We start from the raw sequence: 54,545 nt of genomic DNA on the forward strand, positions 1-54,545 counted from the left end.
GAGAGACAGGGATTAAAAACAAGTATGATTCAATGCAGAGAGGTCTATTAACACATAGTGAGTGAAAAAGGTGACTGAAAAGGACAAACCCAATGCATCATGGTACTCCACCAGCAGCCTATGTCTATTGCAGCATAACTAAGGGAGGATTCAGGGTCACCTGGTCCAGCCCTAACTATATGCTTTAGCAAAAAGGAAAGTTTTAAGCCTAATCTTAAAACTAGAGATAGTGTCTGTCTCCCGAATCCAAACTGGAAGCTGGTTCCACAGAAGAGGGGCCTGAAAACTGAAGGCTCTCCCTCCCATTCTACTTTCAAATACTCTAGGAACAACAAGTAAGCCTGCAGTGTGAGAGCGAAGTGCTCTAATAGGGTGATATGGTACTACAAGGTCATTAAGATAAGATGGGGCCTGATTATTTAAGACCTTGAATGTGAGGAGCAGGATTTTGAATTCAATTCTGGATTTAACAGGAAGCCAATGAAGGGAAGCCAAAACAGGAGAAATATGCTCTCTCTTTCTAGTCCCTGCCAGTACTCGTGCTGCAGCATTTTGGATTAACTGAAGGCTTTTCATGGAGTTTTAGGACTTCCTGATAATAATAAATTAAAGTAGTCCAGCATAGAAGTAATAAATGCATGAACTAGTTTTTCAGCGTCACTCTGAGACAGAATATTTCTAATTTTAGAGATGTTGCGCAAATGGAAGAACGCAGTCTTACATATTTGTTTAATATGTGCACTGAAGGACATGTCCTGGTCAAAAATGACTCCAAGGTTCCTCACAGTGTTACTGGAGGCCAAGGTGATGTCATCCAGAGTCAGAATCTGCTTAGATACCATATTTCTAAGATTTTCAGGGCCGAATACAATAACCTCAGTTTTATCTGAATTAAGAAGCAGAAAGTTAGCGGCCATCCAGGTCTTTATGTCTTTAAGACATTCCTGCAGTTTAACTCATTGGTGTGTGTTATCTGGCTTCATAGATAGATAGAGCTGGGTGTCATCAGCATAGCAGTGAAAATGTACACTATGTCTTCTGATGATACTGCCTAAGGGAAGCATGTATAATGTAAACAGAATTGGTTTATTAATTATTAATTATTATTATTAATCGCTGGAACTCTTCCACAGCATGTCTTTTGTTCTGTCTTCCTCTCCTCACCCCGACCGGTCGCGGTAGACGACTGCCCCTCCCTGAAGGTGGTTCTGCTGGAGTCCTCCTGTTAAAAGGGAGTTTTTCCTTGTCACCAAAGTGCTTGCTCATAGGGGGGTCGTCTGATTGTTGCCATTTTCTCCTGTTGTATTGTTATAGGGTCTACCTTACAATATAAAGGGCCTTGAGTTGTTGTCATTTGGCACTGTATAAATTGAATTGAATTGAATTGAATTGAATTGAATTGAATTGAATTGAATTGAATTGAATTGAATTGAATTGAACTGAATCATGCAAAGCTTTTATAGTGGAGTCCACAGGTCTGAATCCCATTACTAATAAAACAAAGGTAGCTGATGTCCATGCGTAAGATCTATGTTTTTAGCAGCCATCAGAGTTTTATATTAACTGGGACATCATAGACAACTGTACTCTTAATGCTCAAAAAGATACAAATGAACTGGAGAAGCATAAAGAAGTAAAATACAATATCTTTAACTGATCTGCACATTTTGTTTATTTAATTTTAAATGCATTTAAAGTAGAACAACAAACATTTCACCACATAAAAATTTGTTTGTCATTCTTTTCTTTTTTTCTTTGTTGTACTCACCTAAAAGCCATAGTCTGTCTTAAGTTTCAATAGTACAGTATGCGTTTCCCTGAATGTACAGAGTCCACAGATCATGCCCAGTGGCATGCATAGCTGGGCTCTTCCTGTGGAGGACTGGCATTAAAATGCAGACTGCTCCTCATGCTCGTGCCCCCAAGATATCACGCCAATTATTTGTCTCAGCAGGGGCAACCTATTTGCGGAAGATTGTCTTAAAATAAAAGTGGGAAGTCACAGCTGTTCTACATCCTTTCTGTTTCCTGACTGGACAGTTTACATGGTCACATGTCACCTCTTGCTGTGACCCTGCAGGGCCATCTAACTTTGGCTGTGGAAAGGTAGTGACGTTGCAGTCACCATACAAGCTCAGGCTTTTGGATCCGTTCACACCCCTGCAGAGAGAATTCAGCCCCACTGTGCAACCCCGCATCTCCAGTTTAGTGAGTTAACAGATCTGTACAACGCGCCTACGGCTCTGTCAAAAAATGAATGCCTTGATCACACAGTCACACCGTGTGCGTCAGATGTCACAAATCAAAAATGGAAAGACAGGTGTCCTCGCTTTATCAGTTAAATCATGGTATCATATTCAAAAGACGCCAGGTTTGTCTCCGCTGTTTTTGTTTTCCTTCTCTTTTCAAGACCTTTAATTTTTATAACAACAACATTCACTTGCTAATTAGGTGACTAATTGGATACTCGCCTCTCTGGCTTCGAGTGTGTCATCAGGTTTCACACTGTAATCCAGATAATTTGCTTTAATATGTGCAGACAATTTACAGCTGAAGAGAATAAATTGGATTTAGTCTCCCTTTTTATCGCTGTAAACGATCACTTTCCACCGTAAAAGATTGCACTGGCATTCCATATTTGCAGTTGCTAAAAGTCGAAGGCGTACTACTGACATATGCCACACCACTAAAACACACGCCATTTTAAAAAAGATTAATCCAGGTATGAATATCAGAGAAAGGTAATCTAACATTCAGATCATTAAACACAAAGGCAAAGATAGTCTGGATCGCTCGCAGGCAGTGGGATGTCAGGGGCCACTGACGAGAGGATGCCGGGTGGGCGAGTGGCATTTCATCATACAATTCATGTACAATAATCAATGAACACTCACCAGTGGAGGGAAGAGGGACAAGAGAGTGAGAGTGCCAGTGGGCATGTCAGATAAAAGCACTGAAGGAGACACACTGTGTACAATGGGAGGATGCACTGAATTTGATGGGGGTACCACAGAGAAAAGTGAGAGAAGTATAAAAGAGCACAAACTGTGGGAAAGATGCAGAGATTAAAGTAAGCAGATGATTATGTAAGCAATTGTTCGACGGGGGAGACACACATGAAAGGCCAGGGAGACCATGTGCTGATTGGAAAGGCTGAAGAGCTCGCACCTCCTCTCCTCTGTATAATCCGGCTCTCAGTGATTGTGCTTCAGATCAAAGAGACAGGCATTTTTACACTAATTAAACACATTTTTGTCCTCACACAAAAACAGTTGTTTTATGTCTTTCACTTAATGGGTTTTTAAGTTACCCTTTACCTTCCCTTTAGGAAAAGCCAAACAGTGTTAATGTGTTCTGCAGGGGTTATTGCCTACATCAGATGTTTAACTCGCAGCCAGCGTGTCGTAATCTCTGGATAGGAGTAAATCTGGTCAGCCATGGTTCTAATTTAAAAACACCACCAGCCTTGTAAGCCTGCCACCATTCAGACAGCACTACAGATGGCTTCTTAAAGCGAGAGCAAACATCTACTGCCTGGATTCATTTTTGAAATTAAAAAAAAACAGGAAACGTTGAGACAAACTGTTTTTTAGAGTAGCAGAGCTCCACTGCATCGAGCGTGGGGGCAATCTATCGACAGCAGAGCGATTTTGAACCTAATAAACTGAGCCAGACATGATTCATGACTCATGCACGTAAACACAAAGGTGTAAGCCACACTGTGTGGGACATCAGAGAATTGGATTTATTAAAGATTTACAAATGAGGAGAATAGAAAGTTGGTTACAGACAATAGCGAGCTATTCTGTCCATTGACTAATTGTATTGTGGGTGCTCTGATGTGCACCAGATTAATGAACATGTGGTGAGTGAGTTCAGGCAGAATACTCTGTCAACCAGACCATGAACACATGGTTATAGGGTTATACTGTTCCATTGTATCTATCTCTTTTGCTTTCCGGCCATATATAGCACTCTGCTTTAATAAGAATCACAACTGCGAGGATTTAACTGTACAGCAGTGCCTTTGATTGTATTCTTTTTAATTCAAAACAAACACTAGCAGACAATTAAGATGCTTGTTTATCCCATCAATCATCTCAACCAAATAACAGACTTGCAGAAAACAAGGCAATCCATCGTGAAGCAGAAAGTCATCAATCATATTCTGCGTATAGAAAAAAAAATATATGAATGACTGGGGTTCATTATTTTCAGGTCAAGAGGTCAGGCTTTCAAGTCTTCACATTTCATGACGTTTTGGTTTTTATTTGTTCTGCTTATGTATGCATGACAACAGAAAAAGAAAATATGCGGTGTAGCAGCCAAATCCACTGTGACAGGTTTTCAAACATCATCAGAGGTAAAAGGATAGATATGTATAAACACCAGACTGATACGCCGAAGAATACATATATATTCCCAGATTGTTAAAGACACTTAATGATCTGTCACAGCAAATACAAATCACACTATTTATTAGCAGTCTTCTCTTCATAATAAGAAATTTATAGAAATACTGCAGCTGGAGTCAAGTAGTGAGACATTCACTGCAGTAATATAAATTATTAGTTGATATGTTTATAATTCAGCAACTAAAACATGCAGTTTCTAGCTCCTCTTTTAAATTTAGAGTGCTGACTCATTTCGCAAAGGAATTTTGCTCATTTTATATCTCTAACTGGGCAAAATGCCTTTTTCACTTGGCTAATTTTAGTGCTTCTCGTTTTTAGGTGGTACAGTCACGACACCTCGGTCAACTCATCGAGCTATGAATGAGTATTTTTTGAGCAATGGCAGAATGGATGCAGGACTTTGAAGAGAACGGCCACCAGCTACGTTCACAGTGTTATTGTGCCATCTGTTGGATTTACAGACAACTGCGAAGAGTCTTTCAAAACCTCCCGTGGGTCTGTCTCCATAAGTCACTATTTAGAATACACACATTACAGTTAGTTTGCACTGGCCAGGTGTTGACAACATCTGCCTCAACTGAGCCAATAAAGACAAATGAAGGCCAGCAGACACAATACAGAAAATATTTATGTGAATGAGAGGGAGACAGGTGCAGGTTAGATAGTAGGTCGATGAGTTTAAATATCTGGGGTCTTCTGTCCAAAACAATGCACAGTGCACAAGAGAGGTGCAGAAGAGAGCGGGTGGAGCCGGTGAAGACAAGATTCAGGGATGATAGCAGCAAGAGTTTACAGGATGGTACTGTATCGCTGGAAATGGTGGTGCTGACAAAAAGACATTTAAATCAGCTGTGTTGGTTCAAGGACACATCTAAAACCTGCAGGGACACCGGCCCTCGAGGCCTGGAGTTGCCCACCCCTGGGTTAGACATCACCTTTTCCTCTGGTTTGGTTTTTTTTTTTTTTCATCAGATTTGATGAAAATGAGCTGCGATGTAAACATGCCACAGTAACCTCTTCTGTAAAGGAAATATTTGCCATTTATATCACTGCGCAGATCAATAAAGATAAAAAACCATGTAATTATGTGATGTGGCCTTCAAACTCACAATTTCTCAGTCCAGCTGAATCCCTGCTGGAGATTTTGGATCTCCCATAGCTCTCTGCCTTGATCATCAAAATCCCAAACACTAAAATGTTTTGTGGAAGAATGTTGTTCACACCTTCAGAAGAGAGACTTTGAGAACCAGTCCTACAGCATTCTGACGAAGTTTCAACAAGTACAGTAGTGGTCAAATTCCTTACTAAGAATGACAACCAGGGATTGCAAATAAGTATGTGGTTAAATTACCTGGTTAATTTGGTTTCATTTGACAGTTGGTGTGACAGAGGAGGATGTTAGGGATAGGGATAAGGTTGCAGGAGATGATCCACTGTGGCGATCTCACTAAAGGGAGAGACGAAGCAAAGAGGAAGGAGAAAATGAATCCTATATTGTTGTCATTATTACATTTAGTAGGACTAGTAGTATTTCAACCTCTGTGACAAGGGAAATTACCAAATATGGGATAAATAAATTACCAGTAATTACCATATTAGCAAAGATATTACCAGTATATTCTACTACTACAGTTTTTAGTTTTTATTTATGTTTTTTTTTTCAGTATTATTTTTGCTTTTGGTTATTAATTTATAGATATTTTGGCAGAAACAATATGAACTTATTTGTGAATGAGAAATGTACACATTGTGAATGTATACAAATAAATAAATAAATAAATGGTATTTGTTGCGTTTGGGAAAATATGTAGTATAAAAGAATTTTTTGCTTTTTTCGTTTTATTTAGTTATATTTTTGTTTTGTACTGTACGGAGTGAATATCACGTCAATGGGCGGGGCTGACCTAGTTGAGGGGGCGGGGCATTAAAGGGGTCAGAGTTGAACGCGTTTTGTCTTTTGTGCGAAGCAGAGGAGGAGAGTGGAGTCCGATCGAAAAGCGGCGTCGCTTCCCTCTTCCCCAGATCCTTTTAAAACTCCCTCCCGAACCTCTCCCCTTCTACCCTTGCCACCCTACCCACCCCCTGAACACACTTCCAGGGACGGTTCCGGTAAGTCTTCCAGCTTTGTGTATATGTGTGTTTTTCCCCTAGGAGTGAAGGACAGGGATAACTCGGTGCGGTTCGTAGGCCGCGGGATCCGACTAGTTGCTGAATGCTAACGCTAGCGTGCTGGATGGAAAATCACTGATTTGTATTTTTAGCTTGATGGTGGAGCAGGAGTTAGCTTCGAAATGCTATATATTTTTTAAGATAGAATGGTTAAATCTGTTAGCACTCAATCTGTACATGTAGCTAAAAGCGAGTGTTTTGAGTGGAAAAATGTTTTGGTGCAGCTAACTTCCTCTTACCCTCGTTTGCGTGACTAGCTGGGATGCTCATTTCAAACAGGATTTGATGCCATAACGTCACGCTGTTAGCTTTCTCTTGCTAGCTTGGTTGTGAAGTTTATTTAAAGCTACGGTGATTTTTTTAAATGATTGTTTTGAGCAGCTTGTGTTGACTACAAGAGTTAAAGAGATGTCGCCACCGCTGTAGAATGCCAGAAAATAGACACGACCGCCGAGAGACAGTGGGTCATTGTGCACAGTGAATGAGTGGACTCGGGCCAGTCTAATGTCAATTACCGAACTGAAACGTCTTTCTTTCGACGTGGCTGGAAAACGGCGTTAAAGTCTACAAGATGTGCACTGCCCGCATCACTTCACTGATTTGCATTGACAGCAGATGGCCTCACACTTTCCACCAACTACGCTTGTCTCTGACTGTTAATTTTTCCACTCTGTTGCAGACGTTCAGCCAGTGACCAAAGACTCACTTTGTTGGCCAGTGTTGAGAGCGCGTGTGAGTGTGTGTTGGATTCAGCTGCAGCAATGGACTCCAGTTTGGTTGAAGGAGGACTTAATGTCACCTTAACCATCAGGCTTCTCATGCATGGGAAGGTGAGTGTGACTGCATGCAACTATGGATAGACTGAAAAGATATCAAAAGCTGTTATCAAACCCCTTATTGATTGCAGATCAGTTTTTGGTGTGTTGGGTGAAAAAGTAGGTCAGCACAGGTTTTTGGGATTATTGTAACTATTTATATGGCTGTAAAGGCTTGCATGTGATTCAGGTGTGCAAAAACCCCAACATTCCAGCACTGATATAAGGTTTAGATTCTATAAGGATCTTAAAGTCTGCATTTATTCCTTAAAATTAATCTAGCTGTAGTAAAAAAAAGAAAACCGCAAAGTATTGTTTTAACACAAACTTTTGTTGTCATCTTCTGTAGGAGGTTGGAAGCATTATTGGCAAGGTAAGCTGGTTTTACTGCCAGAACGATGCTAACTGTGGCATGTCCCTTGGTGTGTTTTGTAAATATTGTTTTGTATTCTTTATCTACAGAAAGGAGAGTCTGTTAAAAAGATGAGAGAGGAGGTAAGTCTGTCTTTTTCCAACAATCAGGAAAGAACATGTCAACATTTACTGTGACTCATGCATCATATGACAACAAAGGAACTGATTAAATTTTTTTTTTTTTCCCCTGTCTCTTTGCAGAGTGGTGCACGTATCAACATCTCAGAGGGGAACTGCCCAGAGAGGATCATAACTCTCGCGGGACCTACCACCTCTATCTTTAAAGCCTTTTCCATGATCATAGAGAAACTGGAGGAGGTTAGAATTGTTTGTTGTATCTTACGTTAAAGACGTAGCGGCTATACAAGTGCCACTTTCTAAAGCCTCCTGTTGTATCCGCTTCCCCTACAGGACATCAGCACTTCGATGACTAACAGTACAGCCACCAGCAAACCACCAGTCACCATGCGCCTCGTTGTACCCGCCAGCCAGTGCGGCTCACTCATTGGTAAAGGTGGCTGCAAGATCAAAGAAATCAGAGAGGTTTGTCTGCTGTATTTTAGTCTTGTATGAATTTCAGATCCTGTTGTGGGTTTTGTTTGTTGTTGTTGTTGTTTTCCCCTGATCGGTGTTGTAATTCTTGCTGTGACTTTGTAGTCTGCAGGAGCTCAGGTACAAGTAGCAGGGGACATGTTACCCAACTCAACAGAACGTGCCATCACCGTTGCAGGGACTCCACAGTCCATTATTGAGTGTGTCAAGCAGATCTGCATTGTCATGCTTGAGGTACAAACATTGTTTAATGTAATCCTGATTTTTATGATTTTGTAAATGGGCTCTGGACACTGATACTTTACGTAGTTATTGATAGTTAAAGGTGAATATTTCTGTTTTTCTAGTCTCCACCAAAAGGAGTGACCATCCCATACAGACCCAAACCCTCAGGGTCTCCTGTCATCTTTGCAGGTGGTCAGGTAAAGTAATAAAAGTACTTTTTTTTTTTTTTTCTTCTTTTTTTAAACACTTTTATTTTAACAGAGTTTAGTTATGGAAATGCTATTCTAGTAGCATGCCTGGCATTGCTCCTTGTAGCAAGAACAGAGGACTGATGGATATTGGAGTGCACCATGTCACACTGCCACACCCTCCTAAGTGCTATTCTCTCCTTGCAGGCTTACGCTGTCCAAGGGCAGCACGCCATTCCACAGCCTGATGTAAGTGAGGGGCCCTCTGTAAGTGATCCAATATATTTGCAACTTCGGTCCGGGGAAGCCATACCACCTTTTTATTTCATCCCTCTTGACTTTTTTTTTTTTTTTCCCTGCTGCCCTTCCCACAGCCACCACTGCTTGAGATGCACATCCATTTAACAGTTCCAAAGATTATAGATTCAAATCCTAACATAAATATCTTAAAGCAAAATCATTGATCCCATTTTTCATTTCACAATTTCATGATTTCCACTCATTATCACAACCACCACTTACACAAGGGAAAGAACATTTCAGTCTTAAAGTTTATTTTCAGTGTTTCTTAACACATCCTTGTCTGTCTGTGCTCTACGTATCTTTCTTTTTTTGTTTCAACAGCTCACCAAACTTCACCAGCTGGCCATGCAGCAGAGCCCCTTCCCCATTGCACACAGCAACCAGGGCTTCCAGGGTAGGTGTACTTCCTGTGAGGAGGAATTTGATTGCTGTCTGTTTCTGTTAATCCATGCAATCAACTCACTCTTGTGTTCTTTCAGCTGGGATGGATGCCTCTGCACAAACTGGCTCTCATGAGCTGACCATTCCAAACGATGTAAGTCAAAATTAATGTGACTTTAATTTTTTTTTCTTAACAGAGAAACTTGCTGATTTTCTGAGTAGCTCATTTTGTTTGAATTGGCAACCTTTTATTTTTATTTATTTTATTGCAGTGAAAGTATTGACATAGTGTCACGTAATTCTTCTTCCCCAGCTCATTGGCTGTATCATCGGCCGTCAGGGCGCAAAGATCAATGAGATCCGTCAGATGTCAGGGGCTCAGATCAAGATTGCCAACCCTGTGGAGGGCTCAACTGACAGACAGGTCACCATTACTGGCTCCCACGCCAGTATCAGCCTGGCTGAGTACCTGATCAATGCCCGGTAAGAAAATAGCCACAGGCTAGAGCAAAATGGAAAGAAGATGGCGCTCTCTCGCTGTCTGTTTTTAAATTCTGACATTGTGCAGCTGGTCAGTTTTGAAACACATTAATGGAGATTGAGTTTTCCTACCATTTGTCCACTTGACCAACTAGTATCAATCAGAAGCAATGGATTCCTCACATAAGAGGAAAGACGAGGAGTGCTTCTCGTTTAATTAGGTTACCGAAGATTTATTAGAATTGGACTACTGGCAGTTTTAACAGTCACTTCATTACTACAGCTCTCGTAATAATTTCATTACCCCCTCTTCCAGCTGTGACACTGTCCCACTAGAATCTAGGGCTGACAGAACGGGCCAAAAACACAGGATTTTACCATTCGAACAGCTGTTTGTCCATTATGTGCACAAACCCATGAGATATAAGTGTATGTAGTCTAAAATGTACAAACAAACAAAATCTGTAGCAGAGTTGGGTTGATCACTGCCATCACTACCACACAATTATTGATGGATTCGCTTTTGCCTGACCAACATTTTATTTGCAGCCAGTGTGGCTCCTGTTTATTATGTTTTCAAAGAACATAGTAAGAAGTGGGGTCACACAGTTCATTATCAGGACATATAGCACATCAGTTTGCTGGAAGCAGGTGTTGATTTCCTGATAGATGGGCAGTTTGATAATCAAGTGTATTCTGTGGAAAAATCTCATCCTGCTTAACTCAAACTGCCAGTCAAAAGACCTTCTGTAAAACGATAGCAGAAATCGTCCATCTTCACTCACTCAGATTGTCCACAAGTCTGAGACTTTTTTTTAAATTAGTTTTCAGATACAGCAACATGTGTTACTGATAATCTAACTTGTTTGTTTTAAACAGTGTTGGATTTTTCTGTTTTCTGCTCAGGCTGTCATCTGAAGCTACTGGACTCGCAGCCAACTGACATGGAGATCTTCATCAGCACCTAACGTAACCCCTCCCCCTACTTTTTACCAAGAGGTCCCTTATTGAACTTAATGCAAAAACCAAGTACTATAAACTCACTGTTTTCTCCTCTGCTTTGGTTAGACACCTACTCAGTTGTAATTACACCATTATCATGATATTGGTATTTTATTTATTTATTATGTTTTTAAATTCCCTTTGCATATAGTTTTTAAGGACTCCTTCTGTTGTATTTTTCCCTCTTATTTTGCTGTATATCTGTATGATCTTCTTGATATACTGTAGGTAAAATTTTAGAAAAATCTGAAAAGGCATAAATAATGTTTTTCTTATGTCAGATTTTTCTTAGAAAATGTAAAAATGAAGAAAAAAAAACACAATAACATTATAGATGGACTGTTCTTTCCCTTCCTTTTAAATATCTATTTATTTTTATTTAATACACAGCTCCTCGAATGAGTAGAATTTGTTGGTATTTGCCATCTTCTGTTTGAGGCTGTACTTCCTGAATGAGGCATTGTGGGTTTAACGGGTCTCACTGGGTCTAAGTGATCTTCAGCTGAAGGTGTATGCAGGGAAAACCTTTTAGTCCGAAGGTAATTTACCCCTTGTCTAGTGCGGGTTCAGATGAGAATTTTTTTAAGCTACATCATGTCTCACCTCTAATTTGCTGAGTAATTATTTTGTGTCATTCCTGTATTTCCATCCGTTTTATTTCTTGAACCAGAGGCCTGCACTACGAAGCGGGATTTGTGGTTAGCGTCATAACGCCAGGTAATCTTGGGATCTGAAGGTTACACAGTAGTTCAGTTCCTTAATGGGACACATTGCAGTGATAACTTGGACCACACACATGCATGAGGTAACAGATCAGCATATATAAAAGCATCAACTGGTCAATCGGTTTTGAGTAATTAACTGGTTTTAGAAGATACCTTTGGGTAGACTGGATCTTATGAGGTAAGGGGTGTTCTGAGACGGTCTAACCTCAGTAGCGTTTTCTGACGAGTACAGCGCACATACAGGTTTGAATTATGTTTTTCTGTTTGTGCTTTACATGCTTCCAAGGCTTGTTGATGCCACCAGGTTTGCAGCTTGAAACAAAAATGCTAAAATGTCTCATTTGCCATAAGATGACGTCTGAGGAACACATCAGTTTATTGGAATAAACATTTGTAATGATAGATCTACTCGTGCCTTAATGATAGGGCAGTGATATTAATGAGCCTATCTTACTCATTTACACAAAGCTTTTACCGGCTTTGGCTGCAGAAACTCACATATTTGTTTGGGGATTATAGTTAAGAATTTTGTGGCTCATTGCTATATTCAGAAAAAGCTTTGACTTACCACATTGATATCGTGGCATGATGTCTGTTATAGTCGGACAGTAAGAAGGCATCGTAGGTATGCTGAACCTGCTTCGTAGTGCAGACCCTGGGATTTTGAGCATTGTTGTGTATTGGATTCTGATAAGGGTGGGTGGGCTTTGGTTATGAGGAGTGGGCTTAAATAAGAGGAAAATATATTCTTTTCTCTTAAATTACTAAGACCATGGTGGTGATGATAATAACATTGAAATGTTTGTTTTAAATAGAGAAATATTTTTTTTAACTGCAGGGAGGGGGAATGCTGCAAGGGGCAAAACTACAAGACATATTGGTCTTTAAGTATATTATGCTGAGGTATTAAATTATGATTAATTAGAAGGAGAATTATAGAATTAACACTAGTTTCCTGCTATCTTTTTTGCCTGGGTCAGATTTTATTTTTTATTATTCTTTGCAGGATGAAGAAACTCACGTTTTTGTGCACGTTTTCGAAATATTGTAGATCTGGGTGCAATTAAATTGTTGAAGAAATGAAATGCAGAAATAAAAGATGTGAAATGCTTAAACAGTCCTTTTGTTCTTCTTTTTCCTTTTTGGTACCATCTCATGGGGATTGAGACTTTTTTTAAAATACAAGGCAATCAAAGGGAAAAGGGGTGGATCGGGGGGGGGGACTTCTGCCTGAAGTCTAGAACCCATGGGCATTACCAAATAATGTGTCATGCCTTGAGAGGCCTTTATTACAGCCACCTTCAGTTGACCCATGTTTGTGGGTGTTTTTACTTTTGAGTCATTGCACAAAGTATACCGTGCTGTGTTCTGAGCAAAGAGTGGAGCCCTGTATGCTACAGAATTCATCCTGCTACTTCTGTCAGCAGTCACATTATTAATAACCGCTGGTGACCCGGTTCCACTGGGAGCCATTCATGTCATTGCCATAACACTGTCTCCACCTGTTTCTCTTCCCATCATTCTGGTGCAAGTTGGTTTCATTTCAGACTTTTTTGTTTTGGGGTTTTTGTTTTTTTTTTTGTTTTTTTTTTCCCATCCAAAAGTGTTTGCTCTTTTAGAAGTTTTCTGGCTAAATCTAATCTGGCCTTGCTGTTTTTGAGTATAACAAATGCTTTGCACCTTAATGCGATCTCTTGATTTTAGGCCTTAATAAATGCCCAATTTTCTTTCTTTCAAGACAATTTTTTTTTTTTTTTTTTTTTCTTGACCAAATATTTGATTTGATTTGACGACTGCTAAAGTTTGTGCCCATTCTTCTTTTTTTTAGTTTTGTTTTCTTTCAGCCCGTTGATGGTCTTCTTCCCATGCACTGAAATAAAAGACTGCATGAAAATACTGGTCAGTGCTTCCCCTCAGCCTCCCAAGTAGAAGCACCTATGGTATCTGTTTCAAAATGCTAGGTGACATCCTTCTTGAGTTATCACATTTGCAAAATTTCTTCACCTTGATGTTGAGGTCAATACTTTTGTTAAACCCCTCGAGTCTATACTACATTATGATATAAAATGCACTGTGGTGTACAGAGGCGAGCAAGCGAATTTGTCATAAATTAACACGGGCACACTTTGGACATGCTCAAAGAGATTGAAAAGTCATTTATTTCTTGTTGAGCAGTCTTTGATGCAACGACAGCACAAACTGTAGCTATAGCATGACCTGTCTTTTAAAACAAACATCACACCCAGCTTTGTTTTTTGTAACCAATACATTATTTATTGTTGCTCATAATATTTTGCTTTTGATATAATTCCTATGTTACAAGTACAATGTGCAATGCTGTATAAAAACAAAACATTTCTATTCAAACTCCAAAGGATACTTACTGTTCTACTAGTAACCATCACAGAGAAGTGCTCTATTCTTTATCTGGGTACTTCTGCAGTAATCTTAAAGGGTAAAAGGAACAGATGAGGTTTTTATGAAGCCTGCCAACATCCTGAACAACCGGAGGCCTTTTGGTTCATTACTGCATGGTACTCCACCGATTTCACAAATCAGTCTATTTAGGTTTCGTGGATGAGAGCTGCTGCTTTTCGGTTTTCTGCTGCATTTACACATCAAGCAACAAATCAAATTGCTTTCTGTTACAAGTCAAAGATTCACTGGAACCAAATGTCCTGGGTTCGAGTTAGGTGGGGGCTCTCTTTAAAGAGGCAAAAAAAAAAAGTCACATCTGTAAGGGTCACAAATATATTTACCAGTATTTGAAACAATAATATTAAATTTTTGATGTGATAAGTCCTATTTATTTTCCTTTATATCTATGCATAATATAATCTCTTGTGCACTTTGCCACCAAACCTCCATGGGGTATAGTACAGTATTGTGCAAACTATGCCTGATGAAAGAACGCTAAACAAAGATGAACTAGTTTGAAAGAAGCTACCGTGTGTAATGGATGATTTATTTATTTTTAAGTGCACTGCTTTGTGAGCCAGCATGTTGGACCGCCTAATAAATAGTGAGATCTGTCACACAGAACGTGCACACATCGGGCTACTATTTGTAGTTTATTTAGTGATCCAACATTAGCTACTTTAGAAGCACTACAAAGCTGAGATTTTTGCCCGTTTTGAACGCCACAAATATCAGCATTTTTTTTTTAATTACATATGCAGGCGCTGTAACTGGATTTTGCTCAGTCGTTTGACACACTGGAGTCCTTCGTGACTCTTCATGATGCCGCTTATCGAATGAAAAGAAACTTAGGAGAAATAACAGAAGAGGAAAGCAAATCATATAGCTACTCAAATAAACGGACACTTTATTAAAGTAATAAAGCTAATTATTAGAAACTAAAAACAAGTGAATGATTGATATTTTTTAGGGGGTATTTTTTTTCTTTAGTTCTTTCTGATTTACACAGATATGATCCTGTATCATAGATGATTGTCTTGCAACATATTAAGTATTGCAGAATGTTTCACGATACAACTGGTATCATGATTGTATCTTACGGTAATATACTGTGCGATCCCCACCTCTGGTGCTAAACCATGCAGTCACACCAACAGGCTTAAATCAAACTCTTTATGACTCCACATTAGGTCAACCGTCAGGAGTTTTCCATGCATGTCTGCACATATAAGATTTATTCAGTATGACCTGAATGCAGAATCCTGTACTTAAACAAGACACTACCTCAAGGGCGCGCTTTTAGTTAGCATCAAAGAAAACTATCACACGTAGTCATTCTAATTCTGGTTCAGCAAGTCATGTGAACACAGAAGAAGAAATACCTGCAGAAGGCCAGAAAACTCATTTCAAAGGTATCAGCTGCTAACAAGAACACCTAGCTCTCTGGCCAACTGTTATGTTGCCAAAGGTGGAATATAAGCCTTTAACAACTGAGAAGTAGAAATAGAAAATGATTCGTCTGAACTAATTACATTTTAAAACTAGTCCGACTCCATTCATTGCGCTACAGTTTGGTGTTAAAACAGTGGATTTCTTCTGCACTTAACTGCTGAAATGGTTAAAAGCAGACATTGCTAGCACCAGTAATGTCATAAAATGGTATAGCAGTAATATGTTGCCAGTTTATTAAGAACAAATAGCTAAAACAAATGCAGTCTTATGCAACAGTCCTGCAATAAATGCTACCTTACTGGAGGTTAGAATGTTGAGTTTATATTAAAACTGTTTTAGGGAGGGTCTGATTCAACTGGTTGTGTCAGTTTGTGGCGACGGTACCTCCAAAACGCTTCTACATAATTTTATACACCCCGGCTAAATGACAAGCACAACTTTAGTGAAATATAGTTTACCCACACCACAAACAAATTACATTCTCCACAATGATATTCCACTTGAATCCACAGCCTTTGAAAACAGTTTCAACAAAAACCCCATAAAGTGCTGCAAGGAAGTCTTTGCAAGAATTTTAGCTCGATGTACTAAATAAGCTGGTTAACTGAGTATATACAATAGCAGAGGTGCATTTCGAGTGAACCAAAAGACCTCCCACCCCATCAAAAATTTTTAGAAACTCTATAAAAACCTCGAGTGTGTCATATGTGTATTTGAAACTCAGTAGTAGGAGGGTTTAAAAAATAAATAAAATTTTAGCTACTGAGAACCCAAATTATGCATCATGATCGATCAATATGAGTATTTTCATTCCATTTTTGACTCTTTTTTTTTTTTTTTTTTTTAGTGATAACATTTATTAACAAAAGAGAAAAAAACTCAATTAATACTTTCAGGATTAAAAAAGTGTAAACTTTCACAAAATATAAAACGGACACATTCGAACCATAAATTATAAACATGTAGTCATGCATTTTGTTCACAGGGCTGCATACTGTTAAGTCTTACATTTTTATCTTACAAATAAAATAAAGTTAGATATTTCTCATGTGGTATGTCATGGATATTTACATTTATTATTCATTAGTATTTAATGCATTAGTGTGTGGAGTACCATGGAGGATGCTCCCAGAGTGAAGGTTAGAGTGTTTAAAGGACTAAGAGTGTGGTATCTTCTTGTGCGTGCGTGTGCATCTGTGGAAGGGTTTTTGCAAACTGGAACTATCCTGCCTGAAAGAAAAAAAATATCAAACCCTACTGAACCTAAATGATATTTATCTGATGTCACAAGCTGCCAAAATATCTGAAGTCAGGATATGACAAATGTCCTATGTCATCTGGTGCAGGTTTGCCAGCCAACAAACTTATGAGACACCATAAGTCAACTTGTCATAGTCTGAGTGGTGTAGTAGGTGTGATCCCTCATGACAACAGTAATGTACTGCACTGACAGACCGGTGTACGCCTGTGATGGTTGCTCACTGTAGAGTAGCTGGATCTTTCCTAGTGTCCAGTGATCTATGGAGGTCCTGTATGGGGAGCCTGTGGAGACCCCTGATAAGGTTGAGAAGGCGGCGCCCACGCTCCGGCACTGGGAGGACGGCTGAGCTCACCACTACCTGACTGATCCAGCTCAGCACTGTCGCAGTCAGAATCATCGCACAAGGCTCGACTCTAAAAAAAGAGCAGGAAGAGGAAAAAAGTGTGCGATGCATGACCAGCAGCAGACATGAGCATAAACCTAATTTCAGTGTCAACGATCCAAAAATGGAAGCGTGAAATAAAAGACGGGAACCCGGAATTTGGAGTGTAATTTTAGCAGTGGTGGGAGACCCTGTATTTAGACAGTTTCATTTTGTGTGTTTGTTTTATTTAACTAGATCATTATGATGAAAAAGTTGATCGCACATTTAGTGCTAAGTGATGAGACTGGTTGCCTTGCTTTCACTGCCACTGGGTGTGACATTTTTTTTTTGGCAGTCTGTATTGCGCAAAAAGTAAAATATAACCCTGAATTGTATCAGGGTAGTCTAACATGAAATAAAATAAAATGCATATAGTCAAGTACAGGTTTTGAGTCGTACTTTTCACCAGTGGCTACACTCGTCTAAGGAGAAGACCAAAGCTGACACATGCGGTCCTCTGTGCAGCTTCTTTACCTCATTAGGATTCTGCCCGGCATCCAGCTGAGCCTTGGACTGGCCCAGAGCTCCGTCTCTCTCTGACAGGCCATCAGAAGCCTGGGCAGGGTCGGTGTTGTCCACAGGGATTTCCGACCCCTGAGAGAGGAGGTCGTCGCTGCGGTCATCCAACCTGTCGTCGGTGTTAGTGCTGACAACATCGGGAGTACCGCTGTGAGAGTGGTCAGTTGTGTGGCCCTCTTCACCGTCCGATACAGACAGATTTTCTGAACTGAATGTAGACACCGACTGGCACTTGGTAATGCTGGTCGGGCGTCTGGAGCGATTAAGAAGGAACAAAACAAACAAACAAAAAAAGAATCTCTGATTCTGGTAAAGATTGACATAAATTTGCTCTCTGACTAAAACAGCAACTTGTTAAAGAGGGAAGATGGCTGGAGGGAATTTTCAAGTAATGAAGGACAGTTACTCACCGTCTCCGTGGTAACTCAACCTCACTGTCAACTTCACCCTCCTCCTCTTCTGATGACACTCCACGCCTCTGTAGTCAGAAACATGAAAAATGCACAAGTGAAAACGATCACCAAGGGGACAGTGAGGAGTAAGGAGCGGTATCCTGCACCGTACCTGTTTGCGTGTGATAGCTGCCCTGTACAGAATGGCTGAAGGTGTGAGGTGCTGACTCCCGATTCCACCTGATGCTCCCCGGGGCAGCCTCACAACACCTGCTCCCTCCTCTTTATCTTCCCCATCGTGAGGAAGGCGTGGAGATCCCAGAGAGCCCCGTCCTGCTGCCGCCCCCCTCCCACACGGTGAGTCCGGGCTGCTGGAGAACGGGAATGATGCGGCATCCTCGCTGGGAGTGTCACTGCGTGGGGGGGTTTCTGTGAGATCATCCAGACCGGCCGCCCCTCCCTCTGACCCCCCTAAACCTGCAGAGGCACTAAGGCTCCCTCCTCTCTCCAGCCCACCCACAGAGGGCTCCCCTTTTCCTTGGCTGTCTGCCTCTAGCGTGGTGCAGATGAGGTCAGGGCTGGAGGAGGATAGCTGCCTCTGTTGCTGCTCGTGACTGAGGCCCCGCAGGGCTGCGGAAGGCTCCAGGAGCTGCTTCGAGGTGTTAGTGGTAGAACTGTTAACTTGGGCAGTTGTGTCCCGGTTAGGGGAGGATTGATTGGCTTTAAGTCCAGCCAGGTCCCCACTGCTGCCCTTACCGGGCTTACGATGGCGGGTCTTTACCCTCCGAGACCGGCTGGGAGAAGTGGAGCTCCTGTTAGGGCAGGCTGGAATAGTGACTTGCATTACGGAGGAGTCCATTTTGGGAATGATTACCTCAGACTTAAGAATGTCTGGCCTGAAAGAGTGGGAAGGATTAGTCAAAAACTACAATCCACAAGGCTGATGAATATTCACTGATTTATTCCAGTTTCACCCAATAAAATGAAATCTCACACCTCTTTCCCGAGGGAAGTTTTTGTGGGACGTTTCTCTTCTTGATGAGTTTGTCCATGGAATTTGACGAGCTGCTCTGTCTGGAACTATGGTGCTTGAACAATCCCGGATACTTCTTATCCAAAGACTGTTCTCTCCTAGAAAGAAAATGCCACCAAAGTGTAAATGCACTAAGGCTTATTTGCAAATGGTGCTCGCATTTCAAAAACATATACTGTGGTTTCATGAATTTATTTGCACCTCTGCAACTCTTTCTCTTTCAGCTCCAGCTGCAGCATGACAGCACTGAGCTCCATGTAAAGGTTGTTAGCCCTCTCCAGTTTTCTCTCATAATGCTCACGAATATCCAGAGCATGCCTGAGAAGAAAAGAAGCTGCTGATGTCACTGTGCATCCGCATGAGAGAATCTAAAAGCTCTACAATAGATGTGAACGCAAGACACTTATTTCATTCACAGGGGCAGACTAAGGACTGACAGCGAGAAATAGGACAGAGGGGAAGCGGCCTCTTGCATGTCAGCTAACATAGTAAAATATCAGTATCTTTAGCCTGCTAATTGTAAAGCCTTGATTTTGCATGAAACTATTTTAACAGTAAAAAGCAAACCTGAGCTCCTCTCGGCGTCGGTTGATCAGCTCCTCATCGAGTCGGTGGAGACAAGTGCCATCAGATTTAATCTTCTCAAAGTGCTGCTTCACCTCTTCCCTCCATTCAGCCTGATGAGAGTACATTTCTGTTAACCAGCTCTGTCTCCTCAGAGGTGACTTCAAAAATCAGGTCTCTTTTGTACATTTAATGTCTGATTGCTTTGCAAGCACATGTAGTTGTGTCCCTTTGTCTACGTCTATGCAGATGGGCTACAAATTAAAAGAAAAATCCAAACCCTTGATGCCTACAGCAGGGATTTGATGGTTCTGCTATGCTATGCATGGGCATTTTGGTGGCATGGTGAAACATTTATATCGTGACAGACGTGGTCTCTTACAGCATCACAATGAGGGGCTACCAGTGTGGTAGACAAGCCTCTCCAACCACCATCATCAAAACACCGAATGAGAGAATATCTTTGGCAGAATAGTGCTCTATCAGTCTAAAACAGTTCAAGAGACTTGGAGACAGACACTCAGCTTTTAAAGGGATTAAAACTTTCTTTTTTGAAAAAGCTTATAGTTAAGACTTGATTATGTGACCCTGAACAGTTTCTTAGTTAACACCTCTATAGGCTTAAGCTGCTGGGGAACGTCCCATGATCCATTTCTTTTCATTTCACTCTCCTCTTTGCACTCATGATCTCATGCATCTCACCAACCTCAATTATTTCTCTTTTGTACAGTGGCACTATATAAATACAACTGAATTTTATTTAACTGAGAATCAATGTTAAGATGCATTAAAGCAGTTCTGGTGGATTATAATGGCTCACCACCTTACTAAGGCACTTTATATTGGTTTTTCATTTAACTGCTCACACCTCTGTATATATATGTGTATCTTAAAATGTAATTAATTTTTTAAAGTCCTTCCATTCAGCTGAAAATTACCTGAGACTTGAAGTATGTTTCTTGAGGAGTCGACAGTACATCGGCTGACGCTATATCCAGATGAAGAAGGATCTGGCGGAAAGAAGGTCTATTTCTGGGCTTACAGTTCCTGCAAATCCAAGATGGGAAAACACAGCTGTGCACATTTACAATGCACTGTAAAATCAATAAAATCCTTAAACCACAGACTTACAGCTCCCTGTACAACTACTTTCAACCCTCGCCTCTACTATTCTCATCTGTCCTCTCCTCCCTGCTGTGCTCATTTTTTTTTTTCATTCCAACTGCCCATTTCCAGACGCTGCTCACCAGCACTGTCTGAGGAGGATCTTGAAGCCATCTGGACAGCTCTCCGGTATGGGGAGCTGAAGGCTGTTGTTTCCCACACCCCAGATGATTGCAGATGAGTCGACGTCTTTATAAGGAATCTCTCCTGTAAGCATTTCCCAGAGCACCACTCCAAAGGACCTTTAAGAGGAGTTAAGCTTTATTTATTCAAGAAATCTCACTGAGGTCAAAATATCTTAACGAAAAGATAAAATGCATGCATACGAATCACAACAAGGCATTTTAAACAAGCTTCAAACATATCTCAACTATTAATTCACAATACCAACAAGCTATCTGCATATTTTCTTTAGTGTAGTATTTTAAAGATAATTGTTAAATCGATGTAATCGATGAAGAAGCACAACTTTTTCTAGCCTATAGGAAAAAAAGTGTGAATGTTAACCAGACTTACCAGATGTCCACCTTTTCTGAAACCGGCTCATTCCGAATAACTTCAGGAGCCATCCAGGCTACAGTGCCGGCAAACGACATCTTGGTGCTCTTGTCACTGAGCTCCTTTGAAGTCCCGAAGTCAGAGATCTTCACCAGGTCATCATGTGTGATCAGCATGCTGGAAAGGTGAGATTACATAATAAACAATTTAAGCTCTAGTATCAAAGAAACTGTCAGTACACCAGCTGTGCTTCTGAGTCTTACTTGGGGGACTTGAGGTCTCTGTGGATGATTTTGTGGAGGTGTAGGTAGTTCATGCCACCTGCAATGCCCATGGACCAGTCAACCAGGAGGGAAGGTGTGATTTTACGGCCTGCCCTCAGCACCTCATACAGCTGCCCTTGAGCACAATATTCCATCAAGATACAGTAACAGGGAGCCTGGGTGCATACACCCCTGAAAGGGAAGTGCAATCAGAGTTAAATAACTGGGAGATATATATCCTAATATATATAATAAAAAAAAGGATGTAGCTTCCTCACTTGAAAGTAATAATGTTGGGATGCTTGAGTTTGCGGAGATGTTTGATCTCAGTCTCTTTGATGTCCCGCACTTTCTTCACAGCCACCTCTTCTCCGTGGAACTTGCCAAGGAAGACGGCCCCCTGTGCACCGCTGCCCACCCACTGCAGGTCAGAGATTTCCTCAAATGGAACCTCCCAGGACTCTAAACTCAGACCAACAAGTAAACAATGTGAACCTCATCAAGTATGCAACTGCAGAAAAGTTATTCACAATACCAAAGACACTGCAGCAGATGATTTCCACCCATCATAATGGCAAAGCAACCTACTCTCAGCTTGGACAGAGAGATTGTTTTGTTTTGTTTTGTTTTGTTTTGTTTTGTTTTGTTTTGTTTTGTTTTGTTTTGTTTTGTTTTGTTTTGTTTTGGGGGGTGGGGGGGGGGGGTGCATCCATGCTACACATTAGAATAAACTGGCAGGACACAGTTACATCATACAAAGTGCCTGCTATGGTCAAATAAGTGGGATATTGACAACATATCCACTAGGCCATTGCATTTGTATCCAGAGATAAGGAGAAAAATAGGGGGAAAGCACTTGTAGTCTAATCTGCCTGTCATCCGTCACGCTGACTTTACTTAAACGACTGTGAAAGCACGGTCACTAAAGATGGACGAGCTTGACAGAATAAAAGAGACAGCTGGATCAATTCTTCATGAGGTCCACTGAAGTGTTTAGATCTCTTGAGAGCTGCAGCAGCAGCAGTGGAGCCAGATGCACATGATGCTCCCACCTGACCAGCTGTGAGATCTCAGTTTAGCTGATGACTGTGGGTGAGCCTGGCTGACAGACTCGAGCACAGTCGTGCTGCCAGCAGGACAAAGTGGCAGTCAGGGAGCGCAGGAAATAATGGAGTTCTGGGTTTGCAAAATACAAAAGTACATTTATAAGTGCTGTTCTTAAGTACAGTTTGAGGTACTCATGCTTGAGTATTTCTATTTTCTGCCACTTTACCCTTTCGCTCCACTAGATTTCCCGGGCTAAAATATATCTTTTTTTTTTCCTGCACCACATTTAACTAACAACAGCCATAGTTACTGTTAAGGACCTGACACAGAAACTTATGAAAAGGCTATGTAATCCACTGTTTAAGGGTAACACGGCAACTACCAACCTGTTTGTCTCATCATGTTTTATTAAAGCAGATGAGGCCCAGGACAAATTATCCAATGTTTTACAAGAAAACAAAAAGTAAGAAGCAAAATTAATACTAATAACAGCTCTGCTTCTGGTGGTTCATTCCTCCACCACTGTCAAGTTGAGGCTTAAACTATTCATTTTCTGTGGTGAATCGCCATGTTTAACATGCATAGTGGAAGAACAGAGAGCATAGACACAGTGGCGCCTTATCTGCACATACCTTCATGATTATGTTTGTGTTCAGTGGAGTAGGCCTTTCCAATCATGGTCCAGACTGGTTTCAGGCAGCCAAACAGTCCCTCCAAAAAACCTCCACTTCCTGATTGTAGGCGAATGTTCTCCGACTGGCTCCGAACAGCACCAGCCTCCGGACTGTGGCCCGCCTCGGCCCCGCCGCCACACTGGCAGGCCTCATGTTCATTTAGTTTTAGCACGCTGTTGTCAAAGTGGGCTGAGGGTCCATCACTGGGAGTGGGGCTGCTTCCACCGGGCACTCCCTGTCCACCGGTGTCAATGGACAATACGTTACGAAGGACACACTGTGTGGGGGTCAGGTCAGTTTCAGGGGTGCAGGCAGGGGTGTCTCCATCGAGTCTTCGATAGGGAGGTTCTGAGATGGGGGTACTGAAGCCTGACAGGGAGGGGGAAGGGGCACGGGGCTCATGGATACAGGTCCCACTCATCAGGGGTTTCCCCAACACAGCAGGTCAGGGTGGATGGAGGATGGACAGATGAGAAGAAAGCCTGGAGGAGAAGATTTGTGATAAGAAGTGAATTAGAACAAATGTTGATGTATAGGTTTGTTTCAGCACTGGACAGCTCCAGACTTAAACCATACACTGGCATTATGAAGCTGTTCAGCGCTGAATTAAAGGCTAACTTGGCACCCGGCTTCCATTACAAGCGATACAAAACACCAAAACAGAGAGAGTCGTGTTGTGAGTTGGGCAGCGAGCCAGTCTCCCAGTCTATCCACAGCCACTCCAGTCCCACAACTAAATTCTGTCTGAATCATGTAGTAGAGCCTCATCTCTGTGTCTGTGAATGGGAAAACCAGCCGGCCCAGTGGAGCCATCACCCAGAGTGGAAACTGGCTTTATGAATGAATCGACCACAGGCTGTCCACAGCCATGACTGTCCCCTGTGCTTTAATTGTTCCTCTGAGCAGCACCAGGGTCTGACAGGATGCAAGCGAAGCAGCTGGTATATGCTGCCCATCATTTGCTGAGTGAAGAAGAGCATTGTGTGTGATGAAGAATATGACGAATTGCATAACCACCTCCGCGTGTGCATGTGTACGTACGTACGTGCGTGCATGTATGTGTATGTTAGAGAGGGAGAGAGGGGGAAAGAGTGGGAGCCAGAGAGAGGAACCACATGTACCCAATTCATGTATCCTACACCAGCTCCGCGTCTTGTACTGCACCACTGCACAAGAAGAGCCACAACGGCTGGGCGAAATGAGAGCGTAAAAGACGGGCAATAAACAACCACCAGGCCTGTGCGAAGGAGTAGTGCACACACACACACACGCACGCACGCACGCACACACACACACACGCAGGAAGATCAATCTTTAAATAACCAAGGATGTGATGATGACACTCAGCAGCATCATAGCCGACGTGCATGAATAGCAAGCCCGATGCCTACTATGCTCCATGCCAAGTCAAACTGCCGCAGTACATGTACATTTACTCTGCGCTGGTACCAACGCGAGTATTTCGTAATGTGAGCTTTCTCTTTGCACAAATATGATTTTGTAGCATTCATCGACGATGATTCGCTTCTTGGCAGCATCACTTCAGTGGTGCAGTGTGAGCGGCATGAACGCTACCCCACCAAGCAACGGATTCCTGCCTAAACGTACCTGATATCACATTTATTAAGCATTTAACCGGGTAGTATGACATTCCCATACCTTTCTGCCTGGTTGATGTCGCGTTGTCAAGTGAAGGGGTGGGCTCGGCTTTCTATTTGCCGGCGATAATGAGCAGATCGTTATTTTTTATTCGGTCCGGGATGTCTCTAGTATTTCCAGCGCCGATATCCACGAGTTTCACGTTACTGGGATAGATCCCAGCGGGTAAATTGTGTTATCAATAACCGGGGACCCATGCAACGTGAGGCGCGCTGGGTTTTTTGGGGGGGAGGGAGCTGTCTCCTTCCCAGTGCTGAATTGACGTCACGGAAATGCGTGTTACGCCGCAAGGGGGCGCTGCCACCTCCTCCCTCTGCAAACACATAGACACCAACGGAACTAAGCGCAGTTTTTATCTATCATTCCCAAAATATATAATTATGCACGCACGCCATTCACTGATTTCTGTGCTTGAGTTTGAACCGGAAGAAGGTCCTGTATGAGCAGCATCGAGCCAGGCTGCTGCTGCTGATGTGTCTTTGAGCAAGACCAGTCCAGGAACTCTGGATTGCCCCAGACCGTACGCCCTGATTCATTTATTGTTTAGTTTTTGTTCATAAACTGTGCTCTGTTTGGTGAAAACCTCTCCTGACAAACTATATGAGTCCTGTATTGTAGCTATCCCCAGAGCTGTCAAACTCGCGGCCCGAGGGCCACATCTGGCCCACCAAACGGCGTAATTCGGCCCACTGGATGGCGCAAAGTGTTAACATTAATTAATTACTCCAGTGTTTTTAATTAAATGCGCTATTATTATTATTATTATTATTATTATTATTATTATTATTATTATTATTATTATTATTATTACAGGAGTGAAAATGTCTGGAAAAAACTGTGTGTGAATGCTTTGTGCCTTTTCCTTGTGATCAGTACACTGCAATGCACATGCAGTTACAGTAGATTAAATAAATGTGGAAAAAAGAACAGAGATACTGTTGAATTTTACTTTGCCTAAAGAACTTTGGGCATTTTATATATTTTGTAAGTGAATTATTGAATAAATTATAAATAAAGTACCTTACCAAGAAGTACTACCTTCTGTTCTCTGGCATTTTTTATGATGACTGGATTGAGGAGTGTCTTTCACTTGAGTTTATGCTTGTTTATTTTGATGTTTGTTTTTGTTTTGTAATCTCTATATAGGCTCCATGGCTCAGGTAAACGCCTTGAAATGATACTTCTTTAAATACGCCATTTTTGTTAAGATCAAGTAGTGAATTTGACACTCCCGACCTAAATAAATTGTACTTGTTTGCCTGTGTATGGTTCCAGTGTCGCTTTCTGTCCTGAAGAGGGCAGTGCGACATTTTTTCCCAGTTTGTGCACTGCAGGAAATATTGTACTGTTTGTCCCTCCGTGTTGCCGTAGCTTACGCGGCGGGATTGACTTGAAGGAGCGTCACAACAAACTAGCATGTACTTTGACTTTGTTTTTGAAACAACGAATGAGAATTGACAGCACTATACAAAACACACTACGAGGTAAGGACCACTAAATACAAACGAGGCTCTTGCCAAAGCATTATAAGATTACAAACTAGTTAACTTTCTTCAGCTGGTGATGTTAGCTAGCTTCCCACGCTCTAAAAGCTACAGCGTCCACTACTTCTGTGTCTGCCTTTACCTGACGAATCCACTGTGTTTTTGCAGGGTCCGGTGGAATAATTTCTCCGTGTAGAAGATGTGCTCTCTGGCTCTTTTCCCCCCTCCGTTGCCCTACGGACAGACCACTGTGTGCGAGTCCAACAACGAGTTGCTGTCGGGGAGCAGCACTGAAGACCAGCTGAAGCAGGTCCGACTCAAACCTACAGACTTATCAGTCTCAGCTAAGACAGACAGTCATGTTTCCAGTGGGGTAACTTATTAAGCGTCATTTTGTAGTCTTAATTATTATTTGTTTTTTGTAATTGCTTTTTCAATTCAGTTTAGTTTGTTAGTTTTACGGCAGGATTTGCCCCTTTCAATTAATGGTAAACATTTAAGAGTTAGGGTTTGTTTGTTTTTTTTGTTTTTTTTGTTTTTTTTTGGTTCAGCATTACCATATAATTTTACCATATAACTTATGACATTCAAGATTTAAGACGTTCAAGACAGACTGATTCCTTGTAAGTCTTGTAAGTTAATATCAGTCTTAAATAGTTTGCTTTTTCCCAAGTAGATTTTACTCTAGTTTTCATTATAATAAACCTTAGTATTGGTGCTCCCTGAAGTTGCAAGTAAGTAGAGGTAGTGAAAGTTTAAATACCTGGTAAAGCAATAGGAAGTGCACAAATGAGGTGACGTGCAGGCTCCTTCAACTCCTTCAAAATCAGTAGTTAAATCAGCCCCAACTACTGATTTTGAAGGATAGCAGCAAGAGTGAAAGGGAAGAAATACCAGATCTGAGAGCTGTTGTGATGTATAGTTTGGAGATGGAAAAGAATAAAGAAAAATTCCTTTCCCATAAAATAAAGTGTTTAACAGCATTTTAGCTCAGGCTTGTAGGTATTTGTGTGGGTTAATTGCGTTTTTGTTGTTATTCATCCTCATTTTGAACCACAGGAGTGTACTGTGTACAGATTTTCTTTGTGTTATTAAGCAGTGTAAAATCAATGGTTATCAGCTTACTCTTAATTCCGACTTTCTGTTTCTGTTCTGTGTGTACTCACAAAAAAGGAGTGGTTGCTTCAGTCTTCATCAAAATATACAATTTAAGTGCCCCATACTTCAGAGGCACCAGATGTAAAGAGAAATAGAAATCTATAAAAACAATATAACAACAAAGCAAACACAGGTGGTGCAAATAAGGCAAAAGAGCAACTCTGGCTCTAATCATTAATCTTATGAATTCATAAGTTAATATATAAATTTAGCTTCTTTGTGTTCACACAAAAGAGCTTCATTGTATTTTAATTAAATTATAATCCCTTCAGTGTGCTCAGCTCTGACACAGTCCCATAGTCTATTAAAGGAGATGTATCAATCACTTACGCTTTTAGGCAGATCAAAATGAAATTAATTTTCCTGATTTAGGTTTCTTAGTGATAACTAACCTGCAAATACATTTATTAATTTATTAATTTATTTTTTCATCTTCAACTCAATGCGTGCAGTACAATGGACTGCCTTACTGACAGACTTTATCTAGTAGTATAACCAAAGTAAGCTACACTGATTGATTGATTGGTAATTTATTTCAAGCATGTAAACAATAGACAGGTACATTTAGAAAAGAAAATAAGAGAGAGAAAAAAAAACTAACACTCAACAAGTTACATGTATGTGCAGAAGTGATGTGAATTAACCGATACACAAAGGCTACTGCCATCAGGATATCTCATTCACATTAAAGGTTTTTAAATGTGATTTAAAAACCTCACTTGTTGGGGTCAGGCTGATGTAGAGAGGCAGCTCATTCCTAAATGTCCATTATGTTGTTGTATTTTCTGCAGGACTTTAGTCCTCCTAGTCTGTCTTTCCCTCGAGAGTCTCTGAAACTTCACAGCCGCACAGAAAACAGCAGCAAGGCAGCTTTCCTGGACCACTCGGAAACCCTGTGGATGAGGAGTGCAGCAGCATGGTACGTAGCCAACATATAGACCACCTGATAACAAAGCCGTGCAATCATTTACCAGCTGTTTAAGTACACCTGTGTTAAATGTAAACTTATATATAAACTTAAAGCCTAACAATCCTGCAATAAATTGCACCTTCATGAAGGTTGTACTTTTCAAGTTCTGTTGAAAGTGTGTTGCCTTTGTAGCCCTGCTAAACTGCTGCCAATACTGTTTCTTTTTTTTAGTGTACGCTCATTGATATCAATGGATTGGGCAAAATAAAATAAAAAATCACCAATCAGTGTATTGCTGTACAGCTCATTTAAAATGAAAACATTAGCGTGCAAATATATCGTGTTCAGCGTTCCCCAACCCCTGGGTCACGGACCGGTACCTGTCCATGAGTTGTTTGGTTCCGGGCCGCGAGAGTTGAGGCTTGGGTGTGAAATTTATGGTTTTGGGGATTTTTATCGTTAACTCAGTTTCCCTGGGTCTTTTGTTGTAGTTTTGTGTCTTATTTTGAAAGAAATATTTACACGTTACCATAGCGACCAGAGAGCATTAAAGGGCAGAGAGGAGGATGTTACTCTCAATGTTGTCGGCGCATTTCAGGAGGACGCTGCTAATAAAGTTACACAATTACACAGTGAGTTCGTGTTTATTATTATATTTACAAAATATCACAGTTTTTGTCTTGGTTGTATCATTTTATTTTGTTGTTTTTATCCGCGACACCAAAGGCCGGTCCGTGAAAATACTGTCTGACATTAAACCGGTCTGTGGTGTAAAAAGGTTGGGGACCGCTGTTGTAGTTGAATCGCCACAGCAGCTAAATTTCAGGTCTAAGTTGATCTTTGTGGCACAACTTTAAACCAAAGGGTTTGTGGTGTGCTCGCTCTTCTCCTCTGGTTACATGCAGTTGTTTTGATAGCAATAAGTAAAATCCCAAATAACTCTGAAACAGTCAGTGCAGCAGCAAGAAATCAGAGCAACTAAACAAATAGTCTAACCTGATGTCTTCTCCAAGCTTTAGAAACAAAAGGGGGCTTCCTTAAAAACAACACATGTACTACACAATATACAGGATGTATCAAAAATCATCTGATTTCAGCGTGCTTTAAATGCACAGCCATTCACCAGTAATGATCAAAATATGTATTCTTAGAAAGAGAGGATTTCACGTGGTTGCCCATAGGTAACGTAACAGCAGTGGTGGCTGCAGTGACTCCAGACATGCAGAAGTATGGGAAGAGTTTGATTATCATATGGATATGTGCCGTGTGTCTTTCGTATGCAAAACTTTATAATCACCCATGTTTTGTTTTTTTTTTCTTTTAAATTTACCACAAACTTCTTAAAAAATGTATAGCCTTTTAAATTAGATTGTTTAATTCTTTCTTTATTGACACCGTAAAATATTTCTTGATATTTATTTATTTAACAGACATCCCATTAAATAAAGATACATTTATTGGGCAATAATAAAGACTGTAATTCATTCTTCACCTCTCCTTATCAACGCAGCCTCTCATCCTCAGGATGTTTTTAAAACCTTCCTGCTTCAAGGGCACAGGAAGGATTTCTGTTCGCAGCTGTTCAATTAAATTGCTCTGGACAAAATTCTCAACCAAATTAATTCAGTAGCTTTTAATCACTGTGTTTTTCAGAGTAATCAGTTATGTTTAACCTTTAGCAAACAGCAATCTGCGAACGTGCTGTCAGTCAGTTATAAAACAGCCACGAATTAGTAAACAGGACATCTCTACAGCTTAAACAGAAGGCAGCAGCTGCACCTCATAGTCATGCAAAGCATCTCAATCTGCCTGAAAAGTTGCACCTTATTTCTTACTTGATACAGAGCAGCTGATAAAAGTGTTTCAGGAACGATTTTATCACGTTGTACTGAGTATATGACAGACAAAGAAAATGTGTTGATCTTGTCCGTGTGTTCCAGGAGGGATGGCGGTTTGACAGGGTTACTGAATGAAATTACCAACTCCCACCCACACGGTACGTGATGCCCCAAAATCTCGTGTTTTGCTTTAGCACATACATCCCTAAACCTGCACACACAGTAATGCGCAAACACGGTGACTCTCCTGTTATCTGCGATTTTGCAGTGCCCAAATGGTTGTCGATGAGTTCTGGTTGTATCCTGGCATTGCTCCGATGGGTCTCTTCTTTTCACGGCTCCCTGTTTCCTCATCTCACAGTAAGTTCTCTCTGCTCGTTAATTATCTTCCACTTGATTATCAGTCGCTTTTGGGTTCAGATTTAAGTGTTTTTATTTAATTATATTTTAATAGTTGAGCAGTGAAGACATGATTGCTGAATTTTCACAAGTGCTGAACTGGTAAGCACCAACTTGGTGAACTGTTCATTTTTCTCATAGTTAAAGCATTCAGTTATGTTTTTTTTATTGTTTATTAATAATTTTTTGTTTTAATAAACAAATGTAAAGCTACAAGACCTGGCTGACTTATTCACTTTTTATGGTAAATGTGTCATTCTGAAAAAAAAAAACGATGTCATCTTAATAAATATTTAGAATTTTTTTTTTTCTCTCTAAAAATGTTAATTCAAATCCTGATATTCAACCTTCTTTACCAGGTCGGACTGTGTGGTGCGAGCCTTTGCCTGGCATCCACATACAGATAAATTTGCTGTGGCCCTGTTAGATGACTCTATCAAGATCTACAACCCCAAAAGGTACCGAAACTAGATCTGAGGAAAGCACGCTGGTACCAAAATGTTCCTGCTTTCTTTGCAACTTGCTTTCATTATTTTGTTCGAGATCAAAGAGTAACACAATCTTCAAATGCGTCGTGTCAGGTTTATCAGCTTTAAAACCTTTTTACAGCATTAGATCATACTTGTCTTCTGCCAGCTCATAGATAAGGTCTCAGGTGGTAAACGAAAGTCTAAATGCTTTTAGTTGTTTCTTGGATTTTAATATTCTCTATACACACACACACAAAGATGAAAATATTTGTCAATCAAAGCTCTACAGGGAAAAATGAAATCTTAAACTGTGTCAACCTCATCGAGCCATGTTCGGTTTGTTCTCTGAGTCATTCTGTGAGATTATTCTCATTGCTTTGTCTCCTTTTGTTCTCCCTCAGTGCCACAACTCCCACACTGAAGCACCGACTACAGAGGAACGTTGCAGTAGTGCAGTGGAAGCCGCTGTGTGCGTCTGCCCTCGCAGTCGGGTGTCAGAACTGTTTACTGGTTTGGCATGTGGACCCTTGCTCACTGTCAACCAGGTATGTAAATTCAGGTCATGTACGAAACATTGAATTCAGGTCTCTTAAAAAATGCCAGAAAAGCAAGTTTTACATTTAATGCGGTGCTGAATTTTTTGGTAGTTAGCTAGCAAAACATTTGTTTTGTTTTTTTCCCTACAGCTGTTGGAAGGCACTTATAAAATTAAAAGTGGCATTGTTGTGATATGTTGTGACATAGCAATACTGCTACCTGTAATAGGAGGCTGGCTCATTAAGTGTTAAAAGAGTTTTAGTAAAAACTTAAATCACAGATTACTCAGGTGCTTTGTTCTGGCAAAAAAAAAAAAAGGATTTCAGTAAGAATGAAATGGTGGTTTTGGAGCCGTACATTATAATCTATATTAGTACATTAAATTAAATCTCTTAAATTACATTTTTGACTATTAGAGTTTCAGTGTTGCGGTTTTGGACTTAAGACCGTCCATTGTACATTTGCCTTCCTGTGTAATATTAAAGTCGCCCTTTTTTTAATAGTGTTCATTTTTACCTTGAATTAAGCACCTTCACTGTTTCCTTATCGGAGCTGTATTTGCTCTCTAATATACCCCATTACTCTTCCTGTCATCTCGTTTCAGGCCTTCAGCTGGGTGTGCTCATGTTTTGTCTCATCCCGGTCACGCTCCTGTCACTTCCATCGCTTGGTCTCCCAGCGGATCTCTCCTTCTCTCTGCCTCGCCCATGGACACGGCAATGATGGTAACGAGGCTGCAACTTCATCTCTGAACTGCAGACGGTGATTCGCAAAATGACTAAAATTCACCTCAAATGCATCTTTCAGGTGTGGGACGTGGCTGCAGAAAGCTGCGTACCACTTCAGCGTGTTGGCGGCGGTGGGGTTACTTTCCTGTCCTGGTCTCCTGACGGTAGCCATGTCCTAGCTTCTACACCTTCAGCCCTGTTCAGGTGCGAAACAAAACTTAAGAGCTCAGAAGTTTTACACATCTCTCATTCGCTGATTCGGAGCTGCTGTAGTACATCTGCTGTGTTATAATAGAGGCCTGTTCATCCTAATGAATATTTATGAGCATGTGGGGGATTAGCAACATATGTTGGAGTTTAGCGTGTGTTAATACAAGATTATAAAAGGACAAAAGCTTTAAAATAAAAAATCTCTTCCCAGGGTTTGGGAGACCAGAATGTGGACCTGTGAGCGCTGGCCGTGTATAAAAGGGCGCTGCCAGGTGAAACATTGTCATCATGTTTGATGTTTAAATAGGTGACGCATTTCTTTAATACAACATGTTTTATAGGCATTATTGTCTGTTTTGGTTAGTCTGGTTGTTGGAGTCCAGATGGGAGTCGACTTCTCTTCACTGTGCAGGGCGAGACGGTCATCTATGCTCTGACCTTCACTAACACACCAGGTTACCTTAACTGTTGGCATTAATGAGATACTTCTTACAACTTTTGAAACTTGACAGCTTACTTTATGGAGTTTTTAAAATATCTGTTCTTATTATTCAGCAGCCGTGCCTTCAGGCACATCAAAAGGGCCGCATGCAGCAGTTGTGGTGGCTGACCTGTCAGAGACGACTTTTAACACACCAGATGGAGACATCGTGTAAGAACTCTGAAAAAAAGTGGCTAATTGGCTATCTGTCAGTCTAACTACATGAAAACGAGTACATTGATCTTCCTGAAAGACCCAAAAAGAACAGTGAAAATTAGCACGCAGGAAGAATCCAGCAGGAAAATGACTGAGCTCAAAACCTTAGTGTAGCTTTATACTTTATTGGTATTTTAAATGTAAAAAATAATGCTCATTTACTGCCTTTTTACTTAAGTTCTCACCATAAATGTAGCTCTGTGGTCAGGTACAATCTTTGGTACTTCTTCTGCTACCATAGTTCAATTCTGCATTATATTAAATTCATAGTTTTAGTTATTAATTACCTTTTGCATGCAAAACAAGTGATCAGCTTATAAAACATGATCCATTTTTTACAGATTACATTCCTCAGCAGTATTCCAAGGAGTAAAAATCCACTACGTACTTTGTTATATGCATCCATAGAAATGATTTGGTGCAGCAATGACAAACGGCACTCTCCATAATATATATATTTTTTAATAGTTCAAGTACACTGTGTTCCCTCTGTAATTCCCTTTTTACTTAAATACAGCCTCTACATATTTCTACTGGGAAGTGACCCAAGCAGTTTAATGTTGGTCACCTCATGTCTAATTTGTTTGCCAGTGTTGGTGGAGAGATCCAGTCCTTAGCCTGGGATCCGAGGGGAGAGAGGCTTGCAGTGCTTCTTAAAGGTATCACCTCATTTCTCTTCACCCTCATGGACTTTGTTAGCGTTTAAGTAACTCATCTCAGCCTTATTTTTTCCTCTCAGGTGATCCACGGGCAGCCGACCGGTCTCCAATCATTGCTGTGTTCAAGACAAGAGTCAGCCCCATCTTTGAGCTTTTGCCGTGGTTTGTATATTTATTCATGTCGTACTTGCATAGCTTTATTACAGCTCACACTAATGTGTTTCTCTGTGAAACTGCTGTACTTCCTGTCTGCATGTGTTTGATTTGTTTTTCTTGTTCAGCGGTTTTGTTCAAGGGGAGCCAGGAGCCGAACCGAGACTGATGCAGTTCCACCCAAATTTCCGACACGGAGCTCTGCTCACTGTGGTCAGTCTTAAAATATTAAATTCCTGTTTTAGTTCCTTTATGCTGTTTTCATCCTTTATTTTTTAAACTCCACCTTAATCATGTCAGCCTTAGGGAATCCTACGGTCCCTGAAAGTCAAAGCATCAAAATCCATTTCCTCAAAAAAAAATCAATCAAGTTCATTAAAATATAATTTATTGATCCAGGTATCTGATGTTACTGTTGATGTTTTCTCTCTTTGTTCTCAGTGCTGGTCCAGTGGAAGAATTACCCATGTGCCTTTCTATTTCCTGAGTGCCAGCATCCCGCGTTTGGGCCCCAGCGGCAGTCCGACACTGCCTCATGTCCAGGAAAGGCCCGCCGACTTTGCCAATCAGTCTCTCTTTACAGAGCTCATTTCCTGACTGCCCTCCACCCACCATCACACGGTCACTCATCATGTTTTGTTGTGGATTGTTAATAAATATGTTGAAAGTGCTAAATAAACACACGCTTGCTGCATTATTTCTCAAATATTTGTTAAAAGCTGAGGTTAAAGGTGATCTGTGATGTGATCTATGACTTTGTGAAGACAATACTTCAAACTAAGATCTTCAAATTGATGCTATAGAGGTGTGTATTAAAGATCTCAGACAAGTATAAATCATATGGTCAAGGTTAGATCTTGTCAACATGATAACTCGAGAAAAATGTCACTCAGGATTTTGAATTGACACCATAGATGAATCTCTCCTCAAAATTTTGTGCCCTTAATTTCAAGGTCCGAGTTCAGGTTTTCTAAACATCCTGTGAATGCGATGTTCAAGAAAGATGTCACCTCAGATTTTCTAATTGATTCCACAGTCTCATTTGCTAGGAGGCCGATGGGCAGGACTGGTAGCTGCCAGCCAGTTTAATGATGTCACTGACAGAAGATCTCTTCTGTGGTCATCTCAGGCTTCAGTCACACAGGCTTGAATAGCAGTCACTATTAAATGTATGGTGGTAGCTGGCTGACACTGGGTGAAATCAGTTGCAAAGAGGTTTCTGTAATGGGCAGCAGAAAATTGAAACACTTTTTCAAGTCCAGTGTAAAATAAGAAAATTAGAGTTGTGAAATATTATAATTGACATTCAGTTGTGCAAATTTCTTGTAAATAAACAGGTCCGACCACACTCATGCTTATAAAGTCTAAGATGTGTCTTAAAACAGAAGATATGATCTGAAATCCACTTTAGATGTTTGTTGTTTTTGTTTTTTTATTCTCGGCTGCTTTTTCCTCACCCTCCTACACAATTAGCTCTTACACTGAGACCATGCTATTTGTGGAACAGGCCAGACTGACTTGATTTACGGACAAATTTCTTGAGAAAGCCAGTTACTCTTGGTGGTTAAATCCTAGCACCTGAATATGCTAATTTAGCAAGCTGTGCTGTGCAAATTCAGGACAAATCACAATATTATTAAGCTTGTCCTTACACTCAGCCGCATACTTACTGTGATGTGTATTCCCATCTCATTTTTGGTCTTAAATTGTATTTAAAGCAGCAAAAAAAATTACTTTCAACTCACAGTTTTGGATTTTTAATGACAAATGAAATCCTAACAACTCTAAATGGTAAATGAATGGTTTTATTGTGTAAAATCAGGTCTCGTCTGCTCTTTTAGGAACTCTAAACTATATTTTTTCTGAGGCAGTGATGCAGCTCGCAATGTGCCACTACCTCACAATATATCACCACCCCGAAACAAATACAGTACTTTTGTTCCTTCGTGTTATGAGATTTGCTCATGCGAAAACGCGCACACACACGCACACAGACAAAAAGTTTAAAAAGGAAAAATAACATTTGAGCACACGTGACTGGCTCTGCTAAAAGAAGAAATCCATCCCCTGCGCCATTTGCGTTTTTATTCGAAACTCAACTGAATAAAATAAACGCCATCCTCAGTTCGGTTTTCCTTTTATTATTCAATTTACATCAATTTGAGGTGTAGCAAAATAAAAACAAAAATGATCATGGTCATTATAAAAAATTTTTTTTTAATGTACACACCCTTTACACACACAGAGACAACCCACCCTGGCTGCTTCTGAGGGGCTGCTGTTGGAGGTCCACATTCAGCTGTGGAGGTGTGGACACCACAGGAGGCCTCCGAGCTCACCTGTCTCTCCTGTCTTTACCTGACTGCACCCCTCCCTCAGGGTGGAGTGTGAGTGTGTGGTGTGAAGCTAGTGGGAGGGTCAGAGATGCGACTGGTGATTTCAAGCTCTAGATCTAAGTCATTAGTGTCGGGGGGGTGAATGAAGGTAGAAGAAAGCCACAAATTGAGCTCTTTCTCTCATACTGATAACAAAACAGACAGAATGTGTGTTTAAGTATAGAGACACTGACCCAAATGCAACGCTGCGATCTAGGAATACAAGGACTGAAATTACTTTACACAAACAACATAACACCTGTCCAGTCCAGGTTTTCACTTAAAGGCCACCTATTATGCTTTTCCTTATTTTCTGTTATATCTGTCACTGTTACAGTGATGGATCTTAGTTTTTGTTTTTTTGTTATCGTCTCAGGCGCAGGAGTCGTCATAGCACCTTCCGAATACAGAGCAACCCAAAACAAAGATGGCGGTTCAAGCTCTAGATCCATCTGAAAGCTAAAGGTTTGGTCAGCTCAGATTTGAATTCAACATTTTCACTTTGTTTGTCAGTGTGAGGTAGCTTTGAACAATCTGGATGACTACAATAAGAAAAAAAAAAAGCAAAGCAAATTCTTCTTCAAAATAAATTTCTTTTTTTTTCTTGGGTCGTGGTGGTCGGGGTGGGGGGGTACAAACTGGGCCTTCTTGTGATGGCCAGTCAAGGGGTACAGGACACTGGAAACATACATCCCAAATGTAACCTCACTTTCCCAAAAGTGTTGGTGCGCATCTAGACACATGTACACACATAATGTGGAAATATATATAAAACCATCTGGTTGTTTATAAACACAGACTTTTACAACAATGGAACCAAGGATTTATAATACACAGTAAAAGCTTCTGCTCCCGCTGACGATGGACGGGCCTGGAGCTCACACTTTCACCTACTGAGATTTTTATTTTTTTATTGGTCTACACGGATTCAAAATGCAATATTTGTGTGTCAGGAGAGAAACAGGGAGGGAGGTGGAGTAGGACTGCGACAGAGGTTGTAGTGGAAAAGGGGGCTTGGCTTACTTACAGAGAAAACCCGTCCAGTCCTACCTCAGCTCTTCCTATTCAGGTTAAACAATAAATAAGTGACATCAAGCCATGTTTCTGTTCATAACTTGTTCGCTCTGTGCCTCTTCCTCTTGGCTCTGACTCATTCCTGTCAACAGCGGGCCATGGGAAACATGACTGGATCTCAGGAAGCGGGTTGACAGAGAGTGCTGGTGTGGTGTACAGATATTGCCGGTGCCCTTCAGTGCTAACATCCAAGGAGTACACCTTGGAGAGCACTTTGTAGTGAGAGAAAAAAACGATCAATTTTCTTTTATAATTTCCAGTCTTCTTTATTGTGGGCATGTGTGTAATGTTTCATGGTTTAGTTTATTTATTTCCTGTTTTATGGGGGGCCATCGTGAAACTCCGCTTTAGATAAAGCAGACAGGGCCTACATCCACTCCGAACTCCTGATCTGCTCCTCCGATGTCCAAAGGAGCAATGTCCGTGATTGGCAGACGGGAGGTTTTCTGTGTTTTATACTCAAAGACAGTCTTGCCCCACTGGCCTGTATGTGTCTGTTGAGTGAGACCAAAGGAATGTGTTACAGTTCAGCCTTACTGCATAGTAAAATTTCTAACATGATTTGAATTAACAGTTATTTTCTCAGTTCTTTTCCCACACTCACCTTGCAGCCATCCTCCAACACATTGTAAGTGAACCGACTGTTGCCCTCTGCACGGATCTCCACCTCATTGTAACCCTGTAGCAGCAGAGCCTTCTTCAGGTTGCCGGTGGCCTGGTCCAGGTAGGCAATGCTGTTCTTGCAGTGGTAAGTGACGTTCTGGGATGCTTCATTGGACAGAAGCCTCAAGAAGGTCAGCTGGACGCTGGCAGCGACGCCAGCAATGCCATCCTGAGCGTAGTTGAACTGTGGAATCAGACAACAGGTGGGAGAGTTAGCAGCTTGTACATTAGACTCTTTAAGAGGAGTTTGATGTTCACTAATGATGTATGTGTGCACTCACATGGAATCCTCCATTCATTGTCTCTCCGAACCAGACGTGTTTGCGTTCCTTGCTCTTGCTCGTCCACCAGTTCTTCTTTGGTACCTTGGCGATGCTTGGATAGACACAGGTCTCTCCGGTCTCCATGTTACAGAAGACCTTGATGGCATCAGCCGTGCTGCCAATGTTAGGATCAACCCAGTACTCACCTGAGAAAATGAGACAGTTGAGTTAATGAGGAGAATCCTAATCACTAAATGTAAGATTTAGCCTGTTCAACTGCTCATATCTGAAGAAGAAAAGTTAATTATCATAAAGAAGAGTGATGCAGCAGGATTTTAAAGCCAGGCTTATGACATTTTCAGGAGCAATGCTGTAATATGAATGGTCCATCAAAGAGTATACATAAAAAGTATGAAAAGCAGATTTGCTCCCGTCTTGGTGTGAAGGATTTATCAAGGTCTGCTGCTTCTTGTCCCTATTCAGGCAGAACAAGTTGTCCTGACACACTAAGAAATTAGTGTCACTAATGATTTGGGCGGGTGCAGTGGGGGGTGAACTGAAGGTAAAAGAAAGCCACAAATTGAGCTCTTTCTCTCATACTGATAACAAAACAGACAGAATGTGTGTTTGAGTATAGAGACACCGACCCAAATGCAGCGCTGCGATCTAGGAATACAAGGACTGAAAGGATTTTACACGAACAGCATAACACCTGTTCATGCAGTCTGGGTTTTCACTTAAAGGCCACCCTATTATGCTTTTCCTTATTTTCTGTTATATCTGTCATTGTTACAGTTGTGGATCATTTCCCGTGGTTTTTTGTTATCATCTCAGGCACACAGCTCTAGCTGAAGGCCCAGAAGCCCTACTTACCTGTTTGCCAGGGGCAGCCAATGACAAGAACAGTGGTTTAAAGGAAGAGGAAGGAAAGGAAAACAGCTTGTTTCAGATATGGATGGACTGAGAGGCTCAGTATAAAATAAAAAACAATGATTTTAAATTGAGAATCGTGCAAAGTTACTCTACTTTAGCCAAATAATAAAAATATGGAGTCGCAATCAGGGATCCTATACCGTATGATACATGATATATGGTCAGACCTTAGTGTCTGGTTTTCTTACCGCTCTTCCACTCAGGATGGCACAGTTTGAGGTCTCTGCAGGTGCGAGCGGGATTCTTCTGTGAGCCGTCAGGGCTTCGCAGGTTATCAATCTGGTTGATGATGGACTTTAGTGTTGAATCGACCTCAATGTCATGCTGCCTCACAGAGCTGGATGCCTCATCGGCCCTCATGTACCTGAGAGGATCGGGGCCCTTCTCCACCTGACCCAGGCCAGCAAAAGCAGACATGTCGATGCCAGGGCCAGGTGGCCCGGGAGGACCAGGAGGTCCGGGATTACCAGGAGGACCCTGGAAGAAGGCAAAAGCAAGAAATGAGACCTGACTGAAATAGAATAGCATACAGACTCATTTGGTTGTAGATTATTATTCTCGTGACATGTTACATACAGCAGGACCAGATTCTCCAGAGCGTCCACGTGGTCCAGGAGGTCCAATGGGGCCGGGCTGTCCATTAGTTCCATCTTTGCCAGCAGGTCCGGCTGGTCCAGGGGGTCCCTACAGAACGAGAGGATGAAAAGCAGTTTCATTAAGTGAGCTTGGGCTTTTTTTTTCAAAGTGTAAAACTTTGTTATTTCTTCAGATCCACAGTGAAGTCTGGATAAGAGAATCTGATAAAGGAAATCAAATGCACCAGCAGTTTCTCTCTATTACCCTCAGACCCTTTGCCTTATTATGCATGAAGAATATTTGTATGGTGACATTTCCCTTCATTTTTCTTATCATGCTCAGTGCTTAGCTTATCAAGAACAGAGATTGAAGCCCATTTCGGATCTCAGTGGGAGTGGGTTTCACAAATCACAGTCCCCCCTGTCTGTCTGCCACTTTTCCTCACAGAGAGTAATTACAAAATGCCTCAGCTGCCCATCTTATCACAGCGGTGGGTAATTAAAGCACACGGCCTTTCCTGTCCCCATCTTCTTCTAGGTGATTGGAGAATTACAAAAATGCTAACCTGTGCCCTTCATTACCATCATATAGTTTCTGTGTTAAAGGTGCAGGATGGAAATATAGTTTTTCATCTCTTCTGCTTCGTTTGCTCACCTTAGCGCCGCTTGGTCCTGCAGGTCCGGCAGGTCCAGAATCTCCAGAGGGGCCCTATTGGGACAAAGATGATAACAGATCAGGAGAAAGACGGAAAGCGGCACCGAATGGATGAACTATTAGATGTATATTAAAGTGCTTACAGGGGGTCCGGAAAGACCCTGCAGACCAGTGAAGCCACGGTGTCCCTTCTGCCCCCTCTCTCCTGCCTCTCCAGCTTCTCCTTTGTCTCCACGTGGTCCTTGAGGTCCCTGAAGTAAAGATTCACCTTTTAACATTCATGGATTTGTACATGTGGCAGTTTTAATCAAATAAAATCAGAAACTAAAAAAAAACAACAACTTAATGATAAAATACATTTTGATTTAATGATACTTACAGCCGTTCCTCTAGCTCCAGCTGGTCCTGGGGGTCCTGCAGGTCCTTGAGTACCCTAAAAAGGAAATAATAGGTGTGGGTGCCATTTAAAATTACATTGTGCTTGGGGTTCTTACGTTGTTTTGTGATACTTACAGCATCTCCTCTGTCTCCCTGCTTGCCCAGGGGTCCTACAGGGCCAGGGGGACCAGGGCGGCCAGGAGCTCCGGGAGCGCCAGCAGGACCGGTGTTACCTCGCTCTCCCTGCAAATGAACGGAAGGTGTTGATGCAGGTTAAAAACAATTTATGTTAACGAGCATTGAAAAGTCTTTTAAACAATGAGTTGCTAAATTGATTTAGTGTATTTCAGTGAGGATGACGTCCATTACCTTGAGTCCAGGAGAACCATCCCTACCAGGGGGTCCATCTGATCCAGGGGTACCCTGAGAAATAAAAGCATGTTTTTTGTTATTTAACGTGCATTGATTTGATAGATGAAGATGACTGTATTATTTCCTGCATTGTAAATATTGCTATTTTGTTGTTATTGAAGTTCAGTTCCTGACCTCTCTACCAAGCTCCCCAGAAGGTCCACTAAGTCCAGGAGGCCCAACTGGTCCAGGAGGTCCGCGGTCACCAGCAGAACCAGTAGCACCCTGTTTACCAGGCTCTCCCTACACACACAGGATATATTTTTATCTTTCAATCTAGCATTTGACATTGAAGGCCCAAAATAATCCTCTGACTTTGAAAATCAACTATGTTATCAGAAAGCTCACACTTTATTTGAATGTACTGCAAATAACAAGGTTTTATCTTTGACAAGTTTAAGACAAGTCTTAAATAAAACCAACCATAGCTGTAATTCTGGAAAAATGTACATCCAGATTTACAAAATTAGACCAGCGTCAGTTTTTCACACAGTTTACGTGAAGGATAAACATAGCTAAACGTTTTGTGTGCAAGCCAAAGCACTCACAGAAGGTCCAGGAAGACCAGCGAAGCCTCTCTCTCCACGCTGCCCAGGCAAACCAACAATACCACGGGAGCCAGCCAAACCCTGGGGACCCGAGGGCCCTTCAGTACCCTATAGAGTCAAGACAGAGATGACTGAGTCATGAAATACAGTCAATATCTGGCAAATATTGCAGGTGATTCAGACTGGATGTTGGCTTCAGTGTCGGGTACTTATGGTTTCCTGTGAAGTGCAAAAATAAACTCACAGGCTTCCCTTCCTCTCCAGGCTCTCCTTTCTCTCCCTGTAGGCCTGGTGGTCCGCGAAGCCCAGCATCTCCTGGTCTTCCTGAAGGGCCGGCATCACCACGAACACCCTTTGGTCCATCTTTACCAGCGGGGCCAGGAGGACCAACAGGGCCAGGGTTACCCTTTGAAAAGACAGAATTTCACTGAGTAAGAGCAAAAATACACATAATCTACAAACAAAAAGAGACTAATTTCTTTGTGCAGCTTATTATTGACAAAATACCTACATTAGGACCAGGAAGTCCAACTCTGCCAGCAGCACCAGGGAAACCTGTGGTACCCTGTCAAGGAGAAAGAGATCAATAAACATGAATTTGTCCTGGCCCACTGACCTGTTCTAATATGGTAATCCTAAATTTGAATTTTTCTAAAATGTTAAGATTTATTGGTTGAGAACATTCTCCTAATTCTTATGATGTATTAAGTATTTGATAGTAAACATTTAACAGGAGCTTCCATTTCATTTCCATTGCCAAAGTTTTATAAAATCAACCACCAAACCACCCAGTTTGCCTTCGGTCGTTATAATGAGCAAACTGAATTTGGGTGTGGTTCTGAAATGGGATGCCACGGCTGCAACAAACCAGTCTGTGAAATTTCTTCTGTTCTAGATATTCCACAATTAACTGTGGTTAAGTGGTATTATTGTAAAAATAGAAAGATTTAGGAACAGCAACTAAGCCATCAAACTGCAGACCATGAAAAGTTGCAGGCACATGGTGTGTACAAGTCACCATTACTCTGTTGATTGAATAATTTGTTCTAAACTTCATCTTGCATTAAAATCAGCACGAAAACTGTCTCCTGGGAGCTTCATGGCATTTATTTCCATGGCAGTATATATATGTAATGTATTGGCGGCAGACAGATGAAAAGTTAACGTAAAAAATAGATATTAGATGTAGGCATCGTATCTGAGTAGAATTCAGTTCATCACAGACCAACAAAACAGCTCAAGTGGACTCTGGGATTGGTTCTTTGGGATGCTGCTGAAAGGGCATAACAATATCCATTTGAGTGACTTCCCTTCATTTCATGTTTTGATGGCATGGTTGGTGATCAGGCAAGTTCAATTTAAAGGAACCCAAAGACCAAAAACCATGCCACCATCATCAACCATAACAGGGAGTCACAAACTTCTTTTTGTTTAGTTTTTTGTAGGTTTTTTTTTATTTGTGTTTTTGATTGATTGATTGATTGATTGATTGATTGATTGATTGATTGATTGATTGATTGATTGATTGATTGATTGATTGATTGATTGAGGGTCTAAATGTAATAGTAAACAGAGAAATGGCTGAGCCATATTTCCCTTCAGAGGAAATGTCATGCTTCATTTTCAGAGGCAGGCAGCAGTGGTGCAGTGGTATAGGTGGTACAAGTATACGCAGAACAAGCCTTGCATGGTCTATCTGTACCTGTGTTGGTTTTCTCTGGGCACTCAAACTGCCCACCTCCCACAGTCCAAAAATGTGCCTTTTAGGTTAACTGGTGATTCTACATTGGCTGTAGGTCACTGTGAGTATAATTGAAGGTCTGTCTTGCTGTTTTTGCCCAGTGACAGCTGGGATAGACCCCATAGGTTCAGAAGATGGATGGATGGATGGATGGATGGATGGGTGGATGGATGGATGGATGGATGGATGGATGGGTGGCTTTTCAGAGTCCTCTGTAAAGTCCAGTGTGTTTTGCAAATACTCTTCATTTAACTTGATTTAGTTCTTATACAAACTGGATATTTACTTGATGGAGTCTATACGCTCATCTCAACACTGAATAGGAATTATGTTTATGGCCTGGATATCAAAGACATTTGCACATCTCTGTTGGTAGTTAGAAAGTTTTTCACGTAAAACCGATTGATTTCTTAAACTTTATCATTAGGCCAAAAAATAGTTTTTTTTTTATCACTTTTAAATTTAAGGCTGCAGTTTTTGTTTTATAATCTTCTATTGATCTGATGTTTATTCACAGCAGGCAGCAGCTGCAGCAGCCCCCAAAATTGTCTCACCAGAGAGAAGATTATAGGAAACAAACAAAGAAGCCTATTTGATCTGTTTGACAGAAATGTTTAAAATCAAACTGTGCTCTCACACAGCAATCTGGCCCTCAGGCTCACGCTTTAGACTGCACAAAGATAAAGAGTAACTGCTATAAATATTCATATGTTCCCAGCAAACTCTGATTGTTAATAAAAACTTCTTAAGAATATTTTAGAGTTCAAAATTTTCCATCTTAGGAAGTTTCAATCACAACTTACTAGACTTTTTTTTCAATTTGCTTTGTTTTGTGTTTGTCTTATTATTATATGTGTATCTGTTGCTATGGGATGTTACTAAAGATCTAACTGAACTTATCTAAAATGTGTCTTTTTTGTGTCCAAGATGGCATGTAGAGAAAACTAATTTTGTCAGGTTGATTTTTTTTTTCAATATTGATAGCATTGAAAACCTTTGAATGATTGATTTATGATTGAAAAGCCAAGTTAAAACCTTGGGAGCTTTAATGATTTCATATTTTTTTAAGTTTTACTTCTTGTTTATGACCCCAAAAAACCCAAATGTGCCAAACACACACACACACACACACACATATATATAAATATATATGCACTGTATGACATGTAGGAGTTACTTACAGGAGGTCCCTGAGCGCCACGTGCTCCTTTAGCTCCAGATACACCGGTAGGTCCCTGAAAAAGGGGAATGATCATGTTTATGTCACAGTAGAATAACTTTTAAAAAAGTGACAAAAGTGACAAATGGAAACTACCATACAAGCACTGACTAAAAGTATTTCACATGCAATGTTTTTCTGTTTGGCCCAGTCACATATATAGGCTTCATAAATTGCTACTCCGTCATGAAAACTTACCCTGCTCTAAAATAGTGTAAAAGTGTTTGTGCAACACTGTGCAATGTATTTCTTTCACTATGTAATTCGATTCGACAGATAGTAGATACATAGTAACAAGTTCCATGACTTAATTTTTGGTTTAAATACCTACCACAGGTCCAGGAGCACCAGATGGTCCCTGAGGTCCATGAGAACCAGACTCTCCTTTCTGTCCACGCTCACCAAGCTCTCCCTTAGCACCAGGCTGACCATCAGCACCCTAAATATATTCATCAGAAAAAGATAGAAGCTGAACATCAATAAATGTTTTTTTTAAATTCCATATGTAAAGAATGAATTATGGGGACTCTACTTACAGGAGGTCCAGCAAAACCAGCAGGCCCAGGAGGACCAACCTCACCACGGTCACCCTGTGAGCACAAGAAGGATGATGCTTAGTTATTCTGATGTGCAATCCTGCATCCTGATCCACCCATTATCTTATTATAATGATGGTAATTATTATAATAATAGGGCGACCGTGGCTCAGGGGGTTGGTAATCGCATCTGTAACCGGAAGGTCGCCGGTTCGATCCCTGGGCTCTCTGTCCTGGTCGTTGTGTCCCTGGGCAAGACACTTTACCCTACTTGCCTACTGGTGATGGCCAGAGGGGCCGATGGCGCGATATGGCAGCCTCGCTTCTGTCAGTCTGCCCCAGGGCAGCTGTGGCTACAACTGTAGCTTGCCTCCACCAGTGTGTAAATGTGAGAGTGAATGAATAGTGATATTGTAAAGCGCTTTGGGTGCCTTGAAAAGCGCTATATAAATCCAATCCATCATTATTATTGGTGCTCTTCTCTAGAAGAGTAGAATTTTTATTGAGAAAGAGCTCTAATATTATAAACCCAGGCCTCTGTATCAGACCTGATCAGTCTGATGTATACTTGTTCTGTGCTACTGATACTGATACTTAAACTCAAGAAAAAGTACTTACAGGAGCACCACGAGCACCACTAACACCAAGAGGCCCAGTAGGTCCAGTCTCACCCTGGATAAAAGAGAAACTATCATTCAAACAACTAAAATGGTTAATAATACAATATAAATTCTAATTTAAACCACTGTTTATTCACATAACAAAGCAAAGGATTATTCTTACCTTGGCACCATTGGGTCCAGCTGGGCCAGGAGGACCAATAGGACCAGTCAAACCCTAAGAAAGAGGAGAGAGGAGGAAACACATTAGAACATAGTGTAGGTGTCACTGAATGTTACACTTGTTTGATGAATGATTTACAGGGTTTAAACTGTAAAGATGTATCAAACATAAGAAGAGATCAAAGATATTTTTGAACTCACTCTAGCACCATCCTTTCCAGGAGCACCCTCAGTTCCTTTTCCACCATTGTCACCCTGTGGGCAAAAAGATAAGCTTTGTTTTAATCATACAGAACAGAATGCAATATTTACAGTGCAGTATTTTTTTTACACTACTTTATGCACTACTACTGTAAGCTACATTTTAACTTAGAGAGCAATTCACAAAGTGAAAATAAAGAATCTATCACTCACTCTGTCTCCCTTGGGTCCTGTGATACCAGCAGCTCCTCTCTCTCCTGGCATACCTTGCAGGCCTGGGGGTCCCTGGGTTCCAGGAGAGCCAGCTGGTCCAATAGCTCCCTGATAAAAGCAAGATGGACCACAATTAGGAGAGCACTTGTCAATCCAAATCTTTCATCTTTCCTCTCTATTTGATGATGTTATGAAAAATAAAATTAAATAAAACTTTCCAAGCTCCTTAGATTAAAAAACATCTGGAAAAGTCTCAGTCGTTCAAATTATATTGTGCTGCAGAAAACAAGTTGACCAAGGCTGCAGATGTTAAACATTTCCACCTGAAATTCAACAGACTTGATTTTTAATATTTTTTTTTATTTAATTCTTCTTATTTCATGTAGAGAAAAGTTGATGTTTTGAGAAAAGTGCTTACTGTGTTACTTGCTGAGAGTTAGATAAGAAAACGTATAATGTGATACCATCACACCAAGACTGGAAAATATGGAGGAACAGACGGTGTTAGTACGTTCAAAGGTAAGAAAATCTGCACGTCAGCACATTCAAATTTGACTAATCAGGAGATCATATCTCTTTTGTTTAGCTGAGTAGAAACTGTGACGTAAAAGTGACACATCCTGGTTTGATGTGGGTTGTGACAAAGCTTTTGTCAGTCTAGTTGGTGCTATGAGGCTGTCAGGCAAATAGTAGAGACTAGACAGGTGACAGCAATGACATTATGTTGTTCTGGAGTCACAACCTTAAATGTAGTCAGCACAGATTTGTGTGGGGTTTTTTTTTAACCTGAACATTGACTATGGGCATGAATAATAAAAATATCAGCAGATGATGTTATTGTGGGTATTCATCTGCATCTGAGAAGAGCAGTTAAGAATCTTGAACCTGCAACCAGAAATTAGTCTGAGTCATCCACTGACCTTGGGTCCATCGCTGCCTGGTGTTCCAGGAAGTCCACGAGGTCCCTGAAGACCCTGGGTTCCTGCACCACCTCTCTCACCAGGGAAACCACGTTCGCCCTGTAATAAGACAGAGCGATATTGGATAAGAAGAGAAGCAAAGCATATAAGGAATAGCTCAGCAAAGACAAAACAAAAAGATTACATGTATGAAACCAACAGCAAACTTTAGTTCTATGTACACATATGATACACATAATTAGTGGAAACTCACTCTGGGTCCAACAGCACCAGGAGCTCCACCCTCTCCAGGAAGACCCTGCAGAAAGGACAAACTATATCATTTTTTGTTTGTTTGTTTTTTTTTGTTTTAACACTTAAAACCTGACAACAGAACGAGTTTTACGTGTTCACGTTAAAATTTAAAAATGCTACGTAATTAAAGATGATGCTGCCAGGATGCCAGGTCTTTCTTGGAAATGACATTTTAATCTCAATTAGATTTTTACCTCGATAAATAAAGGACCAATGATCACATAGACCACTCTGGTTTTTAAATAAAGAGAATATTTATCCATGAAAAAGTTGTTACAGCAGCCACTTAACTGTAAAAACTGAATTATACACTATAAAAACAGCCTAAATAAAACATTACAATACTTAATAAAACAAATTAACAACATCTGTTTTTCGAGTGTTTTGGCATTTAATAAGCCATTTTGTGTTATTTTAGCAGAAAGTTTCCCATTGAATGTATTTTGCATGTAGGCAGCGTCACATGTACTGTAGAATACACTGTTGTTGACATGTTTGTCAGAAAACAGAGAAGTGCAGGTGCAACAAATTATTTGGATAGAGTAAAACCTCACCGGCTCTCCAGATTTTCCAGCTTCTCCCGGGGCACCAGATGGTCCAGGTAGACCCTGCCCATAATAGCAAAATAGTTATTGAAATGCCATCAGTAAGCATGGACTAGAATATTATCTGTAAGTTTTTTATAATACATGATTCTGAGGTGTCTTTGAAAGATGTGATGTCGAAATCCATAAAAGGTGATCCTTCTTTAGCTTAAATACTTGCTGAAACTCATAATTACTAAAGCTTCTAATGTTTAAGGCACGGACATTGTGCACATGTTTAGGTTTTACCAAAAGTCATATGATGGGATGGGTCAGAAAATTATCTCACCTGGAAGCCAGGAGGTCCAGGAGATCCTTGTTCTCCTCTCTCTCCAGCAGGTCCCTAAGATGATAAACGCAAACACATTTGATCAATCAAACATAAAAGTCTGTTTGCTGGCTATAAAAGTGTCTCAAAACATGTTATTATACAGAATACTTACAGCAGGCCCATTAGGGCCAGCAGGACCAGTCTCTCCATCTTTTCCAGGCAGACCCTAATTAAGAGCACTTTAGTTAGGAAAAAGGACCTAGAGAGAGAAATTAATGATGGTTAAGCACTTATGGAGAGCTATACTTACTCTCAGACCTGGGCGACCCACCAGTCCCTTCTCTCCAGGCTTTCCAGGCTCACCCTGTCAAAGAGAAATCATACACTATAAACTGTAGGAAGTTTCTTTAGCACTGGGGATCAAAGGGATAAGAACAGCATCATAAGATGTGGAAGTGCCGCTTGTCTGTTGTTATAGAAACCTTCAGACTCTTACATTGGCTCCCTTTGGTCCAGGGAATCCCATCACTCCTGGCTGACCACGGGCTCCCTGAGGACCAGGTGGGCCAGGGCGGCCATCATCACCAGAGGTACCCTGTCAAAATTACGGATAAACACTGTAAATCAGAAGGTATTAGCCTGGAAGCTAAAACCTGGATGTTATTATGATTTTACTCTGAGGATTATTGCACCAGCCATGAAAAATTCTTCTTAAGTCTAAACAGGCAGCAGAAGGTTGTAAGCATTTTGCTCTGTTTAATCTTTATGATTTCCATAAAGCAACAATGAAACTGTAGATCATGGTGTTAGTAACCCTACTGAAGGCAAAGCTTGTATTTTTTAGAACAGGATCAGCTGCTCTATTATTTTAATTTCAAATTTCATGGAAGTAAATCTATAAATCACATTCAATGTAATTGTAATTAATATTGTACTTACAGCAGGTCCAACTTTGCCTTGAGGACCAGCATCTCCAGGACGACCAGTAAGACCCTGCGTGAAAGGCACAAGCAACAGAGACTGTCAGCTCCATTCAAATCAAAATCAAATCAGTCATAAAAAACCTGCCACAGTAAACATCCTACAAAAACCATAAAAATGTGCAACACTGCATAAAGTTGCAAGACTCACTCTGGCTCCAGGGAGACCAGACTCTCCTGTGCGTCCAGGTTCTCCAGTAGCGCCTTTAGCCCCAGAAGCACCAGGAACACCACGGTCTCCAGGGACACCCTGAAGAAGAAAAGACCAAAGGTGTAAACTTTAAATATGTTATAGAAAAATCACTTGTTGTAGTATCTTTCTCATGCAGCACTGTCATGCTGTGGTATCACTGAGATAAAATGATTATAACTTTTCAAAAGATCTCATTTTGCAGGCACCAACCTTTGCACCAGCAAGACCATCCTGTCCAGGGAAACCGCGGTTTCCAGGGGCTCCCTGGGAGGAATCACAGAAATCAAGATATATTTGATTAGACTGTGAATACAGTAACCATGTTTACCCTTGTTTTTAGTCAGATGTGACCAGTAACATGTAATGCATGTCCTGATCACTTACTCTCTCTCCGGGAGGTCCAATTGGTCCAGCGCCCCCAGGCTCTCCCCTGGCACCTCTCTTTCCTTCTTCCCCTGGAGGGCCAGGGGGACCTAGAGGACCAATAGGGCCCTGGAAAAGATAAAGATATTTCAGTGAATCTACTCTAGGGAGTAATTCCACATAAAATTTTTATGTGGTCATGTATATTTATGATCACAAAAAACTGAAACTCACAAGCTCTCCCTTCGGTCCAGCTTCACCTTTGAATCCAGGAAGACCTGGGTCTCCCTGAACAACACAAGAAAAGAAGGCAGCCACAATAATAAATAATCACAACATTACAAAATATTTAAATTTAGCATAACTTCAGACTATCTCAGCTGACTTACAGCCTGTCCTTTGGGCCCTAGAGGTCCTGTTGCTCCCTGAGGTCCAGGTGGGCCACGGGGGCCGGGGAATCCAGGAGCACCAGCAATACCAGGAGCACCCTTCATTGAAAGGAATAATCAAATATCAGAATGAAGAGAAATATTTATTGAATAAAATTTAACCTAAAGAAAGGCATCAAAACCACTAACAAAAGTGTAAACCTACAGCAGATCCTTTAGCTCCGGGAATACCATCAGTACCAGGGTTACCCTGCATAGAACAAGAAGCATTATATTAACAACAACCTGATCAACCAATGAAAATGAATCAAAATCAAAGTCTGAATGTTTATGAACAGTGAAGGCAAACAAACCGATGCTCCAGCAGGTCCGGGCGATCCTGGGGTACCAGCCTCTCCACGTGGCCCCTGGGATCCTTCAGGGCCACGGCCGCCAGTAGGACCAGCTTCTCCCTAAAAAAGGCACAACAAATTTATCATTAACATAGTAAAACTGTATTGGTTGTAGATTTCTTTGAGCTGTGTATTGGTGCCTCCCTGCCATAGAGCTGAATATAATACTGCTGTTTCATTGTCTATGAGAGTTATTCAAAATAAGTCAACTAAATTTAAAAAGAATTTGAAGGCCAGTTTATCTTCTTTAGCAAAAAGAGAAGTTTGACATAGTTGTATATTTGTCTATGAAAAAATAACAATAACTAAACATACAGTGTTGTGGAAAACTGGAATTTAGTGTCCTACAACCAGAGTGAACAAAGACTGATGTAGTGGCTCGTGTAAGTCTTTTTTTCTGTTTTATTTTAATACACAAGCTCTTCAACAGCAAATGTTTCCTGGATGATATGTTCTGTAAAAACCTTTGCTCCTGGGGATCCTGGAAAACCAGGAGCTCCAGCAGGACCCACTGGTCCCTGTAGAGAAATAAAAAAAGAATCATCAGATCAAAGGCAACAGATTAAAGAAAAATCAACAGCACGAAATGGCCACATAGCGGTGACTATGATACATACAGGTGGACCGGCAGGGCCAGGCAAGCCATCATTTCCTCGGGCACCCTAAGGATAGCAAAGACAGGTCAATTTAGTTTGGTTCATCACAGTGTTATGATCTAATAAAAGATTCAAAACCATAATAAATAGCAAATGAGAAATAAATTCCTGTTGAATAGTCTTAAGCAGCTGCGGAAATGTTACTTACTGCGGCTCCAGCAGCTCCAGGACGTCCTCTCTCACCAGGCAGACCACGTGGACCCTATAAAAGAATGATTTATATATAAATATCTTCATTATTTATTTTATTGCTGGAGCCTAATATGCTATGCAAATTTACTGATGTTGTCAGAAAGTTCAGAGCATCGCAGACTAGAAAAAGCGATGGTGGCAACTCACCATGGGTCCAGGGGCACCGTTCTCTCCAGGAGCACCAGCCTCACCCTGAAAGGAACAAAATTACCATGAGTAAGCACAAAATAGCAGAAGTAAGCTGAAAAAGTGTTATTTCTGGAAAACCCACACTGTCACAAAAGATGACCTTACCTTAGCTCCTGCTGCACCAGTCTCTCCTTTAGCTCCATCTAAACCAGGGTGACCCTACAAAGAAAGCTCATAATCAGGACTCAGACATCAGTCAGTCACCACATGCAATCAATGAGCAGCCACAGTTTTGCGAAACATGTGACTGAACTGAAACACTCACTCTGTGTCCTTTGATGCCAGGAAGTCCAGGAGTTCCAGGGAATCCACGAGCTCCCTGAAATAAAAACAATCATGCAGCAATAGATTAAAGTTTTTTTTTTGATTTAAGTATGAAGTAAAAAATATTTGAATAATTATTATTTGCTCACCTGAGGCCCTGCCGGTCCACGCTCACCAGGTTTGCCAGGTTTGCCAGATTCACCCTAAAAACCAGCAGCAAAATTCAGGATTACATGCTGAAGCGTTGTAGCTGCAAGATAAGATGTAGCTGCAATGGCCCTTCACTGTTCTGTGTTTGACGGCTGTGTATTGTGAAGTCACCATGTTCGTTGGTAATTTTTGGAGATACACAGTGCCCCCTGGTGGCACATGGAGTGTATAACTGAAGTACATTATGGAGGTGTGTACTTTATTGAAGAAGAAAGTGTGTACTTTATTGTGCCCCGTGGGGAAATTGCTCTCTGCATTTAACCCATTCACTCAGTGAAGCAGTGGGCAGCCATTGGGCGCCCGGGGAGCAGTGTGTAGGGACGGTACCTTGCTCAGGGGTACCCCAGGGTAGCTGTTAAGGGGAATCGAACCCCCGACCTTCCAATCATGGGGCAACCACTCTACCTACTGAGCTATCCCTGTTTTTTTCCAAATAAAAATGTGGTCTGACCGTCTAAGAAGGTCATATATGTATATGTCTATATCAATCTATCTATATATATATATATATATATATATATATATATATATATATATATATATATATATATATATATATATATATATATATATATATATATATATATAAATCTGCATGTATTTTAAGAGTTTTGAATTTTGCTATGAATATGACTTACATCACTTCCTGGTTTTCCAGAAGGTCCAGGTGGTCCACGAGGTCCCATAGGTCCCTGTATCAACGCAAAGCAAGAGCATTAATACTGACAATCAGCATATAAAGACAAAAATTCATATGTTATGTAAAATATATCTCTGCCTTAAAGTGCCATTAAGGCCATCAATTTGGTATTAAATTTTGAGCAAATAATAGAGATCTTTTTTTTTTTTTTTTACAATGAACAATCATGACATTTATAATCAGTATTGTTTTTGACAGTGTATGTGTTGTTGGCAAACCCCAAGATTTACACCTCATATGCAGCTCAGCTCGTTTGTAAGGCATACAGATCCATTCTGGGATTGATACTGATACTTACAGCGGGACCGGGCTCTCCAGCCTCTCCGGGGGACCCTTGGAAACCTTGTGGCCCCTATTGTAACAGATGATAATGCAAAGCATTAGAAATGTGTTCAAATAAGCTATTTGATTATAAAACCCAATCATATAATGATTTGGGCTGTGATCAGAGTACTTACAGGAGCTCCGCTAGGCCCAGGAGGACCCCGTGGACCCATAGGACCCTACAAAAGAAACACAACAAATACAGAGAACATCAGTCTGGCATCATTTATTTTAACAAGTAGTGGAACAAATTTACCAAATGAATACAGGTGTCCTGAGTAAATAAAGGTTTCACCAGTTACACATTAACCATTCAGAACTAGTAAGAGTAAAGTCAAATTTAAACCTTGTCCCAGCTAAGAAAAATATTTGAGGTTAAAGACTGGTATCCAGTTCAAAACCTTTCATAGAAAGATTTCATTATTTTATGTGATGTGTCCACTGAGGCAAATTCATTCCCACATGCTATTTTTATAATCTATTTCTATTTGTGTGCAGATTCAGCATTCAGTTCAGAAAGCAGGATTTTAAAAGGTTATAGTAAGGCTCTCTGTTGGGATGAAATTATTGAGGCACAAGGTGGCAGCACTGCAGCAATCTGAGTGAGGTATTGGTTATTTTTCAGTAATTATTTTCAGCAGTGATTTGCAGACCAGATGAATATTTGCAACAAAAAATTTTCACGTTTTTTCTCACGATGAAACTGTAAACATACAGTACAGTCACCCTGTTAGATGCACCCAGCGATACATACCATTGGTCCCTGCATCACACCCA

General features: G+C 40.9%; 4 protein-coding genes across 9 annotated transcripts in view; 2 read left to right on the forward strand and 2 right to left on the reverse strand.

Annotated features, from left to right (window-relative positions):
* Positions 1–6,356: 6,356 nt before the first annotated feature.
* Positions 6,357–12,784, forward strand: LOC146550772 (poly(rC)-binding protein 2-like). Of its 3 annotated transcripts, none has more exons than XM_085260990.1 (13): positions 6,358–6,524; positions 7,264–7,414; positions 7,749–7,772; positions 7,862–7,894; positions 8,015–8,131; positions 8,225–8,356; positions 8,471–8,599; positions 8,713–8,787; positions 8,986–9,045; positions 9,403–9,475; positions 9,561–9,616; positions 9,776–9,945; positions 10,849–12,784. In XM_085260990.1, the coding sequence occupies exons 2-13, from the start codon at positions 7,346–7,348 to the stop codon at positions 10,883–10,885; spliced, it is 975 nt and encodes a 324-aa protein (XP_085117116.1). In that variant the 5' UTR covers positions 6,358–6,524; positions 7,264–7,345; the 3' UTR covers positions 10,886–12,784. The 3 variants fall into 3 exon arrangements, with proteins under 3 accessions (XP_085117118.1, XP_085117116.1, XP_085117117.1); XM_085260991.1 differs by having other exon boundaries at positions 8,986–9,027; XM_085260992.1 differs by lacking the exon at positions 10,849–12,784 and having other exon boundaries at positions 6,357–6,524; positions 8,986–9,027; positions 9,776–9,949.
* A 1,132-nt stretch (positions 12,785–13,916) lies between these two features.
* map3k12 (mitogen-activated protein kinase kinase kinase 12) lies at positions 13,917–26,855 on the reverse strand. Of its 2 annotated transcripts, none has more exons than XM_085260986.1 (14): positions 26,664–26,855; positions 23,337–23,860; positions 21,936–22,119; positions 21,658–21,849; positions 21,413–21,571; positions 20,980–21,138; positions 20,671–20,779; positions 19,736–19,845; positions 19,370–19,486; positions 19,132–19,266; positions 18,308–19,031; positions 18,154–18,221; positions 17,699–17,996; positions 13,917–17,213 (listed from the first exon to the last, which is right to left on the reverse strand). In XM_085260986.1, the coding sequence occupies exons 2-14, from the start codon at positions 23,797–23,799 to the stop codon at positions 17,058–17,060; spliced, it is 2,874 nt and encodes a 957-aa protein (XP_085117112.1). In that variant the 5' UTR covers positions 23,800–23,860; positions 26,664–26,855; the 3' UTR covers positions 13,917–17,057. The 2 variants fall into 2 exon arrangements, with proteins under 2 accessions (XP_085117112.1, XP_085117111.1); XM_085260985.1 differs by lacking the exon at positions 26,664–26,855 and adding an exon at positions 25,038–25,286.
* On the forward strand, positions 26,383–34,959 carry aaas (achalasia, adrenocortical insufficiency, alacrimia). 2 transcript variants are annotated; one of them, XM_085260987.1, is made up of 17 exons: positions 26,383–26,521; positions 26,690–26,831; positions 28,471–28,598; positions 30,530–30,585; positions 30,696–30,787; positions 30,882–30,928; positions 31,186–31,284; positions 31,698–31,841; positions 32,438–32,558; positions 32,641–32,765; positions 32,983–33,043; positions 33,136–33,226; positions 33,327–33,423; positions 34,060–34,127; positions 34,208–34,289; positions 34,409–34,493; positions 34,722–34,959. In XM_085260987.1, the coding sequence occupies exons 2-17, from the start codon at positions 26,721–26,723 to the stop codon at positions 34,875–34,877; spliced, it is 1,563 nt and encodes a 520-aa protein (XP_085117113.1). In that variant the 5' UTR covers positions 26,383–26,521; positions 26,690–26,720; the 3' UTR covers positions 34,878–34,959. The 2 variants fall into 2 exon arrangements, with proteins under 2 accessions (XP_085117113.1, XP_085117115.1); XM_085260989.1 differs by having other exon boundaries at positions 33,330–33,423.
* A 1,442-nt stretch (positions 34,960–36,401) lies between these two features.
* LOC146550775 (uncharacterized) overlaps positions 36,402–54,545 on the reverse strand; it is a 23,383-nt gene continuing 5,239 nt past the window's right edge. For both annotated transcript variants that reach the window (XM_085260975.1, XM_085260974.1), the window contains 47 exons: positions 54,523–54,545; positions 53,903–53,947; positions 53,743–53,796; positions 53,383–53,436; positions 52,684–52,737; positions 52,536–52,589; positions 52,376–52,429; positions 52,229–52,273; positions 52,038–52,091; positions 51,851–51,895; positions 51,698–51,751; positions 51,195–51,293; positions 51,047–51,091; positions 50,842–50,940; positions 50,687–50,740; positions 50,474–50,581; positions 50,300–50,353; positions 50,048–50,146; positions 49,856–49,909; positions 49,413–49,511; positions 49,227–49,280; positions 49,089–49,142; positions 48,935–48,988; positions 48,616–48,669; positions 48,021–48,065; positions 47,768–47,866; positions 46,848–46,955; positions 46,635–46,688; positions 46,435–46,488; positions 46,270–46,323; positions 45,652–45,705; positions 45,447–45,554; positions 45,078–45,131; positions 42,667–42,720; positions 42,400–42,561; positions 42,156–42,263; positions 41,743–41,850; positions 41,566–41,619; positions 41,332–41,439; positions 41,198–41,251; positions 40,962–41,069; positions 40,819–40,872; positions 40,165–40,272; positions 39,777–40,065; positions 38,674–38,861; positions 38,334–38,576; positions 36,402–38,223 (listed from right to left, as the gene is read on the reverse strand). The exon at positions 54,523–54,545 is cut by the window's right edge and continues 55 nt beyond it. In XM_085260975.1, coding sequence (XP_085117101.1) covers positions 38,077–38,223; positions 38,334–38,576; positions 38,674–38,861; positions 39,777–40,065; positions 40,165–40,272; positions 40,819–40,872; positions 40,962–41,069; positions 41,198–41,251; positions 41,332–41,439; positions 41,566–41,619; positions 41,743–41,850; positions 42,156–42,263; positions 42,400–42,561; positions 42,667–42,720; positions 45,078–45,131; positions 45,447–45,554; positions 45,652–45,705; positions 46,270–46,323; positions 46,435–46,488; positions 46,635–46,688; positions 46,848–46,955; positions 47,768–47,866; positions 48,021–48,065; positions 48,616–48,669; positions 48,935–48,988; positions 49,089–49,142; positions 49,227–49,280; positions 49,413–49,511; positions 49,856–49,909; positions 50,048–50,146; positions 50,300–50,353; positions 50,474–50,581; positions 50,687–50,740; positions 50,842–50,940; positions 51,047–51,091; positions 51,195–51,293; positions 51,698–51,751; positions 51,851–51,895; positions 52,038–52,091; positions 52,229–52,273; positions 52,376–52,429; positions 52,536–52,589; positions 52,684–52,737; positions 53,383–53,436; positions 53,743–53,796; positions 53,903–53,947; positions 54,523–54,545 — 3,878 coding nt within the window. In that variant the 3' untranslated portion in view covers positions 36,402–38,076. The remainder of the gene's footprint in view (positions 38,224–38,333; positions 38,577–38,673; positions 38,862–39,776; positions 40,066–40,164; positions 40,273–40,818; positions 40,873–40,961; positions 41,070–41,197; positions 41,252–41,331; positions 41,440–41,565; positions 41,620–41,742; positions 41,851–42,155; positions 42,264–42,399; positions 42,562–42,666; positions 42,721–45,077; positions 45,132–45,446; positions 45,555–45,651; positions 45,706–46,269; positions 46,324–46,434; positions 46,489–46,634; positions 46,689–46,847; positions 46,956–47,767; positions 47,867–48,020; positions 48,066–48,615; positions 48,670–48,934; positions 48,989–49,088; positions 49,143–49,226; positions 49,281–49,412; positions 49,512–49,855; positions 49,910–50,047; positions 50,147–50,299; positions 50,354–50,473; positions 50,582–50,686; positions 50,741–50,841; positions 50,941–51,046; positions 51,092–51,194; positions 51,294–51,697; positions 51,752–51,850; positions 51,896–52,037; positions 52,092–52,228; positions 52,274–52,375; positions 52,430–52,535; positions 52,590–52,683; positions 52,738–53,382; positions 53,437–53,742; positions 53,797–53,902; positions 53,948–54,522) is intronic.

The sequence above is a fragment of the Mchenga conophoros genome, linkage group LG20 (genome assembly GCF_057382185.1).
Source record: "Mchenga conophoros isolate Kocher_MC1m ecotype Shallow Benthic linkage group LG20, M_conophoros_male_GT1.1, whole genome shotgun sequence".
In the NCBI taxonomy this organism is placed as follows: domain Eukaryota; kingdom Metazoa; phylum Chordata; class Actinopteri; order Cichliformes; family Cichlidae; genus Mchenga; species Mchenga conophoros.

Bases quoted from the DNA above. Each gene is read 5' to 3' on its own strand.
- LOC146550772 (XM_085260990.1), top strand. From the start codon at position 7,346: ATGGACTCCAGTTTGGTTGAAGGAGGACTTAATGTCACCTTAACCATC. The intron at 8,132-8,224 runs GTTAGAATTGTT...CTTCCCCTACAG, and splicing joins TCATAGAGAAACTGGAGGAG to GACATCAGCACTTCGATGAC. The intron at 9,046-9,402 runs GTAAGTGATCCA...TTGTTTCAACAG, and splicing joins ATGTAAGTGAGGGGCCCTCT to CTCACCAAACTTCACCAGCT.
- map3k12 (XM_085260986.1), bottom strand. From the start codon at position 23,799: ATGAGTGGGACCTGTATCCATGAGCCCCGTGCCCCTTCCCCCTCCCTG. The intron at 19,032-19,131 runs GTGTGAGATTTC...CCACTCTTTCAG, and splicing joins AAACTTCCCTCGGGAAAGAG to GCCAGACATTCTTAAGTCTG. The intron at 17,214-17,698 runs GTAAAGAAGCTG...CTCTTTTTTTAG, and splicing joins CCGGGCAGAATCCTAATGAG to AGTCGAGCCTTGTGCGATGA.
- aaas (XM_085260987.1), top strand. From the start codon at position 26,721: ATGTGCTCTCTGGCTCTTTTCCCCCCTCCGTTGCCCTACGGACAGACC. The intron at 26,832-28,470 runs GTCCGACTCAAA...TATTTTCTGCAG, and splicing joins CTGAAGACCAGCTGAAGCAG to GACTTTAGTCCTCCTAGTCT. The intron at 33,044-33,135 runs GTGAAACATTGT...TGTTTTGGTTAG, and splicing joins GTATAAAAGGGCGCTGCCAG to TCTGGTTGTTGGAGTCCAGA.